Source organism: Oncorhynchus keta, unplaced genomic scaffold, assembly GCF_023373465.1.
Source record: "Oncorhynchus keta strain PuntledgeMale-10-30-2019 unplaced genomic scaffold, Oket_V2 Un_contig_1917_pilon_pilon, whole genome shotgun sequence".
NCBI lineage: Eukaryota > Metazoa > Chordata > Actinopteri > Salmoniformes > Salmonidae > Oncorhynchus > Oncorhynchus keta.
Genome location: NW_026281324.1, coordinates 5154 through 77242, shown reverse-complemented (window position 1 = coordinate 77242; position 72089 = coordinate 5154). Strand labels below are relative to the sequence as shown.

At 45.6% G+C, this 72089-nt stretch overlaps 1 protein-coding gene and 1 long non-coding RNA gene across 2 annotated transcripts; both read left to right on the top strand.

Moving 5' to 3' along the window:
• Positions 1 to 15849: 15849 nt before the first annotated feature.
• Positions 15850 to 62575, top strand: LOC127920374 (A-kinase anchor protein 13-like). Its single transcript, XM_052504451.1, has 7 exons — positions 15850 to 16041; positions 18456 to 18558; positions 29789 to 29831; positions 34286 to 34400; positions 57648 to 57819; positions 59592 to 59659; positions 62486 to 62575. Exons 2-7 carry the CDS (start codon positions 18552 to 18554, stop codon positions 62573 to 62575), a joined length of 495 nt encoding a protein of 164 aa, XP_052360411.1. The 5' UTR covers positions 15850 to 16041; positions 18456 to 18551.
• On the top strand, positions 16636 to 17344 carry LOC127920373 (uncharacterized). Its single transcript, XR_008106081.1, has 5 exons — positions 16636 to 16704; positions 16771 to 16891; positions 16957 to 17154; positions 17228 to 17249; positions 17293 to 17344. It is a non-coding gene; the product is annotated as an uncharacterized LOC127920373 (long non-coding RNA).
• Positions 62576 to 72089: the final 9514 nt, after the last annotated feature.

Here is a 72089-nt window from a genome sequence, read left to right as displayed (position 1 = left end):
CATACTGAACATTTAGTACATTAAAACACCCCAAAGTACTGCATCCTCATACTGAACATTTAGTACATTAAAACACCCCAAAGTACTGCATCCTCATACTGAACATGTAGTACATTAAAACACCCCAAAGTACTGCATCCTCATACTGAACATGTAGTACATTAAAACACCCCAAAGTACTGCATCCTCATACTGAACATGTAGTACATTAAAACACCCCAAAGTACTGAATCCTCATACTGAACATTTAGTACATTAAAACACCCCAAAGTACTGAATCCTCATACTGAACATTTAGTACATTAAAACACCCCAAAGTACTGCATCCTCATACTGAACATTTAGTACATTAAAACACCCCAAAGTACTGCATCCTCATACTGAACATGTAGTACATTAAAACACCCCAAAGTACTGCATCCTCATACTGAACATTTAGTACATTAAAACACCCCAAAGTACTGAATCCTCATACTGAACATTTAGTACATTAAAACACCCCAAAGTACTGAATCCTCATACTGAACATTTAGTACATCACAACACCCCAAAGTACTGAATCCTCATACTGAACATTTAGTACATTAAAACACCCCAAAGTACTGCATCCTCATACTGAACATGTAGTACATTAAAACACCCCAAAGTACTGCATCCTCATACTGAACATGTTAGTACATTAAAACACCCCAAAGTACTGCATCCTCATACTGAACATTTAGTACATTAAAACACCCCAAAGTACTGCATCCTCATACTGAACATTTAGTACATTAAATCACCCCAAAGTACTGAATCCTCATACTGAACATTTAGTACATTAAAACACCCCAAAGTACTGCATCCCCATACTGAACATTTAGTACATTAAAACACCCCAAAGTACTGCATCCTCATACTGAACATTTAGTACATTATACAACACCCCAAAGTACTGCATCATACTCTCCCTCTCACTCAGACCCTCTCCCTCTCCACTCAGACCCTCTCCCTCTCCACTCAGACCCTCTCCCTCTCCACTCAGACCCTCTCCCTCTCCACTCAGACCCTCTCCCTCTCCACTCAGACCCTCTCCCTCTCCCTCTCCACTCAGACCCTCTCCCTCTCCCTCTCCACTCAGACCCTCTCCCTCTCCCTCTCCACTCAGACCCTCTCCCTCTCCACTCAGACCCTCTCCCTCTCCACTCAGACCCTTTCCCTCTCCCTCAGACCCTCTCCCTCTCCACTCAGACCCTCTCCACCCAGACCCTCTCCCTCTCCCTCTCCACTCAGACCCTCTCCCTCTCCCTCTCCACTCAGACCCTCTCCCTCTCCATCAGACCCTCTCCCTCTCCACTCAGACCTTCTCCCTCTCCACTCAGACCCTCTCCCTCTCCACTCAGACCCTCTCCCTCTCCACTCAGACCCTCTCCCTCTCCACCCAGACCCTCTCCCTCTCCACTCAGACCCTCTCCCTCTCCACTCAGACCCTCTCCACTCAGACCCTCTCCCTCTCCCTCTCCACTCAGACCCTCTCCCTCTCCACTCAGACCCTCTCCCTCTCCACTCAGACCTTCTCCCTCTCCACTCAGACCCTCTCCCTCTCCACTCAGACCCTCTCCCTCTCCACCCAGACCCTCTCCCTCTCCACTCAGACCCTCTCCCTCTCCACTCAGACCCTCTCCACCTGACCCTCTCCCTCTCCACTCAGACCCTCTCCCTCTCCACTCAGACCCTCTCCCTCTCCAAGGTACAGTGTCCCAGACCCTCTCCCTCTCCACTCAGACCCTCTCCCTCTCCACTCAGACCCTCTCCCTCTCCCTCCAGACCCTCTCCCTCTCCACTCAGACCCTCTCCCTCTCCACTCAGACCCTCTCCCTCTCCACTCAGACCCTCTCCCTCTCCTCAGACCCTCTCCCTCTCCACTCAGACCCTCTCCCTCTCCCTCTCCACTCAGACCCTCTCCCTCTCCACTCAGACCCTCTCCCTCTCCACTCAGCCCCTCTCCCTCTCCCTCTCCCTCAGACCAAACCATTGACTTATACACATCCCAGTAACTCCATTTCCCCTCCACCACCTCTGAGTGGTTCTGCCGTGGTTCTAATGTACTGTGTCTGAGTGGTTCTGCCATGGTTCTAATGTACTGTGTCTGAGTGGTTCTGCCGTGGTTCTAAGGTACTGTGTCTGAGTGGTTCTGCTGTGGTTCTAAGGTACTGTGTTGTTTGGTAGTCGTTCTGGTACGTGGTTCTAAGGAACTGTGTCTGAGTGGTTCTGCCATGGTTCTAAGGTACTGTGTCTGAGTGGTTCTGCCATGGTTCTAAGGTACTGTGTCTGAGTGGTTCTGCCATGGTTCTAAGGTACTGTGTCTGTCTGGTTCTGCCATGGTTCTAAGGTACTGTGTCTGTTTGGTTCTGCCGTGGTTCTAAGGTACTGTGTCTGTCTGGTTCTGTGGTTCTAAGGTACTGTGTCTGTCTAGTGGTTCTGCCATGGTTCTAAGGTACTGTGTCTGAGTGGTTCTGCCGTGGTTCTAAGGTACTGTGTCTGAGTGATTGGTACTGTGGTTGTCTAAGGTACTGTGGTTGTCTAAGGTACTGTGGTTGTCTAAGGTACTGTGGTTGTCTAAGGTAGTGTGGTTGTCTATGGTAGTGTGGTTGTCTAAGGTACTATGTCTGTGTGATTGGTACTGTGGTTGTACTGTGTGTCTGACATGTTCTGCCGGGGTTCTAAGGTACTGTGTCTGAGTGGTTCTGCTGGGGTTCTAAGGTACTGTGTGTCTGAGTGGTTCTGCCGTGGTTTTTCCAACGTGCCATACCATTCTGTAGCACCCTGCAAGCTCTGCTGCAGTATAACACTACTTTTATAGGAATAACTAGTGTACATGACTCAGGCTGGTTCCCAGAGTATCCCTGTACAATATCTTCACCAGACTCCATCATCATCAACCATCTCCCTGTACAATATCTTCACCAGACTCCATCATCATCAACCATCTCCCTGTACAATATCTTCACCAGACTCCATCAACCATCTCCCTGTACAATATCTCCACCAGACTCCATCAACCATCTCCCTGTACAATATCTTCACCAGACTCCATCAACCATCTCCCTGTACAATATCTTCACCAGACTCCATCATCATCAACCATCTCCCTGTACAATATCTTCACCAGACTCCATCAACCATCTCCCTGTACAATATCTCCACCAGACTCCATCATCATCACCATCTCCCTGTACAATATCTTCACCAGACTCCACCAACCATCTCCTGTACAATATCTTCACCAGACTCCATCAACCATCTCCCTGTACAATATCTTCACCAGACTCCATCAACCATCTCCCTGTACAATATCTTCACCAGACTCCATCATCATCAACCATCTCCCTGTACAATATCTTCACCAAACTCCATCATCATCAACCATCTCCCTGTACAATATCTTCACCAGACTCCATCAACCATCTCCCTGTACAATATCTTCACCAGACTCCATCATCATCAACCATCTCCCTGTACAATATCTTCACCAGACTCCATCATCATCAACCATCTCCATGTACAATATCTTCACCAGACTCCATCATCATCAACCATCTCCCTGTACAATATCTTCACCAGACTCCATCAACCATCTCCCTGTACAATATCTTCACCAGACTCCATCATCATCAACCATCTCCCTGTACAATATCTCCACCAGACTCCATCATCATCAACCATCTCCCTGTACAATATCTCCACCAGACTCCATCATCATCAACCATCTCCCTGTACAATATCTTCACCAGACTCCATCATCATCAACCATCTCCCTGTACAATATCTTCACCAAACTCCATCATCATCAACCATCTCCCTGTACAATATCTTCACCAGACTCCATCAACCATCTCCCTGTACAATATCTTCACCAGACTCCATCATCATCAACCATCTCCATGTACAATATCTTCACCAGACTCCATCAACCATCTCCCTGTACAATATCTTCACCAGACTCCATCATCATCAACCATCTCCCTGTACAATATATTCACCAGACTCCATCATCATCAACCATCTCCCTGTACAATATCTTCACCAAACTCCATCAACCATCTCCCTGTACAATATCTTCACCAGACTCCATCAACCATCTCCCTGTACAATATCTTCACCAGACTCCATCATCATCAACCATCTCCCTGTATAATATCTTAACCAGACTCCATCATCATCAACCATCTCCCTGTACAATATCTTCACCAGACTCCATCATCATCATCAACCATCTCCCTGTACAATATCTTCACCAGACTCCATCAACCATCTCCCTGTACAATATCTTCACCAAACTCCATCAACCATCTCCCTGTACAATATCTTCACCAGACTCCATCAACCATCTCCCTGTACAATATCTTCACCAAACTCCATCAACCATCTCCCTGTACAATATCTTCACCAGACTCCATCATCATCAACCATCTCCCTGTACAATATCTTCACCAGACTCCATCAACCATCTCCCTGTACAATATCTTCACCAGACTCCATCAACCATCTCCCTGTACAATATCTCCACCAGACTCCATCATCATCAACCATCTCCCTGTACAATATCTTCACCAGACTCCACCAACCATCTCCCTGTACAATATCTTCACCAGACTCCATCAACCATCTCCTGTACAATATCTTCACCAGACTCCATCAACCATCTCCCTGTACAATATCTTCACCAGACTCCATCATCATCAACCATCTCCCTGTACAATATCTTCACCAAACTCCATCATCATCAACCATCTCCCTGTACAATATCTTCACCAGACTCCATCAACCATCTCCCTGTACAATATCTTCACCAGACTCCATCATCATCAACCATCTCCCTGTACAATATCTTCACCAGACTCCATCATCATCAACCATCTCCATGTACAATATCTTCACCAGACTCCATCATCATCAACCATCTCCCTGTACAATATCTTCACCAGACTCCATCAACCATCTCCCTGTACAATATCTTCACCAGACTCCATCATCATCAACCATCTCCCTGTACAATATCTCCACCAGACTCCATCATCATCAACCATCTCCCTGTACAATATCTCCACCAGACTCCATCATCATCAACCATCTCCCTGTACAATATCTTCACCAGACTCCATCATCATCAACCATCTCCCTGTACAATATCTTCACCAAACTCCATCATCATCAACCATCTCCCTGTACAATATCTTCACCAGACTCCATCAACCATCTCCCTGTACAATATCTTCACCAGACTCCATCATCATCAACCATCTCCATGTACAATATCTTCACCAGACTCCATCAACCATCTCCCTGTACAATATCTTCACCAGACTCCATCATCATCAACCATCTCCCTGTACAATATATTCACCAGACTCCATCATCATCAACCATCTCCCTGTACAATATCTTCACCAAACTCCATCAACCATCTCCCTGTACAATATCTTCACCAGACTCCATCAACCATCTCCCTGTACAATATCTTCACCAGACTCCATCATCATCAACCATCTCCCTGTATAATATCTTCACCAGACTCCATCATCATCAACCATCTCCCTGTACAATATCTTCACCAGACTCCATCATCATCATCAACCATCTCCCTGTACAATATCTTCACCAGACTCCATCAACCATCTCCCTGTACAATATCTTCACCAAACTCCATCAACCATCTCCCTGTACAATATCTTCACCAGACTCCATCAACCATCTCCCTGTACAATATCTTCACCAAACTCCATCAACCATCTCCCTGTACAATATCTTCACCAGACTCCATCATCATCAACCATCTCCCTGTACAATATCTTCACCAGACTCCATCAACCATCTCCCTGTACAATATCTTCACCAAACTCCATCAACCATCTCCTGTACAATATCTTCACCAAACTCCATCAACCATCTCCCTGTACAATATCTTCACCAAACTCCATCAACCATCTCCTGTACAATATCTTCACCAGACTCCATCAACCATCTCCCTGTACAATATCTTCACCAAACTCCATCAACCATCTCCCTGTATAATATCTCACCAGACTCCATCAACCATCTCCTGTACAATATCTTCACCAGACTCCATCATCATCAACCATCTCCCTGTACAATATCTTCACCAGACCCCATCAACCATCTCCCTGTACAATATCTTCACCAGACTCCATCATCATCAACCATCTCCCTGTACAATATCTTCACCAGACTCCATCATCATCAACCATCTCCCTGTACAATATCTTCACCAGACTCCATCATCATCAACCATCTCCCTGTACAATATCTCCACCAGACTCCATCATCATCAACCATCTCCCTGTACAATATCTTCACCAGACTCCATCAACCATCTCCCTGTACAATATCTTCACCAGACTCCATCATCATCAACCATCTCCCTGTACAATATCTTCACCAGACTCCATCATCATCAACCATCTCCCTGTACAATATCTTCACCAGACTCCATCAACCATCTCCCTGTACAATATCTTCACCAGACTCCATCAACCATCTCCCTGTACAATATCTTCACCAGACTCCATCATCATCAACCATCTCCCTGTACAATATCTTCACCAGACTCCATCAACCATCTCCCTGTACAATATCTTCACCAAACTCCATCATCATCAACCATCTCCCTGTACAATATCTTCACCAGACTCCATCAACCATCTCCCTGTACAATATCTTCACCAAACTCCATCAACCATCTCCCTGTACAATATCTTCACCAGACTCCATCATCATCAACCATCTCCCTGTACAATATCTTCACCAGACTCCATCAACCATCTCCCTGTACAATATCTCCACCAGACTCCATCATCATCAACCATCTCCCTGTACAATATCTTCACCAGACTCCATCAACCATCTCCCTGTACAATATCTTCACCAGACTTCATCATCATCAACCATCTCCCTGTACAATATCTTCACCAGACTCCATCAACCATCTCCCTGTACAATATCTTCACCAGACTCCATCATCATCAACCATCTCCCTGTACAATATCTTCACCAAACTCCATCATCATCAACCATCTCCCTGTACAATATCTTCACCAGACTCCATCAACCATCTCCCTGTACAATATCTTCACCAGACTCCATCATCATCAACCATCTCCCTGTACAATATCTTCACCAGACTCCATCATCATCAACCATCTCCATGTACAATATCTTCACCAGACTCCATCATCATCAACCATCTCCCTGTACAATATCTTCACCAGACTCCATCAACCATCTCCCTGTACAATATCTTCACCAGACTCCATCATCATCAACCATCTCCCTGTACAATATCTTCACCAAACTCCATCAACCATCTCCCTGTACAATATCTTCACCAGACTCCATCAACCATCTCCCTGTACAATATCTTCACCAGACTCCATCATCATCAACCATCTCCCTGTATAATATCTTAACCAGACTCCATCATCATCAACCATCTCCCTGTACAATATCTTCACCAGACTCCATCATCATCATCAACCATCTCCCTGTACAATATCTTCACCAGACTCCATCAACCATCTCCCTGTACAATATCTTCACCAAACTCCATCAACCATCTCCCTGTACAATATCTTCACCAGACTCCATCAACCATCTCCCTGTACAATATCTTCACCAAACTCCATCAACCATCTCCCTGTACAATATCTTCACCAGACTCCATCATCATCAACCATCTCCCTGTACAATATCTTCACCAGACTCCATCAACCATCTCCTGTACAATATCTTCACCAGACTCCATCAACCATCTCCCTGTACAATATCTCCACCAGACTCCATCATCATCAACCATCTCCCTGTACAATATCTTCACCAGACTCCACCAACCATCTCCCTGTACAATATCTTCACCAGACTCCATCAACCATCTCCCTGTACAATATCTTCACGAGACTCCATCAACCATCTCCCTGTACAATATTTTCACCAGACTCCATCATCATCAACCATCTCCCTGTACAATATCTTCACCAAACTCCATCATCATCAACCATCTCCCTGTACAATATCTTCACCAGACTCCATCAACCATCTCCCTGTACAATATCTTCACCAGACTCCATCATCATCAACCATCTCCCTGTACAATATCTTCACCAGACTCCATCATCATCAACCATCTCCATGTACAATATCTTCACCAGACTCCATCATCATCAACCATCTCCCTGTACAATATCTTCACCAGACTCCATCAACCATCTCCTGTACAATATCTTCACCAGACTCCATCATCATCAACCATCTCCCTGTACAATATCTCCACCAGACTCCATCATCATCAACCATCTCCCTGTACAATATCTCCACCAGACTCCATCATCATCAACCATCTCCCTGTACAATATCTTCACCAGACTCCATCATCATCAACCATCTCCCTGTACAATATCTTCACCAAACTCCATCATCATCAACCATCTCCCTGTACAATATCTTCACCAGACTCCATCAACCATCTCCCTGTACAATATCTTCACCAGACTCCATCATCATCAACCATCTCCATGTACAATATCTTCACCAGACTCCATCAACCATCTCCTGTACAATATCTTCACCAGACTCCATCATCATCAACCATCTCCCTGTACAATATATTCACCAGACTCCATCATCATCAACCATCTCCCTGTACAATATCTTCACCAAACTCCATCAACCATCTCCCTGTACAATATCTTCACCAGACTCCATCAACCATCTCCCTGTACAATATCTTCACCAGACTCCATCATCATCAACCATCTCCCTGTATAATATCTTCACCAGACTCCATCATCATCAACCATCTCCCTGTACAATATCTTCACCAGACTCCATCATCATCATCAACCATCTCCCTGTACAATATCTTCACCAGACTCCATCAACCATCTCCTGTACAATATCTTCACCAAACTCCATCAACCATCTCCCTGTACAATATCTTCACCAGACTCCATCAACCATCTCCCTGTACAATATCTTCACCAAACTCCATCAACCATCTCCCTGTACAATATCTTCACCAGACTCCATCATCATCAACCATCTCCCTGTACAATATCTTCACCAGACTCCATCAACCATCTCCTGTACAATATCTTCACCAAACTCCATCAACCATCTCCCTGTACAATATCTTCACCAAACTCCATCAACCATCTCCCTGTACAATATCTTCACCAGTTACTCCATCAACCATCTCCCTGTACAATATCTTCACCAGACTCCATCAACCATCTCCCTGTACAATATCTTCACCAAACTCCATCAACCATCTCCCTGTACAATATCTCCACCAGACTCCATCAACCATCTCCCTGTACAATATCTTCACCAGACTCCATCATCATCAACCATCTCCCTGTACAATATCTTCACCAGACCCCATCAACCATCTCCCTGTACAATATCTTCACCAAACTCCATCAACCATCTCCCTGTACAATATCTTCACCAGACTCCATCAACCATCTCCCTGTACAATATCTTCACCAGACTCCATCATCATCAACCATCTCCCTGTACAATATCTTCACCAGACTCCATCAACCATCTCCTGTACAATATCTTCACCAGACTCCATCAACCATCTCCCTGTACAATATCTTCACCAAACTCCATCAACCATCTCCCTGTACAATATCTTCACCAGACTCCATCAACCATCTCCCTGTACAATATCTTCACCAGACTCCATCAACCATCTCCCTGTACAATATCTCCACCAGACTCCATCAACCATCTCCCTGTCAATATCTTCACCAGACTCCATCATCATCAACCATCTCCATGTACAATATCTTCACCAGACTCCATCAACCATCTCCCTGTGGTTAGTTCACCAGACTCCATCATCATCAACCATCTCCCTGTACAATATATTCACCAGACTCCATCATCATCAACCATCTCCCTGTACAATATCTTCACCAAACTCCATCAACCATCTCCCTGTACAATATCTTCACCAGACTCCATCAACCATCTCCCTGTACAATATCTTCACCAGACTCCATCATCATCAACCATCTCCATGTATAATATCTTCACCAGACTCCATCATCATCAACAATCTTCCTGTACAATATCTTCACCAGACTCCATCATCATCATCAACCATCTCCTGTACAATATCTTCACCAGACTCCATCAACCATCTCCCTGTACAACATCTTCACCAAACTCCATCAACCATCTCCCTGTACAATATCTTCACCAGACTCCATCAACCATCTCCCTGTACAATATCTTCACCAAACTCCATCAACCATCTCCCTGTGTCTTCACCAGACTCCATCATCATCAACCATCTCCCTGTACAATATCTTCACCAGACTCCATCAACCATCTCCCTGTACAATATCTTCAGTCAACCATCTCCCTGTACAATATCTTCACCAAACTCCATCAAACATCTCCCTGTACAATATCTTCACCAAACTCCATCAACCATCTCCCTGTACAATATCTTCACCAGACTCCATCAACCATCTCCTGTACAATATCTTCACCAAACTCCATCAACCATCTCCCTGTACAATATCTCCACCAGACTCCATCAACCATCTCCCTGTACAATATCTTCACCAGACTCCATCATCATCAACCATCTCCCTGTACAATATCTTCACCAGACCCCATCAACCATCTCCCTGTACAATATCTTCACCAAACTCCATCAACCATCTCCCTGTACAATATCTTCACCAGACTCCATCAACCATCTCCCTGTACAATATCTTCACCAGACTCCATCATCATCAACCATCTCCCTGTACAATATCTTCACCAGACTCCATCAACCATCTCCCTGTACAATATCTTCACCAGACTCCATCAACCATCTCCCTGTACAATATCTTCACCAGACTCCATCAACCATCTCCCTGTACAATATCTTCACCAGACTCCATCAACCATCTCCTGTACAATATCTTCACCAGACTCCATCAACCATCTCCCTGTACAATATCTTCACCAGACTCCATCATCATCAACCATCTCCCTGTACAATATCTTCACCAGACTCCATCATCATCAACCATCTCCCTGTACAATATCTTCACCAGACTCCATCAACCATCTCCCTGTACAATATCTTCACCAGACTCCATCAACCATCTCCCTGTACAATATCTTCACCAGACTCCATCATCATCAACCATCTCCCTGTACAATATCTTCACCAGACTCCATCAACCATCTCCCTGTACAATATCTTCACCAGACTCCATCATCATCAACCATCTCCCTGTACAATATCTTCACCAGACTCCATCAACCATCTCCCTGTACAATATCTTCACCAGACTCCATCAACCATCTCCCTGTACAATATCTTCACCAGACTCCATCAACCATCTCCCTGTACAATATCTTCACCAGACTCCATCAACCATCTCCCTGTACAATATCTTCACCAGACTCCATCAACCATCTCCTGTACAATATCTTCACCAGACTCCATCATCATCAACCATCTCCCTGTACAATATCTTCACCAAACTCCATCAACCATCTCCCTGTACAATATCTTCACCAGACTCCATCAACCATCTCCCTGTACAATATCTTCACCAGACTCCATCATCATCAACCATCTCCCTGTACAATATCTTCACCAGACTCCATCAACCATCTCCCTGTACAATATCTTCACCAGACTCCATCAACCATCTCCCTGTACAATATCTTCACCAGACTCCATCAACCATCTCCCTGTACAATATCTTCACCAGACTCCATCATCATCAACCATCTCCCTGTACAATATCTTCACCAGACTCCATCAACCATCTCCCTGTGCAATATCTTCACCAGACTCTATCATCATCAACCATCTCCCTGTACAATATCTTCACCAGACTCCATCAACCATCTCCCTGTACAATATCTTCACCAGACTCCATCAACCATCTCCCTGTACAATATCTTCACCAGACTCCATCATCATCAACCATCTCCCTGTACAATATCTTCACCAAACTCCATCATCATCAACCATCTCCCTGTACAATATCTTCACCAGACTCCATCAACCATCTCCCTGTACAATATCTTCACCAGACTCCATCAACCATCTCCCTGTACAATATCTTCACCAGACTCCATCATCATCAACCATCTCCCTGTACAATATCTTCACCAAACTCCATCATCATCAACCATCTCCCTGTACAATATCTTCACCAGACTCCATCAACCATCTCCCTGTACAATATCTTCACCAGACTCCATCATCATCAACCATCTCCCTGTACAATATCTTCACCAAACTCCATCAACCATCTCCCTGTACAATATCTTCACCAAACTCCATCAACCATCTCCCTGTACAATATTTTCACCAGACTCCATCAACCATCTCCCTGTACAATATCTTCACCAGACTCCATCAACCATCTCCCTGTACAATATCTTCACCAGACTCCATCAACCATCTCCCTGTACAATATCTTCACCAGACTTCATCATCATCAACCATCTCTCTGTACAATATCTTCACCAGACTCCATCATCATCAACCATCTCCCTGTGCAATATCTTCACCAGACTCCATCATCCATCTCCCTGTACAATATCTTCACCAGACTCCATCATCATCAACCATCTCCCTGTACAATATCTTCACCAGACTCCATCATCATCAACCATCTCCCTGTACAATATCTTCACCAGACTCCATCAACCATCTCCCTGTACAATATCTTCACCAGACTCCATCAACCATCTCCCTGTACAATATCTTCACCAGACTCCATCAACCATCTCCCTGTACAATATCTTCACCAGACTCCATCATCATCAACCATCTCCCTGTACAATATCTTCACCAGACTCCATCATCATCAACCATCTCCCTGTACAATATCTTCACCAGACTCCATCAACCATCTCCTGTACAATATCTTCACCAGACTCCATCATCATCAACCATCTCTCTGTACAATATCTTTCACCAGACTCCATCAACCATCTCCCTGTACAATATCCTCACCAGACTCCATCAACCATCTCCCTGTACAATATCTTCACCAGACTCCATCAACCATCTCCCTGTACAATATCTTCACCAGACTCCATCATCATCAACCATCTCCCTGTACAATATCTTCACCAGACTCCATCAACCATCTCCCTGTACAATATTTTCACCAGACTCCATCATCACAATCAACCATCTCCCTGTACAATATCTTCACCAGACTCCATCATCATCAACCATCTCCCTGTACAATATCTTCACCAGACTCCATCATCACCATCTCCCTGTACAATATCTTCACCAGACTTCATCATCATCAACCATCTCCCTGTACAATATCTTCACCAGACTCCATCATCATCAACCATCTCCCTGTACAATATCTTCACCAGACTCCATCAACCATCTCCCTGTACAATATCTTCACCAGACTCCATCATCATCAACCATCTCCCTGTACAATATCTTCACCAGACTCCATCAACCATCTCCCTGTACAATATCTTCACCAGACTCCATCATCATCAACCATCTCCCTGTACAATATCTTCACCAGACTCCATCAACCATCTCCCTGTACAATATCTTCACCAGACTCCATCATCATCATCAACCATCTCCTGTACAATATCTTCACCAGACTCCATCAACCATCTCCCTGTACAATATCTTCACCAGACTCCATCAACCATCTCCTGTACAATATCTTCACCAGACTCCATCATCATCATCAACCATCTCTCTGTACAATATTTTCACCAGACTCCATCATCATCAACCATCTCCCTGTACAATATCTTCACCAGACTCCATCAACCATCTCCCTGTACAATATCTTCACCAGACTTCATCATCATCAACCATCTCTCTGTACAATATCTTCACCAGACTCCATCATCATCATCAACCATCTCCCTGTACAATATCTTCACCAGACTCCATCAACCATCTCCCTGTACAATATCTTCACCAGACTCCATCATCATCAACCATCTCCCTGTACAATATCTTCACCAGACTCCATCAACCATCCTCCCTGTACAATATCTTCACCAGACTCCATCATCATCAACCATCTCCCTGTACAATATCTTCACCAGACTCCATCAACCATCTCCCTGTACAATATCTTCACCAGACTCCATCATCATCATCAACCATCTCTCTGTACAATATTTTCACCAGACTCCATCATCATCAACCATCTCCCTGTACAATATCTTCACCAGACTCCATCAACCATCTCCCTGTACAATATCTTCACCAGACTTCATCATCATCAACCATCTCTCTGTACAATATCTTCACCAGACTCCATCATCATCATCAACCATCTCCCTGTACAATATCTTCACCAGACTCCATCAACCATCTCCCTGTACAATATCTTCACCAGACTCCATCATCATCAACCATCTCCCTGTACAATATCTTCACCAGACTCCATCAACCATCTCCCTGTACAATATCTTCACCAGACTCCATCATCATCAACCATCTCCCTGTACAATATCTCCACCAGACTCCATCAACCATCTCCCTGTACAATATCTTCACCAGACTCCATCAACCATCTCCCTGTACAATATCTTCACCAAACTCCATTATCATCAACCATCTCCCTGTACAATATCTTCACCAGACTCCATCATCATCAACCATCTCCCTGTACAATATCTTCACCAAACTCCATCAACCATCTCCCTGTACAATATCTTCACCAGACTCCATCAACCATCTCCCTGTACAATATCTTCACCAGACTCCATCAACCATCTCCCTGTACAATATCTCCACCAGACTCCATCATCATCAACCATCTCCCTGTACAATATCTTCACCAGACTCCATCATCATCAACCATCTCCCTGTACAATATCTTCATCAAGACATGACCTGTCCTTTCATCATCATCAACCATGAACTGTCCTCTCCATCTCCCTGTCCACCGTCCTCTGATCAAGACAGGAACTGTCCTTTCCATCTCCCTGTCCACCTTCCTGTGGTTGTGAAGGTGGTGTCTGATGGTGCTTTTTGAAACCTGGTGACCCCAAGATGCCACCAAGGCCTGCAATTCTTTCACAGTGATTCTTGGGGATTTTGTTGCTTCTCTCACCATCCTCCGGCAAAATGAATTAGCATCTTCTACCCGTGAGGTTTTCAACTGTTCCATATCTGTTGAATGTTCTAATAATTGCCCTGACAGGGCTCAGGGGTATATTCAATCGTTTGTGGATCTTCTTGTAGCCACTACCAGATTTATGAAGGTCCACGACCATCTGTCTCTTTGTGAACTGCCAGTTATTTTCTCCATGGTGTTGGATGACAAAGGGATGTTCCATGCCTGTTACCTCATTTTTATACCCCAGTGAAACAGGAAGTGATGTAATGGCTCAATATAGTTCCTTAACACTTAGATGCACTTAAATAAATAAGTGGAATTTAATTCCTGGTTTAATGTTGGTAGATGTTATTTACAATAATGTTTAAATGTGCCATTAATTGTGAAACCTTGATTTTGGAGGACATTGATTTTTAATTAAATCGATAAATTATGTTGGTTGGTTCCGTTGAAACATGATTAAAGTACAGTATTTCTCACGTTGGTATTTTGAGTTTCTCTATATTGTTTATATATTTTTTAAGTATTGTTTGTGCATTGCCAGTCAGGGCTGCCAGTCATTTTGGAGCTCACCGTGCCACTCAGTGTCTACGATACAACACATTATTAGGGTCATTTATAGTATGGTACACCACAATCTGTAATATGTCCTATGTACAGTCCAGCAGATTGACTTGTTCTTCTTCTCAGCTACAGCCTGGAGGGTCTGAGTGAAGTAAGTGACGATGGGAAGGGCCCGGCGGCCCTGGGCGCCATTACCCAGGAGGCCAGGCTGCGTGGAGTGGTCTGTCACCAGGGCAGCAACGAGGAGAGGGTCAGGTCTCTAGAGTCTCTGACTGAAGAACACCAATCAGAGCTGGGGGTTCGCACCAATGAGCACGGACAGGTAGGTCATTATGGATCTGCTACACAGCACCAATGAGCACGGACAGGTAGGTCATTATGGATCTGCTACACAGCACCAATGAGCACGGACAGGTAGGTCATTATGGATCTGCTACACAGCACCAATGAGCACGGACAGGTAGGTCATTATGGATCTGCTACACAGCACCAATGAGCACGGACAGGTAGGTCATTATGGATCTGCTACACAGCCTCCACCTAACATTCAAATAGTTGTATTGTTGTGGTTAGAGACAGGTAGGTCATTATGGATCTGCTACACAGCCTCCACCTAACATTCAAATAGTTGTATTGTTGTGGTTAGAGACAGGTAGGTCATTATGGATCTGCTACACAGCCTCCACCTAACATTCAAACAGTTGTATTGTTGTGGTTAGAGACAGGTAGGTCATTATGGATCTGCTACACAGCCTCCATCTAACATTCAAACAGTTGTATTGTTGTGGGGCGGCAGGTAGCCTAGTGGTTAGAGGCAGGTAGCCTAGTGGTTAGAGGCAGGTAGCCTAGTGGTTAGAGGCAGGTAGCCTGGTGGTTAGAGGCAGGTAGCCTAGTGGGTTATTCAAGGTAGCCTGTAGTGGTTAGAGGCAGGTAGCCTAGTGGTTAGAGGCAGGTAGCCTAGTGGTTAGAGGCAGGTAGCCTAGTGGTTAGAGACAGGTAGCATAGTGGTTAGAGGCAGGTAGCCTAGTGGTTAGAGGCAGGTAGCCTAGAGGTTAGAGGCAGGTAGCCTAGTGGTTAGAGGCAGGGAGCCTAGTGGTTAGAGGCAGGTAGCCTAGTGGTTAGAGGCAGGTAGCCTAGTGGTTAGAGGCAGGTAGCCTAGTGGTTAGAGGCAGGTAGCCTCATGGTTAGAGGCAGGTAGCCTAGAGGTTCAGACAGGGAGCCTAGTGGTTAGAGGCAGGTAGCCTAGTGGTTAGAGGCAGGTAGCCTAGTGGTTAGAGGCAGGTAGCCTAGTGGTTAGAGGCAGGTAGCCTAGTGGTTAGAGGCAGGTAGCCTAGTGGTTAGAGGCAGGTAGCCTAGTGGTTAGAGGCAGGTAGCCTAGTGGTTAGAGGCAGGGAGCCTAGTGGTTAGAGGCAGGTAGCCTAGTGGTTAGAGACAGGTAGGTCATTATGGATCTGCTACACAGCCTCCACCTAACATTCAAATAGTTGTATTGTTGTGGTTAGAGACAGGTAACCTAGTGGTTAGAGGCAGGTAGACTAGTGGTTAGAGCAGGTAGCCTAGGGGTTAGAGGCAGGTAGCCTAGTGGTTAGAGGCAGGTAGACTAGTGGTTAGAGCAGGTAGCCTAGGGGTTAGAGACAGGTAGGTCATTATGGATCTGCTACACAGCCTCCACCTAACATTCAAATAGTTGTATTGTTGTGGTTAGAGACAGGTAACCTAGTGGTTAGAGGCAGGTAGACTAGTGGTTAGAGCAGGTAGCCTAGGGGTTAGAGGCAGGTAGCCTAGTGGTTAGAGGTTAGGTGGCCTAGTGGTTAGAGGCAGGTAGCCTGTTCCCCAGTAGGCCGTCATTGCTCCCTGAACAAGGCAGTTAACCCACTGTTCCCCTGAACAAGGCAGTTAACCCACTGTTCCCCAGTAGGCCGTCATTGCTCCTGAACAAGGCAGTTAACCCACTGTTTCCCAGTAGGTCGTCATTGCTCCCTGAACAAGGCAGTTAACCCACTGTTCCCCTGTAGGCCGCCATTGCTCCCTGAACAAGGCAGTTAACCCACTGTTCCCCAGTAGGCCGTCATTGCTCCCTGAACAAGGCAGTTAACCCACTGTTCCCGGTAGGCCGTCATTGCTCCCTGAACAAGGCAGTTAACCCACTGTTCCCCAGTAGGCCGTCATTGCTCCCTGAACAAGGCAGTTAACCCACTGTTTCCCAGTAGGCCGTCATTGCTCCCTGAACAAGGCAGTTAACCCACTGTTCCCCTGAACAAGGCAGTTAACCCACTGTTCCCCTGAACAAGGCAGTTAACCCACTGTTCCCCTGAACAAGGCAGTTAACCCACTGTTCCCCCTGAACAAGGCAGTTAACCCACTGTTCCCCAGTAGGCCGTCATTGCTCCCTGAACAAGGCAGTTAACCCACTGTTCCCCAGTAGGCCGTCATTGCTCCTGAACAAGGCAGTTAACCCACTGTTCCCCTGCAAGGCAGTTAACCCACTGTTCCCCTGAACAAGGCAGTTAACCCACTGTTCCCCCTGAACAAGGCAGTTAACCCACTGTTCCCCCTGAACAAGGCAGTTAGCCCACTGTTCCCCCTGAACAAGGCAGTTAACCCACTGTTCCTTGACAGTCATTGACATTGTTTTTATTGTTCTTAGCTGTCTTGCCTACTGGGGAACAGTGGGTTGCCTAGTTAAATAAAGGTTAAATGATGATGTGATTTGGTTGTTTTGTTTTTCTACATCAGAAGTCCAGGAGGTATCGTCCGTTGAGACACAGCTGTCCTCCCTTGACCTTCCCCCTGACCAAGTCAGTGTCCACGCTCAGAATCAACCAGAGAGACATGGATAGTCAGTACAGTATACCTCTTAGTCTAACCCTGACCTTGCCCCTCCCCTGACCTTGCCCCTCCCCTGACCTTGTCCCTCCCCCTGACCTTGCCCCTATCTATTCTCTATCAGGTCTAGTTCCTGTGACATGTTGGGTTCTCTACCAGGTCTAGTTCCTGTGACATGTTGGGTTCTCTACCAGGTCTAGTTCCTGTGACATGTTGGGTTCTCTACCAGGTCTAGTTCCTGTGACATGTTGGGTTCTCTATATCAGGTGTAGTTCCTGTGACATGTAGGGTTCTCTACCAGGTCTAGTTCCTGTGACATGTAGGGTTCTCTACCAGGTCTAGGTCCTGTGACATGTTGGGTTCTCTATCAGGTCTAGTTCCTGTGACATGTAGGGTTCTCTATCAGGTCTAGTTCCTGTGACATGTTGGGTTCTCTATCAGGTCTAGTTCCTGTGACATGTTGGGTTCTCTACCAGGTCTAGTTCCTGTGACATGTTGGGTTCTCTATCAGGTCTAGGTCCTGTGACATGTAGGGTTCTCTATATCAGGTCTAGTTCCTGTGACATGTTGGGTTCTCTATCAGGTCTAGTTCCTGTGACATGTTGGGTTCTCTATCAGGTCTAGTTCCTGTGACATGTTGGGTTCTCTATCAGGTCTAGTTCCTGTGACATGTTGGGTTCTCTATCAGGTCTAGTTCCTGTGACATGTAGGGTTCTCTATCAGGTCTAGTTCCTGTGACATGTTGGGTTCTCTATCAGGTCTAGTTCCTGTGACATGTTGGGTTCTCTATCAGGTATAGGTCCTGTGACATGTAGGGTTCTCTATCAGGTCTAGGTCCTGTGACATGTTGGGTTCTCTATCAGGTCTAGGTCCTGTGACATGTTGGGTTCTATATCAGGTCTAGGTCCTGTGACATGTAGGGTTCTCTACCAGGTCTAGGTCCTGTGACATGTAGGGTTCTATATCAGGTCTAGGTCCTGTGACATGTTGGGTTCTATATCAGGTCTAGGTCCTGTGACATGTAGGGTTCTCTATCAGGTCTAGGTCCTGTGACATGTAGGGTTCTCTACCAGGTCTAGTTCCTGTGACATGTAGGGTTCTCTATCAGGTCTAGTTCCTGTGACATGTAGGGTTCTCTATCCTGTGACATGTAGGGTTCTCTATCAGGTCTAGTTCCTGTGACATGTAGGGTTCTCTATCAGGTCTAGTTCCTGTGACATGTAGGGTTCTCTATCAGGTCTAGTTCCTGTGACATGTAGGGTTCTCTATCAGGTCTAGGTCCTGTGACATGTAGGGTTCTCTATCAGGTCTAGGTCCTGTGACATGTTGGGTTCTCTATATCAGGTCTAGTTCCTGTGACATGTAGGGTTCTCTATCTCTAGGTCCTGTGACATGTTGTCTATCAGGTCCTGTGACATGTAGGGTTCTCTATCAGGTCTAGGTCCTGTGACATGTAGGGTTCTATATCAGGTCTAGGTCCTGTGACATGTAGGGTTCTCTATCAGGTCAGGTCTAGGTTCCTGTGACATGTTGGGTTCTCTATCAGGTCTAGTTCCTGTGACATGTTGGGTTCTCTATCAGGTCTAGTTCCTGTGACATGTTGGGTTCTCTATCAGGTCTAGTTTCCTCTAGTGACATGTTGGGTTCTCTATCAGGTCTAGTTCCTGTGACATGTTGGGTTCTCTATCAGGTCTAGTTCCTGTGACATGTAGGGTTCTCTACCAGGTCTAGTTCCTGTGACATGTTGGGTTCTCTATCAGGTCTAGTTCCTGTGACATGTTGGGTTCTCTATCAGGTCTAGTTCCTGTGACATGTAGGGTTCTCTATCAGGTCTAGTTCCTGTGACATGTTGGGTTCTCTACCAGGTCTAGGTCCTGTGACATGTTGGGTTCTCTATCAGGTCTAGTTCCTGTGACATGTAGGGTTCTCTATCAGGTCTAGTTCCTGTGACATGTGGGGTTCTCTATCAGGTCTAGTTCCTGTGACATGTAGGGTTCTCTACCAGGTCTAGTTCCTGTGACATGTTGGGTTCTCTATCAGGTCTAGTTCCTGTGACATGTTGGGTTCTCTATCAGGTCTAGTTCCTGTGACATGTAGGGTTCTCTACCAGGTCTAGTTCCTGTGACATGTTGGGTTCTCTATCAGGTCTAGTTCCTGTGACATGTTGGGTTCTCTACCAGGTCTAGTTCCTGTGACATGTAGGGTTCTCTATCAGGTCTAGTTCCTGTGACATGTTGGGTTCTCTATCAGGTCTAGTTCCTGTGACATGTTGGGTTCTCTATCAGGTCTAGTTCCTGTGACATGTTGGGTTCTCTATCAGGTCTAGTTCCTGAGACATGTTGGGTTCTCTATTAGGTCTAGTTCCTGTGACATGTTGGGTTCTCTATCAGGTCTAGTTCCTGTGACATGTAGGGTTCTCTATCAGGTCTAGTTCCTGTAACATGTTGGGTTCTCTACCTGTGACAGGTCTAGGTCCTGTGACATGTTGGGTTCTCTATCAGGTCTAGTTCCTGTGACATGTAGGGTTCTCTATCAGGTCTAGTTCCTGTGACATGTGGGGTTCTCTATCAGGTCTAGTTCCTGTGACATGTAGGGTTCTCTACCAGGTCTAGTTCCTGTGACATGTTGGGTTCTCTATCAGGTCTAGTTCCTGTGACATGTTGGGTTCTCTATCAGGTCTAGTTCCTGTGACATGTAGGGTTCTCTACCAGGTCTAGTTCCTGTGACATGTTTCTCTATCAGGGTTCCTGTGACATGTTGGGTTCTCTATCAGGTCTAGTTCCTGTGACATGTTGGGTTCTCTACCAGGTCTAGTTCCTGTGACATGTAGGGTTCTCTATCAGGTCTAGTTCCTGTGACATGTTGGGTTCTCTATCAGGTCTAGTTCCTGTGACATGTTGGGTTCTCTATCAGGTCTAGTTCCTGTGACATGTTGGGTTCTCTATCAGGTCTAGTTCCTGTGACATGTTGGGTTCTCTATCAGGTCTAGTTCCTGTGACATGTAGGGTTCTCTATCAGGTCTAGTTCCTGTGACATGTTGGGTTCTCTATCCAGGTCTAGGTCCTGTGACATGTTGGGTTCTCTATCAGGTCTAGTTCCTGTGACATGTAGGGTTCTCTATCAGGTCTAGTTCCTGTGACATGTGGGGTTCTCTATCAGGTCTAGTTCATGTGACATGTAGGGTTCTCTATCAGGTCTAATTCCTGTGACATGTAGGGTTCTCTATCAGGTCTAGTTCCTGTGACATGTTGGGTTCTCTACCAGGTCTAGGTCCTGTGACATGTTGGGTTCTCTATCAGGTCTAGTTCCTGTGACATGTTGGGTTCTCTACCAGGTCTAGTTCCTGAGACATGTTGGGTTCTCTATCAGGTCTAGTTCCTGTGACATGTAGGGTTCTCTACCAGGTCTAGTTCCTGTGATATGTTGGGTTCTCTATCAGGTCTAGTTCCTGTGACATGTAGGGTTCTATATCAGGTCTAGGTCCTGTGACATGTAGGGTTCTCTATCAGGTCTAGTTCCTGTGACATGTAGGGTTCTCTATCAGGTCTAGTTCCTGTGACATGTTGGGTTCTCTATCAGGTCTAGTTCCTGTGACATGTAGGGTTCTCTATCAGGTCTAGGTCCTGTGACATGTAGGGTTCTCTATATCAGGTCTAGTTCCTGTGACATGTTGGGTTCTCTATCAGGTCTAGTTCCTGTGACATGTTGGGTTCTCTATCAGGTCTAGTTCCTGTGACATGTAGGGTTCTCTATCAGGTCTAGTTCCTGTGACATGTTGGGTTCTCTATCAGGTCTAGTTCCTGTGACATGTAGGGTTCTCTATCAGGTCTAGTTCCTGTGACATGTTGGGTTCTCTATCAGGTCTAGTTCCTGTGACATGTTGGGTTCTCTATCAGGTCTAGGTCCTGTGACATGTAGGGTTCTCTATCAGGTCTAGGTCCTGTGACATGTTGGGTTCTCTATCAGGTCTAGGTCCTGTGACATGTAGGGTTCTATATCAGGTCTAGGTCCTGTGACATGTAGGGCTCTCTACCAGGTCTAGGTCCTGTGACATGTAGGGTTCTCTATCAGGTCTAGGTCCTGTGACATGTAGGGTTCTATATCAGGTCTAGGTCCTGTGACATGTAGGGTTCTCTATCAGGTCTAGGTCCTGTGACATGTAGGGTTCTCTACCAGGTCTAGTTCCTGTGACATGTAGGGTTCTCTATCAGGTCTAGTTCCTGTGACATGTAGGGTTCTCTATCAGGTCTAGTTCCTGTGACATGTAGGGTTCTCTATCAGGTCTAGTTCCTGTGACATGTAGGGTTCTCTATCAGGTCTAGTTCCTGTGACATGTAGGGTTCTCTATCAGGTCTAGGTTCCTGTGACATGTAGGGTTCTCTATCAGGTCTAGGTCCTGTGACATGTTGGGTTCTCTACCAGGTCTAGTTCCTGTGACATGTAGGGTTCTCTATCAGGTCTAGGTCCTGTGACATGTAGGGTTCTCTATCAGGTCTAGGTCCTGTGACATGTAGGGTTCTATATCAGGTCTAGGTCCTGTGACATGTTGGGTTCTCTATCAGGTCTAGTTCCTGTGACATGTTGGGTTCTCTATCAGGTCTAGTTCCTGTGACATGTAGGGTTCTCTATCAGGTCTAGTTCCTGTGACATGTTGGGTTCTCTATCAGGTCTAGTTCCTGTGACATGTAGGGTTCTCTATCAGGTCAGGTCTAGTTCCTGTGACATGTTGGGTTCTCTATCAGGTCTAGTTCCTGTGACATGTTGGGTTCTCTATCAGGTCTAGGTCCTGTGACATGTAGGGTTCTCTATCAGGTCTAGGTCCTGTGACATGTTGGGTTCTCTATCAGGTATAGGTCCTGTGACATGTAGGGTTCTATATCAGGTCTAGGTCCTGTGACATGTAGGGCTCTCTACCAGGTCTAGGTCCTGTGACATGTAGGGTTCTATATCAGGTCTAGGTCCTGTGACATGTAGGGTTCTATATCAGGTCTAGGTCCTGTGACATGTAGGGTTCTCTATCAGGTCTAGGTCCTGTGACATGTAGGGTTCTCTACCAGGTCTAGTTCCTGTGACATGTTGGGTTCTCTATCAGGTCTAGTTCCTGTGACATGTAGGGTTCTCTATCAGGTCTAGTTCCTGTGACATGTAGGGTTCTCTATCAGGTCTAGTTCCAGTGACATGTTGGGTTCTCTATCAGGTCTAGTTCCTGTGACATGTTGGGTTCTCTATCAGGTCTATGTCCTGTGACATGTTGGGTTCTCTATATCAGGTCTAGGTCCTGAGACATGTTGGGTTCTATATATCAGGTCTATGTCCTGAGACATGTTGGGTTCTCTATATCAGGTCTATGTCCTGAGACATGTTGGGTTCTCTATATCAGGTCTAGGTCCTGAGACATGTTGGGTTCTCTATCAGGTCTAGGTCCTGAGACATGTTGAGTTCTATATCAGGTCTAGGTCCTGAGACATGTTGGGTTCTCTATCAGGTCTAGGTCCTGTGACATGTTGGGTTCTATATCAGGTCTATGTCCTGTGACATGTTGGGTTCTCTATATCAGGTCTAGGTCCTGAGACATGTTGGGTTCTATATATCAGGTCTATGTCCTGAGACATGTTGGGTTCTCTATATCAGGTCTATGTCCTGAGACATGTTGGACATGTTCTCTATATCAGGTCTAGGTCCTGAGACATGTTGGGTTCTCTATCAGGTCTAGGTCCTGAGACATGTTGGGTTCTCTATCAGGTCTAGGTCCTGAGACATGTTGGGTTCTCTATCAGGTCTAGGTCCTGAGACATGTTGGGTTCTCTATCAGGTCTAGTTCCTGAGACATGTTGGGTTCTCTATCAGGTCTAGGTCCTGAGACATGTTGGGTTCTATATCAGGTCTAGGTCCTGAGACATGTTGGGTTCTCTATCAGGTCTAGGTCCTGAGACATGTTGGGTTCTCTATCAGGTCTAGTTCCTGAGACATGTTGGGTTCTCTACCAGGTCTAGGTCCTGTGACATGTTGGGTTCTCTATCAGGTCTAGGTCCTGTGACATGTTGGGTTCTCAGGTCTAGGTCAGGTCTAGGTCCTGTGACATGTTGGGTTCTCTATCAGGTCTAGGTCCTGTGACATGTTGGGTTCTCTATCAGGTCTAGGTCCTGTGACATGTAGGGTTCTCTATCAGGTCTATGTCCTGTGACATGTTGGGTTCTCTATCAGGTCTAGGTCCTGTGACATGTAGGGTTCTCTATCAGGTCTAGTTCCTGTGACATGTTGGGTTCTCTATCAGGTCTAGTTCCTGTGACATGTAGGGTTCTCTACCAGGTCTAGTTCCTGTGATAATGGGGTTCTCTATCAGGTCTAGTTCCTGTGACATGTTGGGTTCTCTATCAGGTCTAGGTCCTGTGACATGTAGGGTTCTCTATCAGGTCTAGTTCCTGAGACATGTTGGGTTCTCTATATCAGGTCTAGGTCCTGAGACATGTTGGGTTCTCTACCAGGTCTAGGTCCTGTGACATGTTGGGTTCTCTATATCAGGTATAGGTCCTGTGACATGTTGGGATCTCTATCAGGTCTAGTTCCTGAGACATGTTGGGTTCTCTATATCAGGTCTAGTTCCTGTGACATGTTGGGTTCTCTATCAGGTCTAGGTCCTGTGACATGTTGGGTTCTCTATCAGGTCTAGGTCCTGTGACATGTTGGGTTCTCTATCAGGTCTAGGTCCTGTGACATGTAGGGTTCTCTATCAGGTCTATGTCCTGTGACATGTTGGGTTCTCTATCAGGTCTAGGTCCTGTGACATGTAGGGTTCTCTATCAGGTCTAGTTCCTGTGACATGTTGGGTTCTCTATCAGGTCTAGTTCCTGTGACATGTAGGGTTCTCTACCAGGTCTAGTTCCTGTGATAATGGGGTTCTCTATCAGGTCTAGTTCCTGTGACATGTTGGGTTCTCTATCAGGTCTAGGTCCTGTGACATGTAGGGTTCTCTATCAGGTCTAGTTCCTGAGACATGTTGGGTTCTCTATATCAGGTCTAATTGCTGAGACATGTTGGGTTCTCTACCAGGTCTAATTGCTGAGACATGTTGGGTTCTCTACCAGGTCTAGGTCCTGAGACATGTTGGGTTCTCTACCAGGTCTAATTGCTGAGACATGTTGGGTTCTCTACCAGGTCTAGGTCCTGTGACATGTTGGGTTCTCTATATCAGGTATAGGTCCTGTGACATGTTGGGATCTCTATCAGGTCTAGTTCCTGAGACATGTTGGGTTCTCTATCAGGTGTGCCTGTAGGTCATGTCAGTAGTAGGTCCATGTGTTTTTCAGGTGCTCTGAGCCTTCATTCCTCCTGAAATGTCAGTGTTGTTGGAGTGTGTGAGTTTGCTGCATGTTCTGATTTCGTCCTACCCTCCTCCGTATCCCTCCTTCAGCCACCGGACGGACCAGACACAGGAGGAGAATCTCCTTCTCTTTCAACCTCTCTCCCATTCTCCCCAAATCTAAATCGATCCTTTCTCTGGCCTCGTCATCTAGTGATGATGAGGACTCTTTGTGTAAGTACCCTTAGTTATCTAGGGCGCTTATGGTAAGTACACTAGGATAGAGGGCCCTTCGAGTTAGCACACTGAGGTAGTTATCCCCAGTTGACTGCACCAGTACCCTCTTAGTATTGTAGCTACAGGATCAGTGTTAATCAACAGATGTCACCTAGAACTCTGGGATTGCGGTTGATGATGTAGTTGCTAACCAGCTGTGGGTCCTTCAGTGAGCTCGACAGCTGAAGTATAAAAGCCTGTTGTTGATCCATCCTCTTAGCAGGTCAGAGCTAGCATCCTAGGAATCAACCCCTGGATACTGTAGGTAATAATAAATAATATAGCATGGCTTTCCACTGGTAGAAACGATGTTGTTACTATAGCTGTTGATATACTCTCCTTCACCAGCTCTCCGTCTATATTTCGGTGTGAAAGCTCATTGACTGAGCTATATACAGTATTTAAGACCAACATTTTCTCTCCTCCAACCCGTTGCATTAAAATAGATAATCTGCTTTTATCCCTGAGAAGACCTGGGGCTGTATGATAATGAGAAGACTTGGGGCTGTATGATAATGAGAAGACCTGGGGCTGTATGATTATGAGAAGACTTGGGGCTGTGTGATTAGGAGAAGATTTGGGGCTGTGTGATTATGAGAAGACTTGGGGCTGTGTGATTATGAGAAGACTTGGGGCTGTGTGATTATAAGAAGACCTGGGGCTGTATGATAATGAGAAGACTTGGGGCTGTATGATAATGAGAAGACCTGGGGCTGTATGATTATGAGAAGACTTGGGGCTGTGTGATTAGGAGAAGATTTGGGGCTGTGTGATTATGAGAAGATTTGGGGCTGTGTGATTATGAGAAGACTTGGGGCTGTGTGATTATGAGAAGACTTGGGGCTGTATGATTATAAGAAGACCTGGGGCTGTATGATAATGAGAAGACTTGGGGCTGTATGATAATGAGAAGACCTGGGGCTGTATGATTATGAGAAGACTTGGGGCTGTGTGATTAGGAGAAGATTTGGGGCTGTGTGATTATGAGAAGACTTGGGGCTGTGTGATTATGAGAAGACTTGGGGCTGTGTGATTATAAGAAGACCTGGGGCTGTATGATAATGAGAAGACTTGGGGCTGTATGATTATAAGAAGACCTGGGGCTGTATGATTATGAGAAGACTTGGGGCTGTGTGATTATGAGAAGACTTGGGGCTGTGTGATTAGGAGAAGACTTGGGGCTGTGTGATTATGAGAAGACTTGGGGCTGTGTGATTATGAGAAGACTTGGGGCTGTGTGATTATAAGAAGACCTGGGGCTGTATGATAATGAGAAGACTTGGGGCTGTATGATTATAAGAAGACCTGGGGCTGTATGATTATGAGAAGACTTGGGGCTGTATGATTATAAGAAGACCTGGGGCTGTATGATTATGAGAAGACTTGGGGCTGTATGATTATAAGAAGACCTGGGGCTGTATGATTATGAGAAGACTTGGGGCTGTGTGATTATGAGAAGACTTGGGGCTGTGTGATTAGGAAAGACTTGGGGCTGTGTGATTATGAGAAGACTTGGGGCTGTGTGATTATGAGAAGACTTGGGGCTGTGTGATTATGAGAATACTTGGGGATGTGTGATTAGTAGAAGACTTGGGGCTGTGTGATTAGGAGAAGATTTGGGGCTGTGTGATTATGAGACGACTTGGGGATGTGTGATTAGTAGAAGACTTGGGGCTGTGTGATTAGGAGAAGACTTGGGGCTGTGTGATTATGAGAAGACCTGGGGCTGTATGATTATGAGAAGACTTGGGGCTGTGTGATTATGAGAAGACTTGGGGCTGTGTGATTATGAGAAGACTTGGGGCTGTGTGATTATGAGAAGACTTGGGGCTGTATGACTATGAGAAGACATGGGGCTGTGTGATTATGAGAATACTTGGGGATGTGTGATTAGTAGAAGATTTGGGGCTGTGTGATTAGGAGAAGACTTGGGGCTGTATGATTATGAGAAGACCTGGGGCTGTATGATTATGAGAAGACTTGGGGCTGTGTGATTATGAGAAGACTTGGGGCTGTGTGATTATGAGAAGACTTGGGGCTGTGTGATTATGAGAAGACTTGGGGCTGTGTGATTATGAGAAGACTTGGGGCTGTGTGATTATGAGAAGACTTGGGGCTGTGTGATTATGAGAAGACTTGGGGCTGTGTGATTATGAGAAGACTTGGGGCTGTGTGATTATGAGAAGACTTGGGGCTGTGTTAATATGAGAAGACTTGGGGCTGTGTGATTATGAGAAGACTTGGGGCTGTGTAATTAGGAGAAGACTTGGGGCTGTGTGATTAGGAGAAGACTTGGGGCCGTGTGATTAGGAGAAGACTTGGGGTCGAGCGCTGATTCAGGAAAATTGTAGCCTTTCAGATCATAATGAATTAGATTACACGGACAGGTGGGGACCTGAACCTAGACCAACACTCTTACCCTGAGACCTGATCCTAGACCTGATCCTAGATCACCACTCCTACCCTGAAACCTGATCCTAGATCAGTATTCCTACCCTGAGACCTGATCCTAGACCAACACTCCTACCCTGAATCCTGATCCTAGACCTGATCCTAGATCACCACTCCTACCCTGAAACCTGATCCTAGATCAGCACTCCTACCCTGAGACCTGATCCGAGACCAACACCTCTACCCTGAGACCTGATCCTAGACCTGATCCTAGATCACCACTCCTACCCTGAAACCTGATCCTAGATCAGTACTCCTACCCTGAGACCTGATCCGAAACCAACACTCCTACCCTGAGACCTGATCCTAGACCTGATCCTAGATCACCACTCCTACCCTGAAACCTGATCCTAGATCAGCACTCCTATCCTGAGACCTGATCTGCGACCAACACTCCTACCCTGAGACCTGATCCTAGATCAGCACTCATACCCTGAGACCTGATCCTAGACCTGATCCTAGATCACCACTCCTACCCTGAAACCTGATCCTAGATCAGCACTCCTACCCTGAGACCTGATCCGAGACCAACACTCCTACCCTGAGACCTGATCCTAGACCTGATCCTAGATCACCACTCCTACCCTGAGACCTGATCCGAGACCAACACTCCTACCCTGAGACCTGATCCTAGACCTGATCCTAGATCACCACTCCTACCCTGAAACCTGATCCTAGATCAGCACTCCTATCCTGAGACCTGATCCGAAACCAACACTCCTACCCTGAGACCTGATCCTAGACCTGATCCTAGATCACCACTCCTACCCTGAGACCTGATCCTAGATCACCACTCCTACCCTGAGACCTGATCCTAGACCTGATCCTAGACCACCACTCCTACCCTGAGACCTGATCCTAGATCATCACTCCTACCCTGAGACCTGATCCTAGATCACCACTCCTACCCTGAGACCTGATCCTAGACCTGATCCTAGATCACCACTCCTACCCTGAGACCTGATCCTAGACCTGATCCTAGACCACCACTCCTACCCTGAAACCTGATCCTAGACCTGATCCTAGATCAGCACTCCTACCCTGAGTTGCTTGATAGGTTGATCTAACTGACCCCTGGGGGTTATAGCTGGTCCTTTCCATCTCCTCTTCTGACCTGATCCTAGATCAGCACTCCTACCCTGAGTTGCTTGATAGGTTGATCTAACTGACCCCTGGGGGTTATAGCTGGCCCTTTCCATCTCCTCTTCCTCCTCAGGTACCAGGTCATTCTCCAGCACTTCTGGCTCTCTGGCTTACAGGTGAGGAAGGACTACTGCATTACTCATTACAGAGTTACAGCACATGTGGTGTGTAGTGTGTTGTGTGTGTGTGTGGCATGCTTATATTACTATACTGGTGGTACCTGGAAATCCCCACAAGGACAGTCAAACAAGGACGTCCCCATGAGGACAAATTATATTTTGGGCTTAGGGGTTAGGTTTAGGGTTGGGGTTAGGGTTGGGGTTAGGGTTGGGGTTAGGGGTTAGGTTTAGGGTTGGGGTTAGGGGTTAGGGGTTAGGGTTGGGGTTAGGTTTAGGGTTAGGGTTGGGGTTAGGGGTTAGGGTTGGGGTTGGGGTTAGGGGTTAGGGTTGGGTTTAGGGGTTAGGGTTGGGGTTAGGGGTTAGGGTTGGGGTTAGGGGTTAGGGGGGTTAGGGGTTAGGGTTGGGGTTAGGGTTGGGGTTAGGGGTTAGGTTTAGGGTTGGGGTTAGGGTTGGGGTTAGGGGTTAGGGGTTAGGGTTGGGGTTAGGGTTGGGGTTAGGGGTTAGGTTTAGGTTAGGTTTAGGGTTGGGGTTAGGGGTTAGGGTTGGGGTTAGGGGTTAGGGTTGGGGTTAGGGTTGGGGTTAGGGGGTTAGGTTTAGGGTTGGGGTTAGGGTTGGGGTTAGGGTTGGGGTTAGGGGTTAGGTTTAGGGTTGGGGTTAGGGTTGGGGTTAGGGGTTAGGTTTAGGGTTAGGTTTAGGGTTGGGGTTAGGGTTGGGGTTAGGGGTTAGGTTTAGGGTTAGGTTTAGGGTTGGGGTTAGGGGTTAGGGTTGGGGTTAGGGTTGGGGTTAGGTGTTAGGTTTAGGGTTGGGGTTAGGGTTGGGGTTAGGGGTTAGGTTTAGGGTTGGGGTTAGGGTTGGGGTTAGGGGTTAGGTTTAGGGTTAGGTTTAGGGTTGGGGTTAGGGGTTAGGGTTGGGGTTGGGGTTAGGGGTTAGGTTTAGGGTTGGGGTTAGGGGTTAGGGTTGGGGTTGGGGTTAGGTTTAGGGTTGGGGTTAGGGGTTAGGTTTAGGGTTGGGGTTAGGGGTTAGGTTTAGGGTTGGGGTTAGGGGTTAGGTTTAGGGTTGGGGTTAGGGGTTAGGTTTAGGGTTAGGTGTTAGGTTGGGGTTAGGTGTTAGGGGTTAGGTTTAGGGTTAGGTGTTAGGGGTTAGGGGTTAGGTTTAGGGTTGGGGTTAGCGGTTAGGGGTTAGGTTTAGGGTTAGGTGTTAGGTTTAGGGTTGGGGTTAGGTGTTAGGGGTTAGGTTTAGGGTTGGGGTTAGGAGTTAGGGGTTAGGGTTAGGAGTTAGGTTTAGGGTTAGATGTTAGGGGTTAGGTTTAGGGTTAGGTTTAGGGTTAGGTGTTAGGGGTTAGGTTTAGGGTTAGATGTTAGGTTTAGGTGTTAGGGGTTAGGTTTAGGGTTGGGGTTAGCGGTTAGGGGTTAGGTTTAGGGTTGGGGTTAGGAGTTAGGGGTTAGGGTTAGGAGTTAGGTTTAGGGTTAGATGTTAGGGGTTAGGTTTAGGGTTAGGTTTAGGGTTAGGTGTTAGGGGTTAGGTTTAGGGTTAGATGTTAGGTTTAGGTGTTAGGGGTTAGGTTTAGGGTTGGGGTTATGAGTTAGGTTTAGGGTTAGGTGTTAGGGGTTAGGTTTAGAGTTGGGGTCAGGTTTTAGGATTCGGGGATAGGTTTAGGGTTGGGGTTAGGTTTAGGGTTGGGGTTATGAGTTAGGTTTAGGGTTAGGTGTTAGGGGTTAGGATTAGAGTTGGGGTCAGGTTTAGGATCAGGTGTTATGGGTCAGGTTTTAGGATTAGGGGCTAGGTTTAGGGTTGGGGTTAGAAGTTAGGGAAAAAATGAATAGAAATCAATTTTAGCTCCCCACAAGGACAGTAATACCAGATGTGTGTGTGTTTGTCTGTGTGTATGTATGTGTATATACAGTTGAAGTCGGAAGTTTACATACACTTAGGTTGGAGTCATTAAAACTAGTTTACATACACTTAGGTTGGAGTCATTAAAACTTGTTTACATACACTTAGGTTGGAGTCATTAAAACTAGTTTACATACACTTAGGTTGGAGTCATTAAAACTAGTTTACATACACTTAGGTTGGAGTCATTAAAACTAGTTTACATACACTTAGGTTGGAGTCATTAAAACTAGTTTACATACACTTAGGTTGGAGTCATTAAAACTAGTTTACATACACTTAGGTTGGAGTCATTAAAACTAGTTTACATACACTTAGGTTGGAGTCATTAAAACTAGTTTACATACACTTAGGTTGGAGTCATTAACACTAGTTTACATACACTTAGGTTGGAGTCATTAAAACTCGTTTTTCAACCACTCCACAAATGAATTGTTAACAAACTATTAGGACATCCACTCTGTGCACGACAACCATTCTTTACAGACAGATTATTTCACTTATAATTCACTGTATAACATTTCCAGTGGGTCAGAAGTTTAAATATACTGAGTTGACTGTACCTTTAAACAGCATGGAAAAATCCAGAAAATTATGTCAAGCTTTAGAAGCTTCTGACATCATGAGTCAATTGGAGGTGTACCTGTGGATGTATTTCAAGGCCTACCTTCAAACTAAGTGCCTCTTTGCTTGACATCATGGGGAAATCAAAAGATATCAGCCAAGACCTCAGAAAAAACTTTGTAGACCTCCACAAGTCTGGTTCATCCTTGGGAGCAATTTCCAAACGCCTGAAGGAACCACGTTCATTTGTACAAACAATAGTACGCAAGTATAAACACCATGGGACCACGCAGCCGTCATACCTGTCACGCCCTGGTCGAAGTAATGTATGTTTGTCTTCATTTATTTGGTCAGGCCAGGGTGTGACATGGGTTATTGTGGTGCGTTTTTGTCATGGGGTTTTTGTGGGGCGTCTAGCATAGTCTATGGCTGCCTGATGCGGTTCTCAATCAGAGTCAGGTGATTATCGTTGTCTCTGATTGGGAACCATATTTAGGCAGCCATATTCTTTGAGTATGTCGTGGGTGATTGTTCCTGTCTCTGTGTTAGTTGTCACCAGATAGGCTGTATAGGTTTCACATTCCGTTCGTGGTTTTTTTTATTAAAGATGTATCGAACTAACCATATGGAAATTACCACGCTGCATTTTGGTCCGACTCTCCTTAAAAGAATCACCAGGACCAAGCACCAGGACCAAGCAGCGTGGTGACAGGCAGCGGCAGCAGGAGCAGCGAAGTATGGAATATACGACTTGGGAGGAAATAGACACGTTCTCCTTCAACGGAAGAAAGCCGTAACAATATCGCTCAGGAAGGAGACGCGTTCTGTCTCCTAGAGATGAACATACTTTGGTGCGAAAAGTGCAAATCAATCCCAGAACAACAGCAAGGGACCTTGTGAAGATGCTGGAGGAAACAGGTACAAAAGTATCTATATCCACAGTAAAACAAGTCCTATATCGACATAACCTGAAAGGCCACTCAGCAAGGAAGAAGCCACTGCTCCAAATCCGCCATAGAAAAGCCAGACTACGGAACTGCACATGGAGAAATGTCCTCTGTTCTGATGAAACAAAAATAAACCTGTTTGGCCTTAATGATCATCGTCATGTTTGGAGGAAAAAGGGGGATGCTTGCAAGCTGAAGAACACCATCCCAACCGTGAAGCACGGGGTGGCAGCATCATGTTGTGTGGCTGCTTTGCTGCAGGAGGGACTGGTGCATTTCACAAAATAGATGGCATCATGAGGGAGGGAAATTATGTGGATATATTGAAGCAACATCTCAAGACATCACTCAGGAAGTTAAAGCTTGGTCACAAATGGATCTTCCAAATGGACAATGACCCCAAGCATACTTCCAAAGTTGTGGCAAAATGGCTTATTAAGGACAACAAAGTCAAGGTATTGGAGTGGCCATCACAAAGCCCTGACCTCAAACCTATAGAACATTTGTGGGCAGAACTGAAAAACCGTGTGCGAGCAATTAGGCCTACAAACCCGACTCAGTTACACCAGCTCTGTCAAGGGAATGGGCCAAAATTCACCCAACTTATTGTGGGAAGCTTGTGGAAGGCTACCCAAAATGTTTGACCCAAGTTAAACAATTTAAAGGCAATGCTACCAAATACTAATTGAGTGTATGTAAACTTCTGACCCACTGGGAATGTGATGAAAGAAATAAAAGCTGAAATAAATCATTCTCTCTACTATTATTCTGACATTTCACATTCTTAAAATAAAGTGGTGATCCTAACTGACCTAAGACGGGGAATGTTTACTAGGATCAAATTCCAGGAATTGTGAAAAACTGAGTTTAAATGTATTTGGCTGAGGTGTATGTAAACTTCCGACTTCAACTGTATATACAGGTATGTATGTATATATATATATTAGTGGGTGTGTCCCTTCTCTGTGTGTGCATGTGCATTCATGCGGACGTGTGTGTGTATGCATGTGTGTGTGTTTGTGTGTATCTCTGTCCTCTGTGTGTCAGTATATCTGAGGAGGACATAGCGGGTCCCCTGAGGACTGACTTTGATGGGAAGAGTGGAACCAAGGTTAGCCGAACCTTTAGCTACCTCAAGAACAAGATATACAAGAAGACCAGGGTGAGTATTACTACACTACTGCATTATGACTAAACTACTACTAACTACTACAGCATTACTATTACACCAACAATACATTACTACTACATCACTACTACACTAACAATACATTACTACTACATTACTGCTACATTATTACTAAACTACTACTACATTACTATTACACTAACAATACATTGCTACTGCATTACTACTAAACTACTACTACATTACTACTACACTAACAATACATGACTACTACATTACTACTACACTAATAATACATAACTACTACATTACTACTACACTAATAATACATAACTACTACATTACTATTACACTAACAATACATTGCTACTGCATTACTACTAAACTACTACTACATTACTACTACACTAACAATACATTACTACTACGTTACTATGACACTAATAATACACTACTACTACATTACTACCCTACTACTACATTACTACTACACTACTGCATTATTGCTAAACTACTACAACATTAATATTACACTAACACTACATTACTACTACATCACTACTACACTAACAATACATTACTACTACATTACTACGACACTAACAATACATTACTACTACACTACTGCATTATTACTAACCTACTACAATATTACTACTACACTAATAATACATTGCTACAGCATTACCACTAAACTACATTACTACTACACTAAAATACATTACACTACATTACTACTAAACTACTACTAAACCACATATTACTACTACTAAACTACCACTACTACTATAACTACTACTAGTACATTACTACTACTACACCACTACTACCACACTACCACTAAACCACCAATGCATTACTACTACACTACTACTAAACTACTACTAAACCACATATTACTACTACTAAACTACCACTACTACTACATTACTACTACTATAACTACTACTAGTACATTACTACTACTACACCACTACTACCACATTACCACTAAACCACTAATGCATTACTACTACACTACTACTAAACTACTACTACATTTCTACTACATCACTCCTAAACTACCACTACATTACTACAACACGATTACTACTAAACTACAACTAAACTACTACTAAACTACTGCTACATAACTACTAAACTGCTACTAGGTTACTACTACATTACTACTACTACTACTACTACTACTACTACTACATTACTACTAAATGACTACTACAGTAATACTACATAACTTTTTATTGCAGATTTCTTTTTGGGGGGTAGTTCAGCTTTAATATTTCATATAGATTCCAGCTTCCATCAATGTAATTGTCTGCATCCCTTCCAATCCCCCTTATATACATACATATACATACACTACAGGGCAAACGGTTCCTGCTCATTCAAGGGTTTTTCTTCCATCAATGTAATTGTCTGCATCCCTTCCAATCCCCCTTATATACATACATATACATACACTACAGGGCAAACGGTTCCTGCTCATTCAAGGGTTTTTCTTCCATCAATGTAATTGTCTGCATCCCTTCCAATCCCCCTTATATACATACATATACATACACTACAGGGCAAACGGTTCCTGCTCATTCAAGGGTTTTTCTTTATATATATATATTTTTTTCGTCATTGTAGAATAATAGTGAAGACATCAAAACTAGGACATAACACATATGAAATCATGTTGTAACCAAACAAGTGTTAAAGAAATTAAAATGTATTTTATTTTTTGAGATTCTTCAAAGTAGCCACCCTTTGCCTTGATGACAGCTTTGCACAATTTTGGCATTCTCTCAACCAGCTTCACCTGGAATACTTTTCGTCTTGAAGGAGTTATCACATATGCTGAGCACTTGTTGGCTTCTTTTCCTTCACTCTGTGGTCCAACTCATCCCAAACCATCTCAATTGGGTTGAGTTTGGGTGATTGTGGAGACCAGGTCATCTGATGCAGCACTCCATCACTCTCCTTCTTGGTCAAATGGCCCTTACACAGCCTAGAGGTGTTTTGGGTCATTGTCCTGATGAAAAACAAATGATAGTCACACTAAGCGTAAACCAGATGGGATGGCGTATCGCTGCAGAATGCTGTGGTAGCCATGCTGGTTAAGTGTCCCTTCAATTCAAAATAAATCACTGACAGTGTCAGCAACAAAGCATCCCCATACCATAACACCTCCTCCTCCATGCTTCACGGTGGGAAATATACATGCGGAGATCATCCATTCACCCACTCTGCGTCTCTCAAAGACACAGAGGTTGGAACCAAAAATCTCCAATTCGGTCTAATTTCCATTGATGGTGTTTCTTGGCCAAAGCAAGTCTCTTCTTTTTATTGGTGTTCTTTAGTAGTTCTTTCTCTGCAGCATTTCGACCATAAAGGCCTGATTCAGACGGTTTCCTCTAAACAGTTGATGTTGAGATGTGTCTCTTACTTAAATCAGTGAAGCATTTATTTGGGATGCAAATTCCGAGGCTAGTAACTCTAATGAACTTATCCTCTGCAGCAGAGGTAACTCTGGGTCTTCATTTCCTGTTGCGGTACTCATGAGAGCCAGTTTCATCGTAGTGATGGTTTTTGCAACTGCACTTGAAGAAACTTTCTTTCAAAGTTCTTGAAATGTTCCATATTGACTTCATGTCTGGACAGTCCATTAATAATTTGTTTCTCTCTGCTTATTTGAGTTGTTCTTGCCATAATATGGACTTGGTCTTTTACCAAATATGGCTATCTTCTGTATACCATCCCTACCTTGTCACAACACAACTAATTGTCTCAAATGCATTAAGAAAGAAAGACATTTCACAAATGAACTTTTAAGAAGGCACACCTGTTAATTGAAATGCATTCCAGGTGAATACTTCATGAAGCTGGTTGAGAGAATGCCAAGAGTGTGCAAAGTTGTTGTCAAGGCAAAGGGTGTCTATTTGAAGAATCTCAAATATAAATTACATTTTGAATTGTTTACCACTAGTTATTGTTATGTTTCCATCTGTTATTTAGTTGTGTTGTCTTCACTGTTATTCTAATTCTATTGGTTGCAAGAATTGTGTTAATAATTTAAGTGGAAAAATTCAGTTTTGAATCCGGCATCGTTTTGCATATCAGTTCATAAACCACGTGCCATGGAATCGGTGCGTCAAAAATCTGTTCCCAACTATTTTGCAGGTTAAAAATGGCAGATCTGTCTGTTTCGGTCCTTAAATGAAACTGTTATACTTTTTATTCATCACAATTTTCTTTTCAAAAATGGTCTTTGGGCCGACAGACAAGTTCATTACATTTCCCCCCTTCCACTTTCCTCTCCCATTTTTGTGGTAATGCTGCAATTAGTTGGTTGTAATTTGGGGATCAGACATTTCCATATGATTTTGTTAGCTGCATGTCCTAATTTTGATATAATTTTTAAAGATTCTAACTTTTAAAAAAAGAACGTTTTTTTTAAATCAATTAGTATATTTGAGTTTAATATTTACTGTATTATTGGTTCTGCCGTTTCTGGTTACATTGAAATGGTTTCCACCTTTTCAAGGCTTGTTTTAAAAATAACGATATATGGGAGATGATTTACTTTACAACATCTCACTTTCAGTTATTTGTCATCTGAATAAAGGGAAAAAAGGTCTTTAACTTTTTTTCTTACTAATCTGCTAGAGAACCAGTTTGGATTTATTTATACGTTTTGCTTTTAGTGAGGGTCAAATCATTTTAATTATTTAATTTAATTTTTAATCATTTCTACCCCTCCGAATTCATATTCATTATATAAATAGGCCTCTTAAATTTTGTCTGGCTTGATGTTCCAAATAAAATTGATTATTTCTTTCTAAAATAATTTTTAAAAACTGTTCGCTAAGTGTAGGCAAGACCATAAGCAAATGGGTAAACTGGGATATGACTAAAGAGTTAATTAGGGTAAACTGGGATATGACTAAAGAGTTAATCAGGGTAAACTGGGATATGGCTAAAGAGTTAATCAGGGTGAACTGCGATATGACTAAATAGTTAATTAGGGTGATTTTTCCACAAAATAGACAGACCTTTCCATGGTAGCAAGATCTGTTTTTGCTAACTTTCTATAGAAATGTATTGGAGTGAGATCATTTATTTATTTCGGGATTTGTATATACCGAGAACACCTGGTTTACATTTTCCCAATTAAGCGACTTGTATTTAACCCTCTGTTTCACATCATGTTTTGTGTGTAATTGTTTTCGTGTTAGGTAGTGTTAGTTTATGCGCTCTACTTTTAATCCGGAGAGGTTAGAAAAAGTATCTAGATCCTCGTTGAGGCTGTGGAGGGATCCAAGTTGTGGATTTAAAAGAAAACATGAATCATCAGCTTACAGTGACACCTTTGTTTTTCAGCCGTGGATTTATATATATATAAAAATATATGCCATTTAGCAGACGCTTTTATCCAAAGCGACTTACAGTCATGTGTGCATACATTCTACGTATGGGTGGTCCCGGGAATCGAACCCACTACCCTGGCATTACAAGCGCCATGCTCTACCAACTGAGCTACAGAAGGACCTAAGGATTTCTAATTGCTTGATATTATTATTGGATTTGATTTTAACAGCGAACATTTCGATGGTCATAATAAATAGATATGCTGATAGTGGACAACCTTGTTTTACTCCTCTTGACTGTCACGTTCTGACCTTTATTTCCTTTGTTTTGTCATTATGTAGTATGGTCAGGGCGTGAGTTGGGGTGGGCAGTCTGTTTGTTTTTCTATGATTTTGGGGATTTCTATGTTTCGGCCTAGTATGGTTCTCAATCAGAGGCAGGTGTCATTAGTTGTCTCTGATTGAGAATCATACTTAGGTAGCGTGGTTGTCCCTGATTGAGAATCATACTTAGGTAGCCTGGTTGTCCCTGATTGAGAATCATACTTAGGTAGCCTGGTTGTCCCTGATTGAGAATCATACTTAGGTAGCCTGGTTGTCCCTGATTGAGAATCATACTTAGGTAGCCTGGTTGTCCCTGATTGAGAATCATACTTAGGTAGCCTGGTTGTCTCTGATTGAGAATCATACTTAGGTAGCCTGGTTGTCTCTGATTGAGAATCATACTTAGGTAGCCTGGTTGTCTCTGATTGAGAATCATACTTAGGTAGCCTGGTTGTCTCTGATTGAGAATCATACTTAGGTAGCGTGGTTGTCTCTGATTGAGAATCATACTTAGGTAGCCTGGTTGTCTCTGATTGAGAATCATACTTAGGTAGCGTGGTTGTCCCTGATTGAGAATCATACTTAGGTAGCCTGGTTGTCTCTGACTGAGAATCATACTTAGGTAGCCTGGTTGTCTCTGATTGAGAATCATACTTAGGTAGCCTGGTTGTCTCTGATTGAGAATCATACTTAGGTAGCCTGGTTGTCCCTGATTGAGAATCATACTTAGGTAGCCTGGTTGTCCCTGATTGAGAATCATACTTTAGGTAGCCTGGTTGTCCCTGATTGAGAATCATACTTTAGGTAGCCTGGTTGTCCCTGATTGAGAATCATACTTAGGTAGGTTTCACTGTGTGTGGGTGTTTGTTTCCATGTCTGTGTTTTTCACCACACGGTGCTGTTTTGGGTTTCGTTCGTTCCACGTTTATTGTTTTTTTGTATTCAGTTGTTCATGTGTACTCTTTCTTGGACCACGCCGCATATTGGTCCTCCGATTCTTTTCGCCTCTCCTCTTCGGAAGAAGATATTCTCCAAAATGTAAATGTTCCAGGCATTTATATATAAACTCCAATCGTACTTTATCAAAAGCCTTTTCCCAGATTTTTCATAGTGTTCTACTGTTTCCAGGACTTGTCTTATATTATCTCCAATGTATAGTCCATGTTAAAAACCTGTTTGATTAGAATGAATAACATCAGACAAAACCTTTTTAATTCTGTGCTTTAATTCTATGTGCTAGAGTTTTTGCCTCCAAGTTGTTTTAATGAACTGGATCTTTATATTTACCACTTGGATCCTGTTTCAGTAATAATGAAATCAGACCTTGTTGAGTGTCTGATAATCTACCGTTTATATAAGGTTAGGGTTCCACTGGTGCATGTTCATTAGGGTTAGGGTTCCACAGGTGCATGTTCATTAGGGTTAGGGTTCCACTGGTGCATGTTCATTAGGGTTAGGGTTAGGGTTCCACTGGTGCATGTTCATTAGGGTTAGGGTTAGGGTTCCACTGGTGCATGTTCATTAGGGTTAGGGTTCCACTGGTGCATGTTCATTAGGGTTAGGGTTCCACTGGTGCATGTTCATTAGGGTTAGGGTTAGGGTTCCACTGGTGCATGTTCATTAGGGTTAGGGTTAGGGTTCCACTGGTGCATGTTCATTAGGGTTAGGGTTAGGGTTCCACTGGTGCATGTTCATTAGGGTTAGGGTTCCACTGGTGCATGTTCATTAGGGTTAGGGTTCCACTGGTGCATGTTCATTAGGGTTAGGGTTCCACTGGTGCATGTTCATTAGGGTTAGGGTTCCACAGGTGCATGTTCATTAGGGTTAGGGTTAGGGTTCCACAGGTGCATGTTCATTAGGGTTAGGGTTCCACTGGTGCATGTTCATTAGGGTTAGGGTTCCACAGGTGCATGTTCATTAGGGTTAGGGTTCCACTGGTGCATGTTCATTAGGGTTAGGGTTAGGGTTCCACAGGTGCATGTTCATTAGGGTTAGGGTTAGGGTTCCACAGGTGCATGTTCATTAGGGTTAGGGTTCCACAGGTGCATGTTCATTCATTGTTTATGGTTCATTGAACAAGCATGGGAAACAGTGTTTAAACCCTTTACAATGAAGATCTGTGAATTATTATATATATTTTTAGAAATATCTTTGAAAGACAGGGTCCTGAAAAAGGGAAGTTTATTTTTTTGCTGAGTTTACTACTACTACTACCACTAATACCTCTACTATTATAGGAGCAAGATGTACAAGAAGACCAGGGTGACCATTATCATCCAATAATCTCATCATTATTAATCACAAGGTTATGTTTCAGGATTAAAGCTGTTTGCAGTCCTCTGCTGAAATACACATGTCATATCTTAATTTGATCATCCTGTTGTTGATGGATTTTCCCTGTGTGTATTGTAGGTTTAAAAAGTTTGTAATTCCCCATTTCAGACTTGATTTTCCCTAATGAAAAATGTATCAACCCCTACAAAAATATGTCCATTAATTATAATCCACATAACAATTCACATTTCCTGTTGCTGCAGGATTATTTTGCTGCTGTGTGAAACTGGCTCAAATGAAGATACGACATCTGTACTTGACATCTTACCATTGTCACAGTCTCTGTTCAGAACGCACTAGTGTTTCAGAGGAACCCCAATCTGTTTCCACAAATAAACATTTCAACTCTGAAAAACTTCAGTAAAGGTGATAAATTGACCCTAATGGGTTTTAACCACGTTGATATATTATTATTATTAAGAGCTTCGGTGGTGTTACACCAAGAGGTCTGTTTTCACGTTTCACCGTGACATGACCCTAATTTGATCTGACTCAGTTGAGGACGTTTGTGCTAATGATACAGTGTTGTGTTGTGTTGCAGAGAGAAGAGATGAGAGATAGATACCAGAGAAACAGAATAGTATTAGTGGCGGAAGCAGCAGCACTGCGCGGTAAGAGAAGTAGAACAGGAAGTGGACATTCTCTCTATGGACTCCAGCTCTCTCTCTCTGTCACCACAGCAGCAAGCCAGTCGCTTTAAAGGGCCAACAGCTTTAATGACAGACCTCAGCCACGACCAGCAGCTAAGACAGACCTCAGCCACGACCAGCAGCTAAGACAGACCTCAGCCACGACCAGCAGCTAAGACAGACCTCAGCCACGACCAGCGGCTAAGACAGACCTCAGCCACGACCAGCGGCTAAGACAGACCTCAGCTACGACCATGGGCTAAGACAGACCTCAGCTACGACCAGGGGCTAAGACAGACCTCAGCCACGACCAGCAGCTATGACAGACCTCAGCCACGACCAGCAGCTAAGACAGACCTCAGCCACGACCAGCAGCTAAGACAGACCTCAGCCACGACCAGCAGCTAAGACAGACCTCAGCCACGACCAGCAGCTAAGACAGACCTCAGCCACGACCAGCAGCTAAGACAGACCTCAGCTACGACCAGCAGCTAAGACAGACCTCAGCGGTTCCAGCAGCTAAGACAGACCTCAGCTACGACCAGGGGCTAAGACAGACCTCGGCCACGACCAGCAGCTAAGACAGACCTCAGTCACGACCAGCAGCTAAGACAGACCTCAGTCACGACCAGCAGCTAAGACAGACCTCAGTCACGACCAGCAGCTAAGACAGACCTCGGCCACGACCAGCAGCTAAGACAGAGACACCTCAGTCACGACCAGCAGCTAAGACAGACCTCGGCCACGACCAGCGGCTAAGACAGACCTCGGCCACGACCAGCGGCTAAGACAGACCTCGGCCACGACCAGCGGCTAAGACAGACCTCGGCCACGACCAGCGGCTAAGACAGACCTCGGCCACGACCAACTGCTAAGACAGACCTCGGCCACGACCAGCAGCTAAGACAGACCTCAGTCACGACCAGCAGCTAAGACAGACCTCAGCCACGACCAGCAGCTAAGACAGACCTCAGCCACGACCAGCAGCTAAGACAGACCTCAGCCACGACCAGCAGCTAAGACAGACCTCAGCCACGACCAGCAGCTAAGACAGACCTCAGCCACGACCAGCAGCTAAGACAGACCTCAGCTACGACCAGCAGCTAAGACAGACCTCAGCGACGACCAGCAGCTAAGACAGACCTCAGCTACGACCAGGGGCTAAGACAGACCTCAGCCACGACCAGCAGCTAAGACAGACCTCAGCCACAACCAGCAGCTAAGACAGACCTCAGCTACGACCAGGGGCTAAGACAGACCTCAGCCATGACCAGCAGCTATGACAGACCTCAGCCACGACCAGCAGCTATGACAGACCTCAGCCACGACCAGCAGCTAAGACAGACCTCGGCCACGACCAGCAGCTAAGACAGACCTCAGCCATGACCAGCAGCTAAGACAGACCTCAGCCACGACCAGCAGCTAAGATAGACCTCAGCCACGACCAGCAGCTAAGACAGACCTCAGCCACGACCAGCAGCTAAGACAGACCTCAGCTACGACCAGCAGCTAAGACAGACATTAGCTACGACCAGCAGCTAAGACAGACCTCAGCTACGACCAGCAGCCAAGACAGACCTCAGCGGCGACCAGCAGCTAAGACAGACCTCAGCTACGACCAGGGGCTAAGACAGACCTCAGCTACGACCAGGGGCTAAGACAGACCTCAGCCACGACCAGCATCTATGACAGACCTCAGCCACGACCAGCAGCTAAGACAGACCTCAGCCACGACCAGCAGCTAAGACAGACCTCAGCCACGACCAGCAGCTAAGACAGACCTCAGCCACGACCAGCAGCTAAGACAGACCTCAGCCACGACCAGCCGCTAAGACAGACCTCAGCCACGACAGACCTCAGCCACAACAGACCTCAGCCACGACAGACCTCAGCCACGACAGACCTCAGCCACGACCAGCAGCTAAGACAGACCTCAATCACGACCAGCAGCTAAGACAGACCTCAATCACGACCAGCAGCTAAGACAGACCTCAGCCACAACCAGCAGCTAAGACAGACCTCAGCCACGACCAGCAGCTAAGACAGACCTCAGCCACGACCAGCAGCTAAGACAGACCTCAGCCACGACCAGCAGCTAAGACAGACCTCAATCACGACCAGCAGCTAAGACAGACCTCAATCACGACCAGCAGCTAAGACAGACCTCAGCCACAACCAGCAGCTAAGACAGACCTCAGCCACGACCAGCAGCTAAGACAGACCTCGGCCACGACCAGCAGCTAAGACAGACCTCAGCCACGACCAGCAGCTAAGACAGACCTCAGCCACGACCAGCAGCTAAGACAGACCTCAGCTACGACCAGCAGCTAAGACAGACCTCAGCGACGACCAGCAGCTAAGACAGACCTCAGCTACGACCAGCAGCTAAGACAGACCTCAGCTACGACCAGCAGCTAAGACAGACCTCAGCTACGACCAGCAGCTAAGACAGACCTCAGCGACGACCAGCAGCTAAGACAGACCTCAGCTACGACCATGGGCTAAGACAGACCTCAGCTACGACCAGGGGCTAAGACAGACCTCAGCCACGACCAGCAGCTATGACAGACCTCAGCCACGACCAGCAGCTAAGACAGACCTCAGCCACGACCAGCAGCTAAGACAGACCTCAGCCACGACCAGCAGCTAAGACAGACCTCAGCCACGACCAGCAGCTAAGACAGACCTCAGCCACGACCAGCAGCTAAGACAGACCTCAGCCACGACCAGCAGCTAAGACAGACCTCAGCCACGACAGACCTCAGCCACGACAGACCTCAGCCACGACAGACCTCAGCCACGACAGACCTCAGCCACGACCAGCAGCTAAGACAGACCTCAATCACGACCAGCAGCTAAGACAGACCTCAGCTAAGACAGACCTCAGCCACGACCAGCAGCTAAGACAGACCTCAGCCACGACCAGCAGCTAAGACAGACCTCAGCCACGACCAGCAGCTAAGACAGACCTCAGCCACGACCAGCAGCTAAGACAGACCTCAGCCTCGACCAGCAGCTAAGACAGACCGCTCTAGTTCTATGTCATTCTATGAATACCTGTCTCTTACTACTGGAGATGGTGGTTGAGTCAGAAACAGCACCCCCTGTACACTGTTGCATCACTTCCTGGTGCTCTCTGTCTCTCTCCCTACTCTGATAGGAACTGGGCACCCCCTGTACACTGTTACATCACTTCCTGGTTCTCACTGTCTCTCTCCCTACTCTGATAGGAACTAGTGTTGTGAAGTGCTGTGGTACTGTGGTGTTCAGTCAGTGGAGGCTGTGGTTGAGAAGGTTGAAGCATTGTAAGGTTAGATATCAGCCTGTCTGGGGCTCACAGTCACTGAAAGTAACAGAGATGTTGTATCGACGGTTCTTTGATGTCAAAGGTCTCTCCATGAAGTTAAAGTGTCGGCAAGGACAAGAGGTAGGTACAGTAGGAGGACAGGGGTAGATACAGTAGGAGGACAGGGGTAGGGGACAGGGGTAGGGGACGGGGGTAGAGGACAGGGGTAGGTACCACAGGAGGACGGGGTTAGAGGACGGGGGTAGAGGACAGGGGTAGAGGACAGTAGGAGGACAAGAGTAGAGGACAGTAGGAGGACAGGGGTAGAGGACAGTAGGAGGACAAGGGTAGAGGACAGGGGTAGGTACAGTAGGAGGACAGGGGTAGATACAGTAGGAGGACAGGGGTAGATACAGTAGGAGGACAGGGGTAGATACAGTAGGAGGACAGGGGTAGAGGACAGGGGTAGAGGACAGGGGTAGGTACAGTAGGAGGACAGGGGTAGATACAGTAGGAGGACAGGGGTAGATACAGTAGGAGGACAGGGGTAGATACAGTAGGAGGACAGGGGTAGATACAGTAGGAGGACAGGGATAGAGGACAGGGGTAGATACAGTAGGAGGACAGGGGTAGATACAGTAGGAGGACAGGGATAGAGGACAGGGGTAGGTACAGCAGGAGGATGGGGTAGAGGACAGGGGTAGGTACTGCAGGAGGACAGGGGTAGAGGACAGGGGTAGAGGACAGGGGTAGGTACAGTAGGAGGACAGGGGTAGATACAGTAGGAGGACAGGGGTAGATACAGTAGGAGGACAGGGATAGAGGACAGGGGCAGAGGACAGGGGTAGATACAGTAGGAGGACAGGGGTAGAGGACAGGGGTAGAGGACAGGGGTAGAGGACAGGGGTAGAGGACAGGGGTAGGTACAGTAGGAGGACAGGGGTAGATACAGTAGGAGGACAGGGATAGAGGACAGGGGTAGGTACAGGGGTAGAGGACAGGGGTAGGTACAGTAGGAGGACAGGGATAGAGGACAGGGGTAGAGGACAGGGGTAGGTACAGTAGGAGGACAGGGATAGAGGACAGGGGTAGATACAGAAGGAGGACAGGGGTAGAGGACAGGGGTAGAGGACAGGGGTAGGTACAGTAGGAGGACAGGGATAGAGGACAGGGGTAGATACAGAAGGAGGACAGGGGTAGAGGACAGGGGTAGAGGACAGGGGTAGAGGACAGGGGTAGGTACAGTAGGAGGACAGGGGTAGAGGACAGGGGTAGATACAGAAGGAGGACAGGGGTAGAGGACAGGGGTAGATACAGCAGGAGGATGGGGTAGAGGACAGGGGTAGGTACTGCAGGAGGACAGGGGTAGAGGACAGGGGTAGAGGACAGGGGTAGATACAGAAGGAGGACAGGGGTAGAGGACAGGGGTAGAGGACAGGGGTAGAGGACAGGGTAGAGGACAGGAGTAGGTACAGCAGGAGGATGGGGTAGAGGACAGGGGTAGGTACTGCAGGAGGACAGGGGTAGAGGACAGGGGTAGAGGACAGGGGTAGATACAGAAGGAGGACAGGGGTAGAGGACAGGGGTAGGTACAGTAGGAGGACAGGGATAGAGGACATGGGTAGATACAGTAGGAGGACAGGGGTAGAGGACAGGGGTAGAGGACAGGGATAGAGGACAGGGGTAGGTACAGCAGGAGGATGGGGTAGAGGACAGGGGTAGGTACTGCAGGAGGACAGGGGTAGAGGACAGGGGTAGAGGACAGGGGTAGATACAGAAGGAGGACAGGGGTAGAGGACAGGGGTAGAGGACAGGGGTAGAGGACAGGGTAGAGGACAGGAGTAGGTACAGCAGGAGGATGGGGTAGAGGACAGGGGTAGGTACTGCAGGAGGACAGGGGTAGAGGACAGGGGTAGAGGACAGGGGTAGATACAGAAGGAGGACAGGGGTAGAGGACAGGGGTAGAGGACAGGGGTAGAGGACAGGAGTAGGTACAGCAGGAGGATGGGGTAGAGGACAGGGGTAGGTACTGCAGGAGGACAGGGGTAGAGGACAGGAGTAGGTACCGCAGGAGGACGGGGTAGAGGACAGGGGTAGGTACCGCAGGAGGACGGGGTAGAGGACAGGGGTAGGTACCGCAGGAGGACGGGGGTAGAGAACAGTAGGAAGACATTAGGAGGACAATAGGAGGACAGGGGTAGGTGAGTCACCTGGGGTTTGTAACTCTGTATGGAATCTGTAGAAGTAGTTGAGGCAGTTTGTAAAACAGCTGTACGTCTGGATGGTAGAACATCTGATGTTTGGCAAAGCAGGGTTAATATACAGGATACATACTCTATCTTGTTAGGAAAGGGATCACAATGGGTTTGGTAGGATACAGATGGGTTTGGTAGGATACAGATGGGCTTGGTAGGATACAGATGGGTTTGGTAGGATACAGATGGGTTTGGTAGGATACAGATGGGTAGGTAGGATACAGATGGGTTTGGTAGGATACAGATGGGTTTGGTAGGATACAAATGGGCTTGGTAGGATACAGATGGGTTTGGTAGGATACAGATGGGTTTGGAAGGATACAGATGGGTTTGGTAGGATACAGATGGGTTTGGTAGGATACAGATGGGTTTGGTAGGATACAGATGCGTTTGGTAGGATACAGATGGGTTTGGAAGGATACAGATGGGTTTGGAAGGATACAGATGGGTTTGGTAGGATACAGATGGGTTTGGTAGGATACAGATGGGTTTGGTAGGATACAGATGCGTTTGGTAGGATACAGATGGGTTTGGAAGGATACAGATGGGTTTGGAAGGATACAGATGGGTTTGGAAGGATACAGATGGGTTTGGTAGGATACAGATGGGTTTGGAAGGATACAGATGGGTTTGGAAGGATACAGATGGGTTTGGAAGGATACAGATGGGTTTGGTAGGATACAGATGGGTTTGGTAGGATACAGATGGGTTTGGTAGGATACAGATGGGTTTGGAAGGATACAGATGGGGTTGGTAGGATACAGATGGGTTTGGTAGGATACAGATGGGTTTGGTAGGATACTAATGGGTTTGGAAGGATACAGATGGGTTTGGAAGGATACAGATGGGTTTTGTAGGTCTGGGAGGAATGAACAGTGTGATTCTGGTCCTGTTAGCATCTCCATTTCCACCCGGTGTAAAATATATCCTGTTAATGTAGCCTGTTTTCAGCTGTTTATCTATTTTTGATCTTGTGTTTAACCAATCAAAATACCTCTACATTGACAACATTCAGAGTTTCATTCAGTTTGTTTAAATATCATATTTGTCAGAGGATAACCCATGTATTGTGTGCTGACCTCTACCTCTACCTCTATTCAGGTTGTATAAACAGTATATTTGTCAGAGGATAACCCATGTATTGTGTGCTGACCTCTACCTCTATTCAGGTTGTATAAACAGTATATTTGTCAGAGGATAACCCATGTATTGTATGCTGACCTCTACCTCTATTCAGGTTGTTTAAACAGTATATTTGTCAGAGGATAACCCATGTATTGTGTGCTGACCTCTACCTCTATTCAGGTTGTATAAACAGTATATTTGTCAGAGGATAACCCATGTATTGTGTGCTGACCTCTACCTCTACCTCTATTCAGGTTGTATAAACAGTATATTTGTCAGAGGATAACCCATGTATTGTGTGCTGACCTCTACCTCTATTCAGGTTGTATAAACAGTATATTTGTTAGAGGATAACCCATGTATTGTATGATGACCTCTACCTCTATTCAGGTTGTATAAACAGTATATTTGTCAGAGGATAACCCATGTATTGTGTGCTGACCTCTACCTCTACCTCTATTCAGGTTGTATAAACAGTATATTTGTCAGAGGATAACCCATGTATTGTATGATGACCTCTACCTCTACCTCTATTCAGGTTGTATAAACAGTATATTTGTCAGAGGATAACCCATGTATTGTATGATGACCTCTACCTCTACCTCTATTCAGGTTGTATAAACAGTATATTTGTCAGAGGATAACCCATGTATTGTGTGCTGACCTCTACCTCTACCTCTATTCAGGTTGTTTAAACAGTATATTTGTCAGAGGATAACCCATGTATTGTGTGATGACCTCTACCTCTATTCAGGTTGTATAAACAGTATATTTGTCAGAGGATAACCCATGTATTGTGTGCTGACCTCTACCTCTATTCAGGTTGTATAAACAGTATATTTGTCAGAGGATAACCCATGTATTGTATGATGACCTCTACCTCTATTCAGGTTGTATAAACAGTATATTTGTCAGAGGATAACCCATGTATTGTGTGCTGACCTCTACCTCTATTCAGGTTGTATAAACAGTATATTTGTCAGAGGATAACCCATGTATTGTATGATGACCTCTACCTCTATTCAGGTTGTATAAACAGTATATTTGTCAGAGGATAACCCATGTATTGTGTGCTGACCTCTACCTCTACCTCTATTCAGGTTGTATAAACAGTATATTTGTCAGAGGATAACCCATGTATTGTATGATGACCTCTACCTCTATTCAGGTTGTATAAACAGTATATTTGTCAGAGGATAACCCATGTATTGTGTGCTGACCTCTACCTCTATTCAGGTTGTATAAACAGTATATTTGTCAGAGGATAACCCATGTATTGTGTGCTGACCTCTACCTCTATTCAGGTTGTATAAACAGTATATTTGTCAGAGGATAACCCATGTATTGTATGCTGACCTCTACCTCTATTCAGGTTGTATAAACAGTATATTTGTCAGAGGATAACCCATGTATTGTGTGCTGACCTCTACCTCTACCTCTATTCAGGTTGTATAAACAGTATATTTGTCAGAGGATAACCCATGTATTGTATGATGACCTCTACCTCTATTCAGGTTGTATAAACAGTATATTTGTCAGAGGATAACCCATGTATTGTATGCTGACCTCTACCTCTATTCAGGTTGTATAAACAGTATATTTGTCAGAGGATAACCCATGTATTGTATGCTGACCTCTACCTCTATTCAGGTTGTATAAACAGTATATTTGTTAGAGGATAACCCATGTATTGTGTGCTGACCTCTACCTCTATTCAGGTTGTATAAACAGTATATTTGCCAGAGGATAACCCATGTATTGTATGCTGACCTCTACCTCTATTCAGGTTGTTTAAACAGTATATTTGTTAGAGGATAACCCATGTATTGTGTGCTGACCTCTACCTCTATTCAGGTTGTATAAACAGTATATTTGTCAGAGGATAACCCATGTATTGTATGCTGACCTCTACCTCTACCTCTATTCAGGTTGTATAAACAGTATATTTGTCAGAGGATAACCCATGTATTGTATGCTGACCTCTACCTCTACCTCTATTCAGGTTGTATAAACAGTATATTTGTCAGAGGATGACCCATGTATTGTATGTTGACCTCTACCTCTATTCAGGTTGTATAAACAGTATATTTGTCAGAGGATAACCCATGTATTGTATGATGACCTCTACCTCTATTCAGGTTGTATAAACAGTATATTTGTTAGAGGATAACCCATGTATTGTGTGCTGACCTCTACCTCTATTCAGGTTGTATAAACAGTATATTTGTTAGAGGATAACCCATGTATTGTGTGCTGACCTCTACCTCTATTCAGGTTGTATAAACAGTATATTTGTCAGAGGATAACCCATGTATTGTGTGCTGACCTCTACCTCTACCTCTATTCAGGTTGTATAAACAGTATATTTGTCAGAGGATAACCCATGTATTGTGTGCTGACCTCTACCTCTACCTCTATTCAGGTTGTATAAACAGTATATTTGTCAGAGGATAACCCATGTATTGTGTGATGACCTCTACCTCTATTCAGGTTGTATAAACAGTATATTTGTTAGAGGATAACCCATGTATTGTATGCTGACCTCTACCTCTATTCAGGTTGTATAAACAGTATATTTGTCAGAGGATAACCCATGTATTGTGTGCTGACCTCTACCTCTATTCAGGTTGTATAAACAGTATATTTGTCAGAGGATAACCCATGTATTGTGTGCTGACCTCTACCTCTACCTCTATTCAGGTTGTATAAACAGTATATTTGTCAGAGGATAACCCATGTATTGTGTGCTGACCTCTACCTCTATTCAGGTTGTATAAACAGTATATTTGTCAGAGGATGACCCATGTATTGTGTGCTGACCTCTACCTCTACCTCTATTCAGGTTGTATAAACAGTATATTTGTTAGAGGATAACCCATGTATTGTGTGCTGACCTCTACCTCTATTCAGGTTGTATAAACAGTATATTTGTTAGAGGATGACCCATGTATTGTGTGCTGACCTCTACCTCTACCTCTATTCAGGTTGTATAAACAGTATATTTGTCAGAGGATGACCCATGTATTGTGTGCTGACCTCTACCTCTACCTCTATTCAGGTTGTATAAACAGTATATTTGTCAGAGGATAACCCATGTATTGTGTGCTGACCTCTACCTCTATTCAGGTTGTATAAACAGTATATTTGTTAGAGGATGACCCATGTATTGTGTGCTGACCTCTACCTCTACCTCTATTCAGGTTGTATAAACAGTATATTTGTCAGAGGATAACCCATGTATTGTATGATGACCTCTACCTCTACCTCTATTCAGGTTGTATAAACAGTATATTTGTCAGAGGATAACCCATGTATTGTATGCTGACCTCTACCTCTATTCAGGTTGTATAAACAGTATATTTGTCAGAGGATAACCCATGTATTGTGTGCTGACCTCTACCTCTATTCAGGTTGTATAAACAGTATATTTGTCAGAGGATAACCCATGTATTGTGTGCTGACCTCTACCTCTATTCAGGTTGTATAAACAGTATATTTGTTAGAGGATAACCCATGTATTGTGTGCTGACCTCTACCTCTACCTCTATTCAGGTTGTATAAACAGTATATTTGTTAGAGGATAACCCATGTATTGTATGATGACCTCTACCTCTACCTCTATTCAGGTTATATAAACAGTATATTTGTCAGAGGATAACCCATGTATTGTATGCTGACCTCTACCTCTACCTCTATTCAGGTTGTATAAACAGTATATTTGTCAGAGGATAACCCATGTATTGTGTGCTGACCTCTACCTCTATTCAGGTTGTATAAACAGTATATTTGTTAGAGGATAACCCATGTATTGTGTGCTGACCTCTACCTCTATTCAGGTTGTATAAACAGTATATTTGTTAGAGGATAACCCATGTATTGTGTGCTGACCTCTACCTCTATTCAGGTTGTATAAACAGTATATTTGTCAGAGGATAACCCATGTATTGTATGCTGACCTCTACCTCTATTCAGGTTGTATAAACAGTATATTTGTCAGAGGATAACCCATGTATTGTATGCTGACCTCTACCTCTACCTCTATTCAGGTTGTATAAACAGTATATTTGTCAGAGGATAACCCATGTATTGTGTGCTGACCTCTACCTCTATTCAGGTTGTATAAACAGTATATTTGTCAGAGGATAACCCATGTATTGTATGCTGACCTCTACCTCTACCTCTATTCAGGTTGTATAAACAGTATATTTGTCAGAGGATAACCCATGTATTGTGTGCTGACCTCTACCTCTATTCAGGTTGTATAAACAGTATATTTGTCAGAGGATAACCCATGTATTGTGTGCTGACCTCTACCTCTACCTCTATTCAGGTTGTATAAACAGTATATTTGTTAGAGGATAACCCATGTATTGTGTGCTGACCTCTACCTCTACCTCTATTCAGGTTGTATAAACAGTATATTTGTCAGAGGATGACCCATGTATTGTGTGCTGACCTCTACCTCTACCTCTATTCAGGTTGTATAAACAGTATATTTGTCAGAGGATAACCCATGTATTGTGTGCTGACCTCTACCTCTATTCAGGTTGTATAAACAGTATATTTGTCAGAGGATAACCCATGTATTGTATGATGACCTCTACCTCTATTCAGGTTGTATAAACAGTATATTTGTCAGAGGATAACCCATGTATTTTGTTGAGATGACCGAGTTGTTATTCTGTATTGGAGAGTTTTTATGCCATTCAGCTGCGTGCAACTTCCTCAATGTAAGGGGAAGTGAGCGTAAAGGGGAAGAGGCGATGTAAGCTAGATACCAACGTGGTCGGGAGGCGCTGTAGGGAGGGTGTGATGTAATACTGTCAAACTGTGTAACAACGTGGAGGGCTCCATATGACTCCACATTGACGTGATTGGTCGACGGTAGGTGAGGGGGCGGGAAGTCTTGTGTAAACACAAATTCACTTCCTCGACAACTTCCTTGACAACAGCTCTGCGCATACTCTGGGAAACACAGGAAGTATTAATGTCCCTGACTTCTGCAGAGGCCATATGATTGAAACGCTGTACGGTCGGATTATATAAGAACTAGTTACCATGGAGATCCTGGTCAGTAGAGGTCATCTGTGGTCTATATAAGGACTAGTTACCATAAAGAGTAACAGATCCTGGTCAGTAGAGGTCATCTGTGGTCTATATAAGGACTAGTTACCATAGAGATCCTGGTCCGTAGAGGTCATCTGTGGTCTATATAAGGACTAGTTACCATGGAGATCCTGGTCAGTAGAGGTCATCTGTGGTCTATATAAGGACTAGTTACCATAGAGATCCTGGTCAGTAGAGGTCATCTGTGGTCTATATAAGGACTAGTTACCATACAGAGTAACAGATCCTGGTCAGTAGAGGTCATCTGTGGTCTATATAAGGACTAGTTACCATAGAGAGTAACAGATCCTGGTCAGTAGAGGTCATCTGTGGTCTATATAAGGACTAGTTACCATTGAGATCCTGGTCAGTAGAGGTCATCTGTGGTCTATATAAGGACTAGTTACCATAGAGATCCTGGTCAGTAGAGGTCATCTGTGGTCTATATAAGGACTAGTTACCATAGAGATCCTGGTCCGTAGAGGTCATCTGTGGTCTATATAAGGACTAGTTACCATTGAGATCCTGGTCCGTAGAGGTCATCTGTGGTCTATATAAGGACTAGTTACCATAGAGATCCTGGTCAGTAGAGGTCATCTGTGGTCTATATAAGGACTAGTTACCATAGAGAGTATCAGATCCTGGTCAGTAGAGGTCATCTGTGGTCTATATAAGAACTAGTTACCATGGAGATCCTGGTCAGTAGAGGTCATCTGTGGTCTATATAAGGACTAGTTACCATAAAGAGTATCAGATCCTGGTCAGTAGAGGTCATCTGTGGTCTATATAAGGACTAGTTACCATGGAGATCCTGGTCAGTAGAGGTCATCTGTGGTCTATATAAGGACTAGTTACCATAGAGATCCTGGTCAGTAGAGGTCATCTGTGGTCTATATAAGGACTAGTTACCATTGAGATCCTGGTCCGTAGAGGTCATCTGTGGTCTATATAAGGACTAGTTACCATGGAGAGTAACAGATCCTGGTCAGTAGAGGTCATCTGTGGTCTATATAAGGACTAGTTACCATAGAGAGTATCAGATCCTGGTCAGTAGAGGTCATCTGTGGTCTATATAAGGACTAGTTACCATAGAGATCCTGGTCAGTAGAGGTCATCTGTGGTCTATATAAGGACTAGTTACCATAGAGAGTAACAGATCCTGGTCAGTAGAGGTCATCTGTGGTCTATATAAGGACTAGTTACCATAGAGAGTAACAGATCCTGGTCAGTAGAGGTCATCTGTGGTCTATATAAGGACTAGTTACCATGGAGAGTAACAGATCCTGGTCAGTAGAGGTCATCTGTGGTCTGTATGAGGACTAGTTACCATAGAGATCCTGGTCAGTAGAGGTCATCTGTGGTCTACATAAGGACTTGTTACCATAGAGAGTATCAGATCCTGGTCAGTAGAGATCATCTGTGGTCTATATAAGGACTAGTTACCATGGAGATCCTGGTCAGTAGAGGTCATCTGTGGTCTATATGAGGACTAGTTACCATAGAGATCCTGGTCCGTAGAGGTCATCTGTGGTCTATATAAGGACTAGTTACCATGGAGAGTAACAGATCCTGGTCAGTAGAGGTCATCTGTGGTCTATATAAGGACTAGTTACCATAGAGATCCTGGACAGTAGAGGTCATCTGTGGTCTATATAAGGACTAGTTACCATGGAGATCCTGGTCAGTAGAGGTCATCTGTGGTCTATATAAGGACTAGTTACCATAAAGAGTAACAGATCCTGGTCAGTAGAGGTCATCTGTGGTCTATATAAGGACTAGTTACCATACAGAGTAACAGATCCTGGTCAGTAGAGGTCATCTGTGGTCTATATAAGGACTAGTTACCATAGAGAGTAACAGATCCTGGTCAGTAGAGGTCATCTGTGGTCTATATAAGGACTAGTTACCATAGAGAGTAACAGATCCTGGTCAGTAGAGGTCATCTGTGGTCTATATAAGGACTAGTTACCATAGAGAGTAACAGATCCTGGTCAGTAGAGGTCATCTGTGGTCTATATAAGGACTAGTTACCATAGAGAGTAACAGATCCTGGTCAGTAGAGGTCATCTGTGGTCTATATAAGGACTAGTTACCATAGAGAGTATCAGATCCTGGTCAGTAGAGGTCATCTGTGGTCTATATAAGGACTAGTTACCATAGAGAGTATCAGATCCTGGTCAGTAGAGGTCATCTGTGGTCTATATAAGGACTAGTTACCATAGAGATCCTGGTCAGTAGAGGTCATCTGTGGTCTATATAAGGACTAGTTACCATAAAGAGTAACAGATCCTTTCTAGGCAGGGAAAGGAGGAAGGGAGAGAGAGGGTAGCTGTACTGTCTGACCTCATTCTGTTTCTAGGGAGGGAAGGGAGGAAGGGAGAGAGAGGGTAGCTGTACTGTCTGACCTCATTCTGTTTCTAGGCAGGGAAAGGAGGAAGGGAGAGAGAGGGTAGCTGTACTGTCTGACCTCATTCTGTTTCTAGGCAGGGAAAGGAGGAAGGGAGAGAGAGGGTAGCTGTACTGTCTGACCTCATTCTGTTTCTAGGCAGGGAAAGGAGGAAGGGAGAGAGAGGGTAGCTGTACTGTCTGACCTCATTCTGTTTCTAGGCAGGGAAAGGAGGAAGGGAGAGAGAGGGTAGCTGTACTGTCTGACCTCATTCTGTTTCTAGGAAGGGAAAGGAGGAAGGGAGAGAGAGGGTAGCTGTACTGTCTGACCTCATTCTGTTTCTAGGCAGGGAAAGGAGGAAGGGAGAGAGGGTAGCTGTACTGTCTGACCTCATTCTGTTTCTAGGCAGGGAAAGGAGGAAGGGAGAGAGAGGGTAGCTGTCCTGTCTGACCTCATTCTGTTTCTAGGTTGGAAAGGAGGAAGGGAGAGAGAGGGTAGCTGTACTGTCTGACCTCATTCTGTTTCTAGGTTGGAAAGGAGGAAGGGAGAGAGAGGGTAGCTGTACTGTCTGACCTCATTCTGTTTCAAGGCAGGGAAAGGAGGAAGGGAGAGAGAGGGTAGCTGTACTGTCTGACCTCATTCTGTTTCTAGGCAGGGGAAGGAGGAACGGAGAGAGAGGGTAGCTGTACTGTCTGACCTCATTCTGTTTCTAGGCAGGGAAAGGAGGAAGGGAAGAGAGGGGGTAGCTGTACTGTCTGACCTCATTCTGTTTCAAGGCAGGGAAAGGAGGAAGGGAGAGAGAGGGTAGCTGTACTGTCTGACCTCATTCTGTTTCTAGGCAGGGGAAGGAGGAACGGAGAGAGAGGGTAGCTGTACTGTCTGACCTCATTCTGTTTCTAGGTTGGAAAGGAGGAAGGGAGAGAGAGGGTAGCTGTACTGTCTGACCTCATTCTGTTTCTAGGCAGGGAAAGGAGGAACGGAGAGAGAGGGTAGATGTACTGTCTGACCTCATTCTGTTTCTAGGTTGGAAAGGAGGAACGGAGAGAGAGGGTAGCTGTACTGTCTGACCTCATTCTGTTTCTAGGCAGGGAAAGGAGGAAGGGAGAGAGAGGGTAGCTGTACTGTCTGACCTCATTCTGTTTCTAGGCAGGGAAAGGAGGAAGGGAGAGAGAGGGTAGCTGTACTGTCTGACCTCATTCTGTTTCTAGGCAGGGAAAGGAGGAAGGGAGAGAGAGGGTAGCTGTACTGTCTGACCTCATTCTGTTTCTAGGCAGGGAAAGGAGGAAGGGAGAGAGAGGGTAGCTGTACTGTCTGACCTCATTCTGTTTCTAGGCAGGGAAAGGAGGAAGGGAGAGAGAGGGTAGCTGTACTGTCTGACCTCATTCTGTTTCTAGGCAGGGAAAGGAGGAACGGAGAGAGAGGGTAGCTGTACTGTCTGACCTCATTCTGTTTCTACTCCTAATCCCCCTTCTTCCACTTGCAGGAAAAGGATGGAGAGAAGAGTCGAGACAAAGACGAGAGGAGAGAGGCGAAGGCCAGAGAGAGATGTACGCTGAACGGACATCACTTCAGCATGGTCTCCTCCCAGACACAATCCTCCTCCTGCCACCAATGCAGCAAAACCATCAACACTAAGGATGCCTTTCTCTGCACCAGTAAGACAACATCAGTCAATACAACTCTAACAAAACCAACTATTAGCAGGTTTAGTAGATGCACACCATATCGCTCAAGATGGCGGCGACAGAGAGGGCTGCCTTGCTTCTAATCCTTAGGAAACATTTCAGTATTTTTATTTTATTTTGATGTATTATTTCTTACATTGTTAGCACAGACAATCTTAAGTTGTATTACATACAGCCGGGAAGAACTATTGGATATCAGAGAGACGTCAACTTAACAGCACTACGACCAGGAATACCACTTTCCCAAGAATGGATCCTTCCACCACTTTCTGTTTCCGAAGTGGATCCTTCTCCGCAACACTCGGGCAATTGAACTGATTCCAGAGGCCGATCCAAAACAACTCTGCTGGAGAAGAGGCAGACAGAACAGTGTTCTGGTCAGACTTCGGAGGTGCGCACACCACCCACCACTCCCGAGTATATTACTCGCCAATGTCCAGTCCCTAGATAACAAGGTCGATGAAATCAGGGCGAGGTTTGCTTTCAGAGAGACATCAGGGATTGTAACATACTCTGTTTCATGGAACCATGGCTCTCTCGGGATATGCTGTCGGAGACGGTACAACTACCTGGTTTCTCTTTGGGAAGAAGGGCGGGGTTTCATGTTTAATGACTTATGGTGTAATTGTAACAACAGGAATTCAAGTATTTTTGTTCACCTGACCTAGAATTCCTCATAATCAAATATGCCGCGCCGATCTCTCAAGATAAACTTTGGGAAGAAGGGCGGGGTTTCATGTTTAATGACTTATGGTGTAATTGTAACAACAGGAATTCAATGGACTATTTTTGTTCACCTGACCTAGAATTCCTCATAATCAAATCCACCATATTATCTCTCAAGATAATTATCTTTGTTATTGTCACAGCCAACTATCTGGTTCCCCCAACTCAAGTTCTGATACCAGTCCAACTGGTTCTCAAGACCAGTCCAACTTCCATCTGGTTCTGTAGACCAGTCCAACTCTCTGGTTCTGTAGACCAGTCCACCTCTCTGGTTCTGTAGACCAGTCCACCTCTCTGGTTCTGTAGACCAGTCCAACTCTCTGGTTCTGTAGACCAGTCCAACTCTCTGGTTCTGTAGACCAGTCCAACTCTCTGGTTCTGTAGACCAGTCCAACTTCTCTGGTTCTGTAGACCAGTCCAACTCTCTGGTTCTGTAGACCAGTCCAACTCTCTGGTTCTGTAGACCAGTCCAACTCTCTGGTTCTGTAGACCAGTCCAACTCTCTGGTTCTGTAGACCAGTCCAACTCTCTGGTTCTGTAGACCAGTCCAACTCTCTGGTTCTGTAGACCAGTCCAACTCTCTGGTTCTGTAGACCAGTCCAACTCTCTGGTTAGACCAGTCCACCTCTCTGGTTTGTAGACCAGTCCAACTCTCTGGTTCTGTAGACCAGTCCACCTCTCTGGTTCTGTAGACCAGTCCAACTCTCTGGTTCTGTAGACCAGTCCACCTCTCTGGTTCTGTAGTTCTTACTTTAAGGTTTAGTTGCAGTCCAACTCTGTATTTTGTAGACCAGTCCACCTCTCTGGTTCTGTATACCAGTCCAACTCTGTAGACCAGTCCAACTCTCTGGTTCTGTATACCAGTCCAACTCTGTAGACCAGTCCACCTCTCTGGTTCTGTAGACCAGTCTATCTCCCCAGTCACAGTTCATAACACATGAAAGAACCCCCTGGAAGATTATTCTGTTGAAGTTCTTTTTAAGATTTAGAGTTGCATTTTATTTTGTATTTTTCAGATTGCAATTCACATGTTCACAAGAGTTGTAGAGAAAGCCTGCCTGTCTGTGCCAAGGTGAAGATGAAGGTAAGGAAAAACTGTATTTAAAACTATTTTCAAAACCATTTCGTCAGCCAATAGGATGAGTAGCCTACAAGGACATCATGTTTTTATGTACTAGCTCATTTTGTCAGCCAATAGGATGAGTAGCCTACAAGGACATCATGTTTTTATGTACGAGCTCATTTTGTCAGCCAATAGGATGAGTAGCCTACAAGGACATCATGTTTTTATGTACTAGCTCATTTTGTCAGCCAATAGGATGAGTAGCCTACAAGGACACCATGTTTTTATGTACGAGCTCATTTTGTCAGCCAATAGGATGAGTAGCCTACAAGAACATCATGTTTTTATGTACTAGATCATTTTGTCAGCCAATAGGATGAGTAGCCTACAAGAACATCATGTTTTTATGTACAAGCTCATTTTGTCAGCCAATAGGATGAGTAGCCTACAAGAACATCATGTTTTTATGTACTAGATCATTTTGTCAGCCAATAGGATGAGTAGCCTACAAGAACATCATGTTTTTATGTACAAGATCATTTTGTCAGCCAATAGGATGAGTAGCCTACAAGAACATCATGTTTTTATGTACTAGATCATTTTGTCAGCCAATAGGATGAGTAGCCTACAAGAACATCATGTTTTTATGTACTAGCTCATTTTGTCAGCCAATAGGATGAGTAGCCTACAAGAACATCATGTTTTTATGTACTAGCTCATTTTGTCAGCCAATAGGATGAGTAGCCTACAAGAACATCATGTTTTTATGTACAAGATCATTTTGTCAGCCAATAGGATGAGTAGCCTACAAGAACATCATGTTTTTATGTACTAGCTCATTTTGTCAGCCAATAGGATGAGTAGCCTACAAGAACATCATGTTTTTATGTACTAGCTCATTTTGTCAGCCAATAGGATGAGTAGCCTACAAGAACATCATGTTTTTATGTACTAGCTCATTTTGTCAGCCAATAGGATGAGTAGCCTACAAGAACATCATGTTTTTATGTACTAGATCATTTTGTCAGCCAATAGGATGAGTAGCCTACAAGAACATCATGTTTTTATGTACTAGCTCATTTTGTCAGCCAATAGGATGAGTAGCCTACAAGAACATCATGTTTTTATGTACTAGCTCATTTTGTCAGCCAATAGGATGAGTAGCCTACAAGAACATCATGTTTTTATGTACTAGCTCATTTTGTCAGCCAATAGGATGAGTAGCCTACAAGAACATCATGTTTTTATGTACAAGATCATTTTGTCAGCCAATAGGATGAGTAGCCTACAAGGACATCATGTTTTTATGTACTAGCTCATTTTGTCAGCCAATAGGATGAGTAGCCTACAAGAACATCATGTTTTTATGTACTAGCTCATTTTGTCAGCCAATAGGATGAGTAGCCTACAAGGACATCATGTTTTTATGTACTAGCTCATTTTGTCAGCCAATAGGATGAGTAGCCTACAAGAACATCATGTTTTTATGTACAAGCTCATTTTGTCAGCCAATAGGATGAGTAGCCTACAAGAACATCATGTTTTTATGTACAAGATCATTTTGTCAGCCAATAGGATGAGTAGCCTACAAGAACATCATGTTTTTATGTACTAGATCATTTTGTCAGCCAATAGGATGAGTAGCCTACAAGAACATCATGTTTTTATGTACTAGATCATTTTGTCAGCCAATAGGATGAGTAGCCTACAAGAACATCATGTTTTTATGTACTAGATCATTTTGTCAGCCAATAGTAGCATACAGGATATCAAGGTCAGCCTACAACTGACATCATGTTTTTCCATGTACAAGTTCCAGATCATTTTGTCAGCCAATAAAACGAGGATGAGTAGCCATCTTACAAGAACATCATGTTTTTTGGTATGTACTAGAGCCACCACAGCCCCGTCATTTTGTCAGCCAATTGATGAGTAGCCTACAAGAACATCATGTTTTTATGTACCAGCTCATTTTGTCAGCCAATAGGATGAGTAGCCTACAAGAACATCCTGTCCCAGATTTTGGTGTAACCAGAGCCACCACAGCCATGTCCTGGTCCCAGATTTTGGTTTAACCAGAGCCAGCCATGTAGATGAGTAGCCTACAAGCTCATTGTTGTCAGCCAATAGGATGAGTAGCCTAGATCAAGAACATCATGTTTTTATGTACTAGCTCATTTTGTCAGCTGTTGGTGTTAACAATAGGATGTCCTGGTCCCAGCTGTTACAGAGAACATCATGTTTTTATGTACAGCCACCACAGCCATCATTTTGTCAGAGCCAATAGCCATGTCCTGGTCCCAGATCTGTTGGTGTTAACCAGAGCCACCACATGTCCTGGTCCCAGATCTGTTTTATGTACAAACTCAGAGCCACCACAGCCTTTGTCAGCCAATCTGCTGGTGTTAACCAGTAGCCACCACAGCCATGTCCTGGTCCCAGAACTGTTGTGTTTTTATGAACAGCCCTGTCAGCCAATGGCCCAGAACATCATGTTTTTATGTCCTGGTCCCAGATCTTTTGGTGTTAATAGAGCCACCATACCTGGTCCCAGATCTGTTGGTGTTAAGCCCTGTCAGATCTTGGTGTTACCACTACTGACAGTTCTGGATTGTTTTCCCCACCAGTGTCCTGGTCCCACCCAGAAAGCAGTTTGTCAGATCTGTTGGTGTTAACCAGAGCCACCACAGCCCTGTCCTGGTCCCAGATCTCAACCAGAGCCACCACAGCCTTGTCAGTCCCCGATTGTTGGTGTTAACAGAGCCACCACAGGTTCCTGGTCCCAGATCTGTTAAATATACCAGAGCCACCACAGCCCCTGATCCCAGATCTGTTGGTGTTAACCAGAGCCACCACAGCCCCGTCCTGGTCCCAGATCTGTTCGTGTTAACCAGAGCCACCACAGCCCCGTCCTGGTCCCAGATCTGTTGGTGTTAACCAGAGCCACCACAGCCCTGTCCTGGTCCCAGATCTGCTGGTGTTAACCAGAGCCACCACAGCCCTGTCCTGGTCCCAGATCTGTTGGTGTTAACCAGAGCCACCACAGCCCTGTCCTGGTCCCAGATCTGTTGGTGTTAACCAGAGCCACCACAGCCCTGTCCTGGTCCCAGATCTGTTGGTGTTAACCAGAGCCACCACAGCCCTGTCCTGGTCCCAGATCTGTTGGTGTTAACCAGAGCCACCACAGCCCTGTCCTGGTCCCAGATCAGAATACAATCCAAGTCTGCATGTATCTGTTCCCTATAGAGTCCTACAGGGCTGGATGTATCTGTTCCCTATAGAGTCCTACAGGGCTGGATGTATCTGTTCCCTATAGAGTCCTACAGGGCTGGATGTATCTGTTCCCTATAGAGTCCTACAGGGCTGGATGTATCTGTTCCCTATAGAGTCCTACAGGGCTGGATGTATCTGTTCCCTATAGAGTCCTACAGGGCTGGATGTATCTGTTCCCTATAGAGTCCTACAGGGCTGGATGTATCTGTTCCCTATAGAGTCCTACAGGGCTGGATGTATCTGTTCCCTATAGAGTCCTACAGGGCTGGATGTATCTGTTCCTGAGTCCTACAGGGCTGGATGTATCTGTTCCCTATAGAGTCCTACAGGGCTGGATGTATCTGTTCCCTATAGAGTCCTACAGGGCTGGATGTATCTGTTCCCTATAGAGTCCTACAGGGCTGGATGTATCTGTTCCCTATAGAGTCCTACAGGGCTGGATGTATCTGTTCCCTATAGAGTCCTACAGGGCTGGATGTATCTGTTCCTATAGAGTCCTACAGGGCTGGATGTATCTGTTCCCTATAGAGTCCTACAGGGCTGGATGTATCTGTTCCCTATAGAGTCCTACAGGGCTGGATGTATCTGTTCCCTATGAGTCCTATGGATGTATCTGTTCCTATAGAGTCCTACAGGGCTGGATGTATCTGTTCCCTATCTGGGCTGGATGTATCTGTTCCCTATAGAGTGGATGTATCTGTTCCTATAGAGTCTACAGGGCTGGATGTATCTGTTCCCTATAGAGTCCTACAGGGCTGGATGTATCTGTTCCCTATAGAGTCCTACAGGGCTGGATGTATCTGTTCCCTATAGAGTCCTACAGGGCTGGATGTATCTGTTCCTATAGAGTCCTACAGGGCTGGATGTATCTGTTCCTATAGAGTCCTACAGGGCTGGATGTATCTGTTCCCTATAGAGTCCTACAGGGCTGGATGTATCTGTTCCCTATAGAGTCCTACAGGGCTGGATGTATCTGTTCCCTATAGAGTCCTACAGGGCTGGATGTATCTGTTCCCTATAGAGTCCTACAGGGCTGGATGTATCTGTTCCCTATAGAGTCCTACAGGGCTGGATGTATCTGTTCCCTATAGAGTCCTACAGGGCTGGATGTATCTGTTCCCTATAGAGTCCTACAGGGCTGGATGTATCTGTTCCCTATAGAGTCCTACAGGGCTGGATGTATCTGTTCCCTATAGAGTCCTACAGGGCTGGATGTATCTGTTCCCTATGTCCTACAGGGCTGGATGTATCTGTTCCCTATAGAGTCCTACAGGGCTGGATGTATCTGTTCCCTATGAGTCCTACAGGGCTGGATGTATCTGTTCCCTATAGAGTCCTACAGGGCTGGATGTATCTGTTCCCTATAGAGTCCTACAGGGCTGGATGTATCTGTTCCCTATAGAGTCCTACAGGGCTGGATGTATCTGTTCCCTATAGAGTCCTACAGGGCTGGATGTATCTGTTCCCTATAGAGTCCTACAGGGCTGGATGTATCTGTTCCCTATAGAGTCCTACAGGGCTGGATGTATCTGTTCCCTATAGAGTCCTACAGGGCTGGATGTATCTGTTCCCTATAGAGTCCTAGGGCTGGATGTATCTGTTCCCTATAGAGTCCTACAGGGCTGGATGTATCTGTTCCCTATAGAGTCCTACAGGGCTGGATGTATCTGTTCCCTATAGAGTCCTACAGGGCTGGATGTATCTGTTCCCTATAGAGTCCTACAGGGCTGGATGTATCTGTTCCCTATAGAGTCCTACAGGGCTGATCTGTTCCCTATAGAGTCCTACAGGGCTGGATGTATCTGTTCCCTATAGAGTCCTACAGGGCTGGATGTATCTGTTCCCTATAGAGTCCTACAGGGCTGGATGTATGTTCCCTATCTGGGCTGGATTCCCTATAGAGTCCTACAGGGCTGGATGTATCTGTTCCCTATAGAGTCCTACAGGGCTGGATGTATCTGTTCCCTATAGAGTCCTACAGGGCTGGATGTATCTGTTCCCTATAGAGTCCTACAGGGCTGGATGTATCTGTTCCCTATAGAGTCCTGGATGTATCTGTTCCCTATAGAGTCCTACAGGGCTGGATGTATCTGTTCCCTATAGAGTCCTACAGGGCTGGATGTATCTGTTCCCTATAGAGTCCTACAGGGCTGGATGTATCTGTTCCCTATAGAGTCCTACAGGGCTGGATGTATCTGTTCCCTATAGAGTCCTACAGGGCTGGATGTATCTGTTCCCTATAGAGTCCTACAGGGCTGGATGTATCTGTTCCCTATAGAGTCCTACAGGGCTGGATGTATCTGTTCCCTATAGAGTCCTACAGGGCTGGATGTATCTGTTCCCTATAGAGTCCTACAGGGCTGGATGTATCTGGATGTCCTACAGGGCTGGATCTGTTCCCTATAGAGTCCTACTGGAGGGCTGGATGTATCTGTTCCCTATAGAGTCCTACAGGGCTGGATGTATCTGTTCCCTATAGAGTCCTACAGGGCTGGATGTATCTGTTCCCTATAGAGTCCTACAGGGCTGGATGTATCTGTTCCCTATAGAGTCCTACAGGGCTGGATGTATCTGTTCCCTATAGAGTCCTACAGGGCTGGATGTATCTGTTCCTATAGAGTCCTACAGGGCTGGATGTATCTGTTCCCTATAGAGTCCTACAGGGCTGGATGTATCTGTTCCCTATAGAGTCCTACAGGGCTGGATGTATCCTACAGGGCTGGATGTATCTGTTCCCTATAGAGTCCTACAGGGCTGGATGTATCTGTTCCCTATAGAGTCCTACAGGGCTGGATGTATCTGTTCCCTATAGAGTCCTACAGGGCTGGATGTATCTGTTCCCTATAGAGTCCTACAGGGCTGGATGTATCCTATAGAGTCCTACAGGGCTGGATGTATCTGTTCCCTATAGAGTCCTACAGGGCTGGATGTATCTGTTCCTATAGAGTCCTAGGGCTGGATGTATCTGTTCCCTATAGAGTCCTACAGGGCTGGATGTATCTGTTCCCTATAGAGTCCTACAGGGCTGGATGTATCTGTTCCCTATAGAGTCCTACAGGGCTGGATGTATCTGTTCCCTATAGAGTCCTACAGGGCTGGATGTATCTGTTCCCTATGAGTCCTACAGGGCTGGATGTATCTGTTCCCTATAGAGTCCTACAGGGCTGGATGTATCTGTTCCCTATAGAGTCCTACAGGGCTGGATGTATCTGTTCCCTATAGAGTCCTACAGGGCTGGATGTATCTGTTCCCTATAGAGTCTGTTCCCTATAGAGTCCTACAGGGCTGGATGTATCTGTTCCCTATAGAGTCCTACAGGGCTGGATGTATCTGTTCCCTATAGAGTCCTACAGGGCTGGATGTATCTGTTCCCTATAGAGTCCTACAGGGCTGGATGTATCTGTTCCCTATAGAGTCCTACAGGGCTGGATGTATCTGTTCCCTATAGAGTCCTACAGGGCTGCATGTATCTGTTCCCTATAGAGTCCTACAGGGCTGGATGTATCTGTTCCCTATAGAGTCCTACAGGGCTGGGCTGGATGTATCTGTTCCCTATAGAGTCCTACAGGGCTGGATGTATCTGTTCCCTATAGAGTCCTACAGGGCTGGATGTATCTGTTCCCTATAGAGTCCTACAGGGCTGGATGTATCTGTTCCCCTACAGGGCTGGATGTATCTGTTCCCTATAGAGTCCTACAGGGCTGGATGTATCTGTTCCCTATAGAGTCCTACAGGGCTGGATGTATCTGTTCCCTATAGAGTCCTACAGGGCTGGATGTATCTGTTCCCTATAGAGTCCTACAGGGCTGGATGTATCTGTTCCCTATAGAGTCCTACAGGGCTGGATGTATCTGTTCCCTATAGAGTCCTACAGGGCTGGATGTATCTGTTCCCTATAGAGTCCTACAGGGCTGGATGTATCTGTTCCCTATAGAGTCCTACAGGGCTGGATGTATCTGTTCCCTATAGAGTCCTACAGGGCTGGATGTATCTGTTCCCTATAGAGTCCTACAGGGCTGGATGTATCTGTTCCCTATAGAGTCCTACAGGGCTGGATGTATCTGTTCCTATAGAGTCCTACAGGGCTGGATGTATCTGTTCCCTATAGAGTCCTACAGGGCTGGATGTATCTGTTCCCTATAGAGTCCTACAGGGCTGGATGTATCTGTTCCCTACCTACAGGGCTGGATGTATCTGTTCCCTATAGAGTCCTACAGGGCTGGATGTATCTGTTCCCTATAGAGTCCTACAGGGCTGGATGTATCTGTTCCCTATAGAGTTCTACGGGGCTGCATGTCAACATGTGCACTATGTAAGGATTAGGATGCCATGTGGGACGTAACCCAATACCATCCTACCGCATTCCTCTGTTAACGCTGGCCCTCTCTTATGACATCACAGCGGGTGCGTCGAGGGAGCGACCCTGGTCAGCCATCTTGTCTCCAGAAGACCACTCCTCATTGGTTGTTCCCTCCCGAAGACATACGTCCATCATACCCTTCCCGGCTCCAACCTATCAAAGAGCATCTCCGTATCCAACATCGCTGGGTGAGCAACCCAAACCTAAAGCCTGTTCTTATCCCTAACCTAGACCCTGAGCCTGTTCCAACCATAACCTGACTGATACCTTCCCGGCTCCAACCTATCCCTGACCCTGAAACCATAACCCTGACTGATACATCAAAGAGCATCTCCATATCCAACATCGCTGGGTGAGCAACCCAAACCTATCCCTGACCCTGAGCCTGTTCCTAACCATAACCCTGACTGATACCCTTCCCGGCTCCAACCTATCCCTGACCCTAGCCTGTTCCTAACCATAGCCTTCCCCGGCTCCAACCTATCCTGACTGGGTGATCCTCCCTGAAACTGATACCCTTCCCGGCTCCAAAACCTATCCCTGACCCTGAGCCTGTTCTTAAACCTACCTGAACCCTAACCCTGAGCCTGTTCCTAACCATAACCCTGACTGAACCCTTCCCATCATCCTAACCCTGAGCCTGTTCTAACCAAAGCCCTTCCCCGGCCCAAACCTATCCCTGACCCTGAGCCTGTTCCCCCTGACTGATACAACCTATCCTGACCCTGAGCCTGTTCTTAACCATAACCCTGACTGATACCCTTCCCCGGCTCCAACCTATCCCTGACCCTGAGCCTGTTCTTAAACCAAACCCTGACCCCTGATCCCTAACCCCTGACTGATACCCTGAGCCTGTTCTAACCAAACCCAAACCTGACCCTGAAAGAATTCCTAATCCTAACCCTGAGCCTGTTCTTAAACCAAAACCCTGACTGATACCCTTCCCCGGCTCCAACCTATCAAAGAGCATCTCCAATCCAACATCGCTGGGTGAGCCTGTTCTTAAACCAAAACCTGACCCTAACCTATCCCCCTGACCCTGAGCCTGTTCTAACCATAACCCTGACTGAACCCTGTTCCTAATCATAACCCAACCTATCCCTGACCCTGAGCCTGTTCCTAACCATAACCCTGACTCAAAACCTGAGCCTCCATATTCTTAAACCCAAACCTATCCCTGACCCTGAGCCTGTTCCTAACCATAACCCTGACTGATACCCTTCCCCAAACCAAAACCTAACCCTGAGCCTGTTCTTAAACCAAAACCTGACCCTAACCCTGAGCCTGTTCTTAAACCAAAACCTGACCTAACCCTGAGCCTGTTCTTAAACCAAAACCTAACCCTAACCATCATCCTAACCCTGAGCCTGTTCTTAAACCAAAACCTGACCCTAACCCTGAGCCTGTTCTAACCATAACCCTAACCATCAAACCCTGAGCCTGTTCTTAAACCAAAACCTAACCATCATCCTAACCCTGAGCCTGTTCTTAAACCAAAACCTGACCCTAACCATAATCCTAACCCTGAGCCTGTTCTTAAACCAAAACCTGACCCTAACCATAATCCTAACCCTGAGCCTGTTCTTAAACCAAAACCTGACCCTAACCATCATCCTAACCCTGAGCCTAACCAAACCAAAACCTATCCCTAACCCTGAGCCTGTTCTTAAACCAAAACCTAACCCTAACCCTAACCCTGTTCCTAATCATAACCCTGACTCAAACCCTGAGCCTGTTCTTAACCATAACCCTGACTCAAACCCTGACCCTGTTCATAACCCCAACCTTAAACATAACCCTAACCCTGACCCTGTTCCTAACCATAACCCTGACTCAAACCCTGAACCTGTTCTTAACCATAACCCTGACTCAAACCCTGACCCTGTTCCTAATCATAACCCTGACCCTGTTCATAACCCCAACCTTAAACATAACCCTAACCCTGACCCTGTTCCTAACCATAACCCTGCCTCAAACCCTGAACCTGTTCTTAACCATAACCCTGACTCAAACCCTGAGCCTGTTCCTAACCATAACCCTGACTCAAACCCTGACCCTGTTCATAACCCCAACCTTAAACATAACCCTAACCCTGACCCTGTTCCTAACCATAACCCTGACTCAAACCCTGACCCTGTTCCTAACCATAACCCTGACTCAAACCCTGACCCTGTTCCTAACCATAACCCTGACTCAAACCCTGACCCTGTTCCTAACCATAACCCTGACTCAAACCCTGACCCTGTTCCTAACCATAACCCTGACTCAAACCCTGACCCTGTTCATAACCCCAACCCTGACCCTGTTCCTAACCATAACCATAACCCTGACTCAAACCCTGACCCTGTTCCTAACCATAACCCTGACCCTGTTCTTAACCCCAACCTTAACCCTGACCCTGTTCTTAACCATAACCCTGACTCAAACCCTGACCCTGTTCCTAACCATAACCCCGACTCAAACCCTGACCCTATTCCTAACCATAAACATAACCCTGATTCAAACCCTGACCCTGTTCATAATCCCAACCTTAAACATAACCCTAACCCTGACCCTGTTCCTAACCATAACCCTGACTCAAACCCTGACCCTGTTCATAACCCCAACCCTGACCCTGTTCTTAACCATAACCCTGACTCAAACCCTGACCCTGTTCCTAACCATAACCCTGACTCAAACCCTGACCCTGTTCCTAACCATAACCCCGACTCAAACCCTGACCCTGTTCCTAACCATAACCCTGACTCAAACCCTGACCCTGTTCCTAACCATAACCCTGACTCAAACCCTGACCCTGTTCCTAACCATAACCCTGACTCAAACCCTGACCCTGTTCCTAACCATAACCCTGACTCAAACCCTGACCCTGTTCTTAACCATAACCATAACCCTGACTCAAACCCTGACCCTGTTCCTAACCATAACCCTGACTCAAACCCTGACCCTGTTCCTAACCATAACCCTGACTCAAACCCTGACCCTGTTCATAACCCCAACCTTAAACATAACCCTAACCCTGACCCTGTTCCTAACCATAACCCTGACTCAAACCCTGACCCTGTTCATAACCATAACCCTGACTCAAACCCTGACCCTGTTCCTAACCATAACCCTGACCCTGTTCTTAACCCCAACCTTAACCCTGACCCTGACCCTGTTCTTAACCATAACCCTGACTCAAACCCTGACCCTGTTCCTAACCATAACCCCGACTCAAACCCTGACCCTATTCCTAACCATAACCTTAACCCTGACCCTGTTCCTAATCATAACCCTGACTCAAACCCTGACCCTGTTCCTAACCATAACCCTGACTCAAACCCTGACCCTGTTCCTAACCATAACCCCGACTCAAACCCTGACCCTGTTCCTAACCATAACCCCGACTCAAACCCTGACCCTATTCCTAACACTGGCACCTCTACTTCAGTCTGAGCCTCCGTCTCTGGCACCTCTACTTCAGTCTGGGCCTCCGTCTCTGACACTGGCACCTCTACTTCAGTCTGGGCCTCCGTCTCTGACACCTCTACTTCAGTCTGGGCCTCCGTCTCTGACACTGGCACCTCTACTTCAGTCTGGGCCTCCGTCTCTGACACTGGCACCTCTACTTCAGTCTGGGCCTCCGTCTCTGACACAGGCACCTCTACTTCAGTCTGGGCCTCCGTCTCTGACACTGGCACCTCTACTTCAGTCTGGGCCTCCGTCTCTGACACAGGCACCTCTACTTCAGTCTGGGCCTCCGTCTCTGACACAGGCACCTCTACTTCAGTCTGGGCCTCCGTCTCTGACACAGGCACCTCTACTTCAGTCTGGGCCTCCGTCTCTGACACAGGCACCTCTACTTCAGTCTGGGCCTCCGTCTCTGACACTGTCTGGGCCTCCGTCTCTGACACTCTACTTCAGTCTGGGCCTCCGTCTCTGACACACTCTACTTCAGTCTGGGCCTCCGTCTCTGACACTGGCACCTCTACTTCAGTCTGGGCCTCCGTCTCTGACACAGGCACACTCTACTTCAGTCTGGGCCTCCGTCTCTGACACTGGCACCTCTACTTCAGTCTGGGCCTCCGTCTCTGACACTGGCACCTCTACTTCAGTCTGAGCCTCAGTCTCCGACACTGGCACCTCTACTTCAGTCTGAGCCTCAGTCTCTGACACTGGCACCTCTACTTCAGTCTGAGCCTCCGTCTCCGACACTGGCACCTCTACTTCAGTCTGGGCCTCAGTCTCTGACACTGGCACCTCTACTTCAGTCTGGGCCTCCTTCTCTGACACTAGCACCTCTACTTCAGTCTGAGCCTCAGTCTCCGACACTGGCACCTCTACTTCAGTCTGAGCCTCAGTCTCTGACACAGGCACCTCTACTTCAGTCTGGGCCTCCGTCTCTGACACTGGCACCTCTACTTCAGTCTGGGCCTCCGTCTCTGACACTGGCACCTCTACTTCAGTCTGGGCCTCCGTCTCTGACACAGGCACCTCTACTTCAGTCTGGGCCTCCGTCTCTGACACAGGCACCTCTACTTCAGTCTGGGCCTCCGTCTCTGACACAGGCACCTCTACTTCAGTCTGAGCCTCCGTCTCTGACACTGGCACCTCTACTTCAGTCTGGGCCTCCGTCTCTGACACTGGCACCTCTACTTCAGTCTGGGCCTCCGTCTCTGACACAGGCACCTCTACTTCAGTCTGGGCAAAGTGTTTTCTTAGCCTTTTTTTGGTTGTGCCGTTGTATTTCATGGTACGGCGTTGTTATGGTTATTCCCGCCAGATTTAACGGCCGATGTTGACCATATATGGTTCATTAGGGGTATTTTGAAATAGTCA

What these genes read in the sequence shown, in the direction of transcription:
- LOC127920374 (XM_052504451.1), top strand. An exon ending in AGATATACAAGAAGACCAGG is followed by an intron (nt 34,401 to 57,647) that starts GTGAGTATTACT and finishes TTCCACTTGCAG; the next exon opens with GAAAAGGATGGAGAGAAGAG. An exon ending in GGATGCCTTTCTCTGCACCA is followed by an intron (nt 57,820 to 59,591) that starts GTAAGACAACAT and finishes TGTATTTTTCAG; the next exon opens with ATTGCAATTCACATGTTCAC.